This window comes from Panthera tigris, chromosome E3 (genome assembly GCF_018350195.1).
Source record: "Panthera tigris isolate Pti1 chromosome E3, P.tigris_Pti1_mat1.1, whole genome shotgun sequence".
Classification (NCBI taxonomy): Eukaryota; Metazoa; Chordata; class Mammalia; order Carnivora; family Felidae; genus Panthera; species Panthera tigris.
The window spans coordinates 18,485,966-18,554,802 of record NC_056675.1 but is presented as its reverse complement, the minus strand read 5'-3'; the positions used below and the strand labels follow the sequence as shown (position 1 = coordinate 18,554,802).

The window sequence follows — 68,837 nt, the reverse complement described above, 5'->3', positions numbered from 1 at the left end:
TTCCCTCTGCTTTTGGAGCCACACACCTTGTAGTGTGTCTGATGCTTGAGCCTTTGTTCCAAGGCTCAGTCATAAGATTGGCAGGCGTGTGGCTTAAAGGCAGAATACTGAATTGAGGTAGCCTAACCGTATGGAGAAAACAATCACAGTGCACTTGGACTGAGGAAGGAACTGGAAGAGAAATTTGAAATGGAGCCTATGTGGCAATAGGTTTTTATTTGTTCGTTAGTTTTAATTTTTAAAAGGTTTTTATTTTTGAGAGAGAGAGAGAAAATGTGAGCAGGGGAGGGGCAGAGAGAGAGGGAGACACAGAATCCGAAGCAGGCTCCGGGCTCTGAGCTGTCAGCACAGAGCCCAACACGGGGCTCAAACCTACAGATCGCGAGATCGTGACAGGAGCTGACGTCGGATGCTTAATTGACTGAGCCACCCAGGCGCCCCGGCAATATATGTTAACATAACTTCTAAAGAAGTGATCAGCAGGTCACAGGGCAGTGGACTTAACTGCAGCCTTTGACTCTTAGAACAGTCTTTAGGAATAGAAACCTTGCTCCCTGTAGATGTTACAGGGAGGTTCTGACGGCCTCTTCCCCCCCAAAAAATCATCCACACACACAAATTGGCAGAGAATTTCACGGACTCCACAGACCTCTTCAAGCCCATGGCCAAGAACCCCGGGCTAGTTCCTGGAGAGATGTGTAGTCACGGCCCCCACGCTAGAAACACATCTGTGGAGAAGTGCTGTTTACAGGTGTCTACCTCCCGTGTAGGTGGGTGGTGTTCCGCTGTTCTCCAGAACACACACTTGACGTCTGTGAGAGCCTTGCCCAGAAAAGCTGAGATGGGATATTCTCCATGATGAGCTCTGGCGATCCCATGAAATTACTTTCCCTGAATAATCGGCTTCTTTTGATAGTCAGTCCGTTCCATAATGTTTTCAAAGCTTTTAGGTGAGGGCTTAAGAAAACGAAGACTCCTGTGGGGCAGCTGGAGTCTAGTAAAGAGTAACTGGACTCGAGTCCGTGTGGTCCCCCAGCTCTCTGTCTGACCTTGGCCGCCCGAGCCTCCCGGCTGCGCTCCCACGCTGGTGAGACGGGGCTCCTGCTACCACCTGGGAACCGGCCCTGGGAGATTTAAGAAGGCGGCATGAGGTAAGGAGGCATCAGAAGACAGGGAGGAAACAGTATGAAACAACAGGTTAGCACTGGAAAAAGCAGGCGGGTTAGATTTTACCTCACCATTAGGGGCCAAAGTCGATTCCAAACGGATGAAGAGTTTCAAGTGAAAACCCAGAACCACAGAATGGAGGAAAAGATGGAAAGTTCTTCATGCTCTGGCATAAAAGTACAGAGAATGAACAATAAAAGATAACCATGCAAATAAAACCACCATTGTAAACTTAACCACACAAGAATTAAACTTCTGTCTGCCTATCTCATAATTAAAATTATGGCCAATGACTAGTTGGAAACAGGAGCAGACACCACGGTGCATTAATATCTTTAATGTATAAAGCTGTGTTATCGATCAGTTGAAAGATCTCGCGGTTCAGATGTTAGATTGAGCCCTGCATCAGATTCTGTGCACTGATCTCGAGGAGCCTGCTTGGGATTCTCCCTCTCTCTCTGCCCCTCCCCTATTCACACTCTCCCTGGCTCTCTCAAAATAAATAAGTAAACTTAAAAAAAAAAATCACATCTCCGTAAAAACCAAGTTTCTGTGGCTAATACACTCTTTGAATGGGCACCGTGGCCAGTATTCTGAGTAATTGCTAGACTTTCCCTGGGTAAAAATTCTCCTGGCACATTCTCTGATAAAGATGAACACTCCCAAACAGTTCAGCATAGAAAGGGCTGAGCCTTGGACCAGACACAGTGATGAGAAAGATCGAGTCATTTGGAGCACATATTGGGGGAGGTAGGGACCATGGTGGTTCCCTAAAATTAAGGTGGGGATAGCATAGACCAATGGGGGTATCTTTGTGTGAAGGAGCCACCCCAATTTGTATGTTACATTCCAGACTCATGATTCGTCACGAAAAGTAATCTTCCCAGATAGCCTGTATTCATGGTTTAGACGATTTAATATTATTAAAACCTCCATACTACCCAAAGCTGTCTACAGATTCAGTACAGTTCCTATCAACATTCTAATGGCATTCTTCACAAAAAAAAGAAAAACAATTGTAAAATCCACATGGAACCACAAACGACTGAAACAGCAAAAGCAATCCTGAGCTAGAAGAACAAGGCTGGAGGCGTCACACTTCCCGATTTCAAACTCCTTGATCCTTGAACAACGTGGTTTTGAATTGCATGCGTCCACTTATATGCAGATTTTTTACAGTACTATACTGTAGATGTACTTTCTCTTCCATACAATTTGCTTAGTAACATTTTCTTTCTAGGGGTGCCTGGCTGGCTCAGTCGGTTAAGCGTCCAACTTCGACTCAGGTCATGGTCTCGCAGTTCGTGAGTTCGAACCCTGCATTGGGCTCTGTGCTAACAGCTCAGAGTCTGAAGCCTGGTTTGGATTCTGTCTCCCTCTCTCTGTCCCTCACCTGCGCGCACACACACACACACACACACACACACACACACACACTCTCTCTCTCTCTCTCTCTCTCTCTCTCTCTCTCTCAAAAGTAAATATTAAAAAAATTTAAAAAGTAATTACATTTTCTAACTTTCTTTATTGTAAGAATACATTAAATAATGCACATAACATATAATACATGTTAGCCAACTATTTATGTTCTCAGTGATGTTTCTGGTCAACAGTAGCTACTAGTAGTTAAATTTTCAGGGAGTTAAAAGTTACGTGCCAATTTCTCACTGCACAGGGTCAACACCCCTAACTCCTATGTTGGTCAAGGGTTGGCTATATATTACAAAGCAGTAGTCATCAAAATAGGATGGTATTGGCATAAAAAAGATACATGAATGGAACAGACTAGAAAGCCCAGAAATAAACCTGATTAAGAAGAGATATTGGATCTCTTTCTAAAATTAATTTTATCAATGTAATATGTGGCTGAGTGTCCATAAAGGCAGGAAACATAGTGTCAACTTATTTTCAAGCTGTATGTTAACATTTTCGCATAATATGTTCCACATAGATTTCAGTCTCCAGATACCTTTTTAGGTAAAGTACCTCTAAGTTGAAAGCAAAGGGTCTGGTTGGTAAAATGAAAACAAGGATAAGAAATACATTGATTTGCTTTGTAATCAAATGACTTGATTACAGGGGAGTCAAATGACTCGACTTAAATCGCTGTTTGAACCAGAAGTCCCACTATGGCACCTCGATTGCCATCATGCTGGGTATTACGTACAGCAACAGTGCTGCCCCTTTGGACTGCAGAGGAGTCCTCGGAAAGTACCGTGATCTGGCAACTGAGGCTCGAGCAACTCAGGATGTTCCTCTGCCGGTTGATGGCCGCCAGGTCGGCTTTCTGGAAAGGTCTACATAGTTAATGATAATTGGAAAGCATGAGTGGGAGAAAGCTGTGAAAATACTTTGTTTCTTTTTAAAGTAAAAATGAGATGCCTGAAGGAAGGAGTACTCAGTTGTTACTATTTGTGTGTGTGGTATTGAATCACGTTCCTGGATTTGTGACAAACTTGTTTCAGTAAGGCTGTGCAGCTCAGAAATGATCATTTTAGAAACTGAAGGTTCGGCTTCTCTACAGCGGTCTTTTTTTATTTTATTTTTTTAATTTATTTGAAGTAGGCTCCATGCCCAATGTGGGGCTCAAACTCATGACCCCCAGATCTAGAGTTGCACATTCTACCGACTGAGCCAGCGAGGCGCCTCTAGAGCAGTCTTTTCTGCAAGGGTGGCCTGTGGGTCTCGACCATGGAATTCTGGGAGGAAAGGGCCTCTTAAAGAAGCAGGATCTTGTTCCAGACCTGCTTTTGAACAGAGGTGAGGCCTGGAAACTGGCATTTTAAATCAGCACACTCCCCACCCTCCGTGATTCTATCCACGCCCAGGTCTGGGAGCCACTGGTCTTGAGGCTTTGTTCTTGTTTGGGGTTGCTATTCTTTGCAGACTTTTGTTTGCTGGTTTTTTTTTCTTTGGTTTTGCTCAAGGAGCCCTCTGATGTCAACATTGGTGGAATTTCTCCCCATGTTATCATTCATTTCTGCCTGTTTTGTTTATTTTTTATTTTTTTATTTTAGAGAGCGAGAGCGTGCATACACAAGCGGGGAACGGGGGGAGACAGGGGCCGAGGGAGACGGAGAGGACCCCAAGCAGGCACCACCCTCCACACAGAGCCCGACGTGGGGTTTGATCCCACGACCCTGGATCATGACCTGAGCTGAAGTCAAGAGTTGAACGCTCAACCGACCGAGCCACCCAGGCGTCCGTCCCTAGCTGTTTTGTTTTAAACTCTGGGATAGTCATTATTACATTTCACGAGTTCCTTTGCATTTCTGGATTTCTGACTCTGAGCTTTTCATTTTTTCCCACAGAGCTGAGAAAACAGAAGTCCTCAGTGAAGATCTGTTACAGGTAACAAAATAAAATCTTCTTAAAGTGCTTTGCTTAAAGAGGAAAACAAAACAAAGCCTCATCGGCGAGAACTGAAGCAGATCTGTGTACGTACGTCTGTATGTATGATCTGAGACATGATGAGACTGATCGGCATGGTCCCGAGCAGGAAAGAAAAGCAGTTGGGTTGCACGGTGATAAAAAGGGGATCTGGAACTTCAGTGTCATGTTGTGAAGTTCAAATGGGGCTGTCCTGCTTTCAAGTGCCAGGTGTCGGGGTGGGGTGGGGGAGGCGCTGGCTGGCCTGGCCGGTCCACCGGCACTGCAGCCTGGTCACGGGTCCCAGGCAGGCTGCGGGCCTTCGCTCGCTGCTATGACGGTGTCCTTGATGGGACAGGCCCTGCCGGCAACAGCCTAGAGTTTCCACTTCTTGCCTCTCATGCTATCATCCTCCACTTCTGGGCTGAGTTGGCTCCTGAAGGACTTAGAGTCTCAGTGACGGTGACCAGACCTGTCAGAACCACCCTGAGGCCCTGAGGTGGCCTGTGATCAGCCTGGACTTTTCTGCCCTGCAGGAGGGATATTTCCTGAGGGGCCTCGGCCGGGGCCACTGCACTTCGTCTCTCACAGGCTTCCCTAACTTTGGGGCTGGGGGTTTCTTCCAGAAGGCCTGGGACCCTTTGTACACATCCCTTCACTCGGCCTCAACCCCGTTCCGTCTCCACCCACCCCAGAGCATGCCGGGAAAGACAGAACCCTTCTGCACTGAGGTTTCTCTTAAGCCTCCTTGCTTGTGTCCTTGCTTCTCATTCCATGACCTTCGGCAGGTCTTTTCACCTGAGCCCCTGAAGACCAGCAGTCTGCTCCCGGGTGACTTTCTGTCTCTTCCCATAGAGAGGAGCCGGCATAGCTTAGAAAAATGGTGCCATGCCAGCCCATGTCAGAATATCCTTCTAAATTATGACAGCCACCTGCAGGTAGAAGATTCTAAGAGCACATTTTTTTTTTTTGTTTTGTTTTTTTTAAGGACCAGAAGTTTTTATTAAGAGTAGGAGGGTTTTTTTTTTTAAGAATTATTAGATAATCATATTCTTTTTTTTTCATTTTTCTTTTTAATGTTTATTTTATTTTTGAGAGAGAGAGAGAGAGAGAGAATGTGAGCAGGGGAGGGGCAGAGAGAGAGGGAGACACAGAATCTGAAGCAGGCTCCAGGCTCTGAGCTGTCAGCACACAGCCCAATATGGGGCTTGAACTCCTGAACCGTGAATTCATGAGCTGAGCCAAAATTGGACACTTAACCAACTGAGCCACCCGGGAGCCCTGACAATCTTATTCTTAGTAATATTTCCTCATTGGCTTTTATCGTATATTTCAGCTTCACTTTCAGACTTTCAGAAATGTTGCTTGGGCTCGATAACCTTTAACTAGACTAGGTTTCACATCGGTGTTCTCTCTCCCACATCCCACGTTAGTAATAAATATGCACAATCTCCTTGAACCCTTGAAGCCCCAAACCTTGCAGGCAGTTTGAGGACTGCAGAATTCCCACAGGAGGCAGGTGGCAACTGTCTGCTCCTGTCCCTTTCATAGAACATCCACGGGGGCCTCAAGAGTTTGCCAGTTTCAAGGAACTCCTTGTTTCATTATGAAGATGCTTACCCGCCCCCCCCCCCCCCCCCCCCCACAATCCCCTCTCTGTCAGCACAGAGCCTGACGCAGGGCTCAAACTCACGGACCGCAAGATGGTGACCTGAGCGGAAGTCAGATGCTTAACTGACAGAGCCACCCAGGCGCCCTCCTTTTTTTTTTTTTTTTTTTTTTCTTAAGTAGGCCCCACACCCAATGTGGGGCTTGAACTCACGACCCTGAGATCAAGAGTCAGTTGCATGCTCTACCGACTGAGCCAGCCAGGTGCCCCCCCCCACCCCGCATTTAAAATGTACACCCTTCCACTCAGCAGTTCTGCCTTTAAGAGTTTACCCTATATGTACAAAGATGTACGTTCCAGAATATTGACTGCAGCCTCACAGCTGCATCACAGCTGTAACCGAGGAGAGCTGGGTTCAAGAGGTTATGGCACACTCACACAGCTGGAGGATATGCAGCTATCTGAAAGAATGCGATGGGTCTGTGTGCACCGACCTGGCACAGTCTCTAAGGCTCACCGTGGAATTCGAAAAGCAAACTGTAGAGTAAATAACGTGCAGAGTACGCTACTATCTACGTCAAGAGCAAGTGGGGGACATACGTGCTTCCACACGCGTAGCTCACTTCTGGAAGAACAGGCAAGGGCACTTGTGTCTTGAGAGAAGGTGGGAGACTCGTGGTGAGGGGAGCAGGATGGAAGGGTGGTCTTCGTACTCTACGCTGCCTTCTTCTGTTTTGTTTTATCATGTGCTTGTATGATTTTTTTCAAAAGAGCATTTAAATATAAGCTTTAAAATATATACACAAAGAGGCGCCTGGGTGGCTCGGTCGGTTAAGCGTCCGACTCTTGATTTTGGCTCAGGTCACGACCTCACGGTTCATGGGTTCAAGGCCCTCACCTCGGACTCTGCACCGACATCATAGAGCCGGCTTGGGATTCTCTCTCTCCCTCTCTCGCTGCCCCTTCCCCACTCACACTCTGCTCTCTCTCTTAAAATAAAAATAAGTTCAAAGAAAAAATCTGCAAAACACAGGGATTGTGCAGAATTGCCACCGCACTGGGTGCTCTGGGAGTGCGACAGGTGTGACGGCTCGTTTTGACCAAAATAACCTGCTTTGGCACAAACCCTATCTCCGTTAGTGGCTAATGAGTTCCTCTCGAGGTGCTGTGGTTTAGCCTGTATTAGCAGATTAACATGGTTCAAGTATATCTAGTGAGGGTTGGAGGTTTGAGGTTTGTTTTGTGTTTGTGTTTACATTAAAGACAGTTATGCCTTTAATCAATCAGAATTGTTCGCCGTGAAACTAACTCTCGCCAATCCGCACCTGCTCGCTTCAGCTTGAGGCAGTCTGCTGTACGCTTCCAGCACGTCGACGGCTGATGTTGTTTCCCACCCGTTCGACAGGAGCCGTTCTTTCTAGAATGTGCAGCGGAGAGAAAAGGCAAGGTACGAGGCACTGTTGCACGAATCCAAGGCACTCTTGGAGCACATGAGAACTTGTCTCAGATGACTCCTTTTTCAAAAGCCCGTCCCAGCCCCCATCTTTCTTCTTTTTCTTTTCCAATTTTCTACACCGAACATGCATTGTTATCATGAGAGAGAAGTCACTAATGTATATTTAAAGAGAAATAAAGCAAGGAACTTCTCCGTGAGCAAGAGTGTTTGAATGCGTTCGAGGCGTAATGTGACATATCCCACCTATTTAATAGGGGCAGGGGTGGGTGGTGTCTCCTCAGCAAAAAAAAAGAGAAAACCAAACAAACTAAAAAATAATAAATAAAAGATATTTAAACTCTCTATTACAGATTCTAAGAAATGTAAGCGACGTGTCAAGTGCAAAGTTTGGACCAAGTTTGGATCCTGTTTCAAACACACCACCTATAGAATTTTTTTCTGTTTTTTTTTTTTTTTTAAACAACTGGGGAAATCCAAACACGGACTGTGGAGTAGGTGCTATGGAGGAGTTTCGGCTGCTGTGTGAGGTACAATAATGATGTTACCGTTATCCCGGGGTGGGGGAAGAAAATGCTTACTGGTAGGAGATTCACATGGAAGTATTTATGGGGGTAATGCTATACTCTCTGGATGTGCCTTAAAATATTCCAATGACAATACCGACAAAAAATGGGGATAAATAAAACAATATTGAAAGATGTGAGTCACCAAAGTTGGCTGATGGGACGTGGGTTTTCGTCCTACTGTTCCCTCTACGTTCATGTTGTTTGCAAATATGCATACTGAAAACTTGGACTAATAGGGTATGGGAAATGGGAATGTGTATTTTCCAAACCAAGATGGCGGCCCAGGTCTTGGACTTCTTTAGCGTGACGAGCCAGCAGCCCACGTGGAACCCCAGCTGCCCGTTCAGGTGGGCACGCGACAGGGCTTCTCACATTCTCTGATCTGAGAAGGGAGTGTGCCCTTCCCTGGGGGGTTAAGGGTACCAAAGGATGTCCCCGCCCTGCTCTCCGACCTGTGACTCTCACGGCTTGCAGGTCTCCACTCCCGCCAGGTCACACTGTCGCCTCCGCAGGTTTTCGATCACGATCTGTCCGAACCGGTCGGTCGTCCATGTTCACCTGGGAAGGGAAAGAGGAGGCTGGGCGATGCCAGAAGGGCTTCTCGAATACGCAAAATCAGACAACAGTATTCTGTTTCTGAGCCGTCAAGGCTGATGTTTGCTAATAACCCAGTGCAGTCAACGGAGTGGGGTGCGGGCCCGGCACGCGGGGCTGACGAGAGCGTCGTCTGCTGCCGCCCCCTGCGGGGCAACCGGGCGGTGTGCGCTCGGCCTGGGAGCCGGTCAGACCACTGAGCGGCTGCTCCACAGGTAGACTCCCACGTGCACGCCAGGTGGAAGAGGGTTTACTCCGCAGCATGATGTGTAACGGGACCTATGACGGAAAGGACTCACATGCCCATCCGCTGGGGTTAAAGCAGTTGTGGCATGGTCGTTTAATGAAATATTACATTGCCATGAAAACAGCAAGAGGACATCCAAGTAGATGTAGGTACAGACGTAGACACACAGACACAGATACAGATGTGGAATGATTCTCAGATAACAGACTCTCGAAAAGTACAGTACAGAGGGCTGTGCATAACATGCTCCTGTCTGCCCTTAAGAAAAAAAAAATCTAGGGGCGCCTGGGTGGCTCAGTTGGTTGAGCGCCGACTTCGGCTCAGGTCACGATCTCGCGGTCCGTGAGTTCGAGCCCCGCATCGGGCCCCTGTGCTGACAGCTCAGAGCCCGGAGCCTGTTTCAATTCTGTGTCTCCCTCTCTCTGACCCTCCCCCATTCATGCTCTGTCTCTCTCTGTCTCAAAAATAAAATAAAACATTAAAAAAAAAAAAAAATTTTTTTTTAAAAAAGAAAAAAAAATCTCTAGCTACATTTATATATGCGCAGAATAATTCTGGAATCTGGCAGTGTTGCTTCCCAGGTTGGAGGACTCACTAAGGTCCGGGGTAGAAGTGAGACTTACCTTTCCCTGCATACCCTTTTGTACTATTTGATTTTTTTTTGAAGTTTTGCATGTGGTGTTACTTATCTAATGAGAAACCATTTAAAACCCCCTTCTTACGATGTTTATTCATTTTTGAGAGAGACAGAGCATGAACGAGGGGAGGGGCAGAGAGAGAGGGAACCCCAGAATGCGAAGCAGGCTCCAGGGTCCGAGCTGTGAGCCCAGAGCTCGACGTGGGGCTCGAACTCTTGAGCCGTGAGATCATGACCTGAGCCAAAACCAGATGCTTAGCTGACTGAGCCACCCATGTGCCCCCCATTTACCACTTCAAAAAAACCATTAACGTATCTATACGCACAAATGTCACAAAACATACATAATACACCGCGCACTATTATTACTTTGTCCCCAAACGTCAACAGTTTACTATACGAAATGATTCCCAGAGCTCCTGTGACAACGGTGGCAGGCAAGAAGCAGCATCACTCTCTGTCGGTGGACGTGTGAGGGTTACGTGGCATGAATGGTCACACTGGGTGCCTGTGAGCACGTGCTCCGTCGTCTTCCTGCCTGGGTCTGAATCCTGGCCTGAAACTTACCAGCCGTGAGGCCGTGCGGCCGTGGGCAGCAGGCTGTCCAATCCCTCTGTGCTTCGGTCCCCTCACCGGCCACACGCGCCACACCCTGGTTACTGTGACAAGTAGGTTAATACAGGTCACACTCATGGAAGGTGCCAGCTGTATAGCAAGCAACTTCTACAAGTTCGCTACCCTTATTATATCAGTACTGAAATTTGCATCACTCAGGGCGCCTCGGTCGGTAAGCGACCGACTCTTGATTTTTGGCTCAGGTCATGATCTCACAGTTTGTGGGTTTGAGCCCCGCACTGGGCTCTGTGCTCACAGCATGGAACCTGCTTGGGATTCTGTCTGTCTCTCTACCCCTCCCCTGCTTGCTCTCTCTCTAAAAAATAAATATTTTAAAAAAAGTTTTTTTCATCATTCATGTGGTTTTTGTCATTTTAAAATACTGATTAGGAAATCATGGAAGGCATGTGAGCAATTAGTACACCTGAGGAGGCTGATGGTTTGCATTTGTTAGGAAATTGCTGAATTCACTGAAAACGGACACATCCCCAGGCTTGCTCCCAAGTGACTGGGTCCATGGTCAAGATTCACTTCGGCAGCCACGGATAGTGCTGGCAGGGCAGGAAAACCCTGGGGTGCACACCGCAGGAAGAGGAGAAGCCCCGGATAGCACGTCAACTATCAGGGCGGTAAGAGGTGGAGAGCCCCGTCGTGACCCAAAGTTTCAGACCGTAACAACGTGAGCACTGAGCAAGGTTTTGTCTGGCTTGCTACAAATTCTCCCCCGGCATGCCCGCACATGGTGACGAGGTGGCCCTGCAGACCCCTTGCTCCGAGGCAGTCTAGTTCCCTTCCCCTGGAATCTGGGTTAGGCCCGTGACTTGCTGTGGCCAATACAACAGTAGCAAACACGACGCAAGCGGAAGCTGAAAATCACTTGCACGTTGGCCCTTGCCCTCTTGCTAGGAAGTCTGAACCCGTGTGGCAATGAACCCAAGCTGGCTTGCTATCGGAGGGGAGGCCCTGTGCCTGAGAATGAGGCATCCACATAGGAGGGAACCCCAGGGGACCTCAGCTACAGGAGTGAACCCGAGGGGACCTCAGCTGCAGCTGGCTCCAGTGGAAGAACCACCCAGCTAAGCCCCGTCCAAATGGTCCCCTCACACAATCCCGAGCAACTTGTGAACTGCTCTGAATTGTGAGTTGTTCGAGACCGCTGAGGCTGCAGAGATTTTGGTACACATCAAAAGCTGACTGATAAAATGCAGAAATACTGCTATGCCTTTAACAGAATCTAATTCTTCTTACACAAACTTTTATCATCAAGAATTAAAAACAACACGAACAGTCTTCAGCCAATGACACATTAGCATGCGGTCTGAGTTACCAGACCCGAAGTAACGAACAAATTACGAAACAGGAAAAGCAATAAACTCCTACAGAAATCTCTAAACGCTTTACAGTTGGAAGGGAACACAGGCAGCCCTAAATCATGTGAGCTCTGCTGATTTATTCCGGCTCCTTCTGACTCCTTTACTGGATCCTCCTCCTTCTCTGCCCCTTTACGCTGCTGTTCCTCACGGCTGGTTGCTATTTTTCTCACACAGCAAGTAGGTTACTTTTGCCCGTTTTTATTGGCGGGGAATTTCAAAACAAGTAAATTGTCTGAACTGAAAATACCCAAGAGATTTGCTGAAAAGAACATCGTGTAGTTAGTGTCAGAATGTAACCCATGCAGTTAGACTCAGTGCCTGGACTCATGATCTCTAGAGAGAAAGGCTACCCACAAGTGCTGCTGGCTTTGAGCTGACAGTCCCGACCATCCACTGCTACTGTTCATCAGGATTTCCTTTTTTCTTTTTTTTCTTTTTTTGACAAGGAAATGTTGTATAACTCAAGTGACTTAAAAATATACATCCAGGGGTGCCTGGGTGGCTCAGTCGGTTAAGCATCCAACTTCAGCTCAAGTCATAATCTCACAGTCCATGGCTTCGAGCCCCACATCGGGCTCTGCTCACGGCTCCGAGCCTGGGGCCTGCTTCGGAGTCGGTGTCTCCCTTTCTCTCTGCTCCTCCCCGGCTCGTGCTCACACTCTCTCTCAAAAATAAATAAACACTAAAAGAAATTAAAAATATATATCCAGGTGCGCCTGGGTACCTCGGTCAGTTGAGCATCTGACTCTTGATTTCGGCTCAGGTCATGATCCCAGGGTTATGGGATTGAGCCCTGTGTTGCGCTCCATGCTGAGCATGCAGGCTGCTTGGGATCTTATCTCTCTCTCTCGTTTCCTCTACCCCTCTCCCTGACTTGCACATCCTCTCTTTCTCTCTCTCCAAAATAAGAATATATGTATGTGTATACAAATACACACACACATATGTATGCATATATCTACAAATGCTCTCTGGACCCAACTGGGTCATGGTACAAAGAATGAGAGAACTAAATCCAGAGGATAGACAATGAAGTCCAAGTTGCAGATGAAGTTGAAAATCAGAAAGAAAAACATTAAAAGGAAGTTTAAAGTAAGCAATTTTTTTTAACCTAAGTCTAAACCCCCAGATTATATCAGTAGGAACGATTAGAAAAAGTGAGTGGAAAAAAAAGTTTCAAAACCTCAATAGGTTGGTAATTAGAGAAAAACAGTTCCAAAAACGTTTTAATTTATTTAAAAAATTTTTTAAATGTTTATTTATTTTTGAGAGACAGAGCACAAGCCGGGGAGGGGCAGAGAGAGAGGGAGACACAGATCTGAAGCAGGCTCCAGGCCTCCAGGCTCCAAGCTGTCAGCACAGAGCCTGATGCAGGGCTCGAACCTATGAACCATGAGATCATGAACTGAGCTGAAGTCGGATGCTTAACCGACTGAGCTACCCAGGTGCCCCTCCAAAAACCTTTTTAATGCAAAAGGCACCGACTATTACATACGGTATTACCACATGGGGGGAAGCCAGGTGGAGAAGGCTACGTGGGAATTTCCTGTACAACTTTTGCAACTTTTTTTTACAAATTTGAATTATTTGAAAGTGAAAAGTTAAACACGTTTACAGTGTATTTTTAAGAGGCAGCCTTCGCCAATATTAAAAACAGGATTAATACTTTTCAGAAGAGAAGTCTAAGCGAAGCAAAAACAGCCCACGGAGGAAAACACAGAGCACAAATGAACCCCAGAGAATTATGAATGTAATTCTAATACTTGTGATAGCCGCTGTTCCTTATCCATTTTGTAGATCTCCAAGAGTGAGACAAACTTGCCTATCAAGAGCTCCCCTGATTAATTTTTTTTTAAGTGTATTTACTTATTTTGAGAGAGACAGAGGGCAAGCAGGGGAGGAGCAGAGAGAGAGGGAGGGAGAATCCCAAGCAGGCTGTGTCAGCACAGAGCCCAATGTGAGGCTCAATCTCATGAACCAGGAGATCACGACCTGAGCCAAAATCAGAACTTGGATGCTTAACCAACTGAGCCACGCAGGCATCCCAAGAGCTCTCCTCATTTGTAAGTGATTATTTCCCTGGCTATTTAGCACATTTGCCCAAATGGCGTGTTTCTACATTCGAGCGGGTTGCTGCTGGTTACCACTGCAACTGTAATAATCTACAGATTATAGCTTATGCGCCAATTTCCGTTCAACTGCTTTCACATCCATACTTAATATCATCTCCAAGCTCTCCGTGCAAAGCCTGACATGGGGCTCGATCTCCCCAACCGTGAGATCATGACCTGAGCGGAAATCAAGAGTTGGACGCTTAACCAACTGAGCCACCCAGGCGCCCTGCAGTTATAGGTTTCTATACATATAATTATCTTCTCTCAAACTTTATGGTATCAGGCATCAGTATGTTATAAAAGCAATACACGTGATTCTGATGTGAAAACAGGAGAAACATTGCTTCTCAAAGACTTAGAAAACCTCCCTCATAGCAATGAAATGATAAACATCTCAGAATTAAAAACGGAACACGGGTATCATGGTGCACTTTCAGCTGACCTTATTTCGCATTCGCATGAAATCACAAACGCGTAAGAGGTTAAAACAAGATCTCACTGTGGATTCACGTTACATTTCTTTAGCTTCTCTTCGAGTTCAGGTGAATCTCGGAGATCTGCTCCAATAATGGCATAGCTCTTTGAATCCAACAGGTGTCCATTTGGAAAGCCAAGAAGAGATTATCATTTCAACAGAAATTCATCCAGAGGTGATCATTTCAATGGATTTCTTTTCAAAATTCAATTATTTTTTCTCCATTACAGAAATACATGTCCCACTGCAAAAAGGGAAAAAAAAATCAGGAAGGAGGAGGGTGGAATGAACGAAAATCACATCTTCCAACTATTAACGTTTTGGTATAGAACATTCCAGTCTTCTGTACATACAACATAAACCCATACACGCAACATAAGCACATTTTCTGTCACACAAATACGTACCCACACATCACACAGGAAAAAGAAAAGAGGGCCAATTCTTCTTTTGAAAACTGCTTTTCCTACTTAACAGTAATATCAATGACATCATCGTCTGTAATGATTTCCTAGCATTCCATCAGTGGATAAAACAACTTACTCAGCCAAGCCCTCACGATTAGGCCTGTGGTATCTCCAAATTTTCTCCATCTGAGGCACTGCGATGAGCATCTTTGTATAGACCTCATGAAGCACCTGTCCAGTTAAGTAGGTCTCTAGGAGTAGAATTAGGAGGTCAAAGGGTAAAATATTTAAGTATTGGTACCGATCGGCTGGCCACTCTTTAAATGTCGTGCCAATTTGTGAGATACTATGTTTAAAAGAAAATAGCTTCTAAAGTATTTACAAATACAATGATAACATTTGCTTGAAAATACTCCCACAGAGATCGGACAGCATGGTTTCTATAGTGGTTCTCGAGCTTTGGCAGTCATCAGAATCACCTGGCGGGCTTGTTAAAACAGACTGATGGCTTCTACCCCCCGAGTTTCTGATGTAGCAGATCTTGCAGAAGTAGACATTTTGTCATATTCTTTCAAAAGCTAGACATCTGTATTTCCAACAAATGCTCCGCAGTGGTGATGTCACTAGTCCAGGACTACACTTTTAGAACCACTGGTACGGATGACATTGGCCACAGTTAAAAGTTCAGTGATGGGTACATGGAGGTTCATTTACTTACTTATTTTGAGAGATGGTAGGGGGGAGGGAGAGCGGGGGAAGGGTGGAGAAAGGGGGAGAGAAAGAATCCCAAGCAGGCTCTGTGCTAATAACACAGAGTCCAGTGCAGGGCTCAAACTCATGAACTGTGAGATCCTGACCTGAGCCCAAATCACGACTTGGCCATTTGACTGACTGAGCCACCCAGACGTCCCCCTTGATTTACTCATTCGGACTGACTTTTCATTGTGTGCCCATTTGTATACTTTTAAGTTTCACCTCGTGCATATTTCAGCTTTAAGAAATGATCAATTTCAAGATGCGTATTTTTTTCTCACTTTCACATTTCGGAAATGAGGATGCATCGGTCAATAACGTTTCGGTTTAACTTATCAGCACCTTTTCTTTCCTGACGGTAAATAGATAGTGTGATTCTTGCAATCACAGCCTCAAAGGTTTAATGAAATAGGGCAATTTTTCAATGAAAATGTGTCAGTGTTATCATCGCCTATCACTTTTCTCAAATTTTCACTCCCATTTGTATTTTCATTAATTTTTATTTCAACTGTCCCTCTCCCAGAATGATGGCAAGATCAAAAACTATCAAGGACAGGACTAGAAAATTTGCCCACACAAGACACAAACCCAGAGTTAAAAACCAAGTGAAAGGCTAAGAAAGAAATCTGCCAATCAACAGTTGACGAGGGATTTATATCAAAGAACATTGCTTTATGTTGTAAAGGATTCCTATAAATTGAAAAGGAAATGAAACAATGCAACTGGAAAATATATGAGCAGAGGAAATTTACAAGAAATCCCACAGGCCAACAGAAGGAAGGAAGGGTACTCCGTTTCACTAGCACGTTCAAAGTTATAAAAAATTTAAAACAAACAAAGTTACAAAAAAATTTTTAATTCATAGATTTGGCAGACTGGCAGGAATTTTTTAAAATGGTAGTAGCCAGTGTTAGCGAGGGTGTAGGGAAAGGGAACCCGCATCTACTCTGGTGAAAATACAAATTAGTCGAAAGGGTCTTGAAGCACGGCTTGGCAGTAGCTATTAGAATTCATAAGGTACAATTTTTTGAACTGGCAATTCCTGCGAATATGCACATATAACTAGGCTTTCTACAAAACTGTTTAATAGGAAACCATAAAGAAGGCGGCAATCTAAAGGAACATCAGTAGCGAATACGTTAAGTAAAATGGAATTTCCATGCAGAGGAGTACTACAAAGTCACCAGAAATAACGAGGTAGATCTAATCTGGCAACATGAAGACAGCCGTGATTCACTAGGATGCACGAAGAACAAGTTTCAAAACAGTACGTGTAGGGGCGCCTGGGTGGCTCGGTCGGTTAAGCGTCCGACTTCGGCTCAGGTCATGATCTCACAGTCCGTGAGTTCGAGCCCCGCGTCGGGCTCTGTGCTGACAGCTCAGAGCCTGGAGCCTGTTTCAGATTCTGTGTTTCCCTCTCTCTCTGCCCCTCCCCTGTTCATGCTCTGTCTCTCTCTGTCTCAAAGATAAATAAACGTTAAAAAAATTTAAAAAAAAAAAAAAAAAAAAAAAAAAAAAAAAAAAAAAACAGTACGTGTAAATTATTCGCTTTACTAAAATTATACATATAACTGTATTTATTTATTTATAGAAGTATAGATTCACTCTTTCAACAAATACATGTTGATCTACATCATATATATTTATTTATTCAATATATGCATACATTCCTTCACCAAAAATTTACTGAACCTTTTGCGGGCCGGGCACGGGATTCTATTTACATGTGTATTTTCTTACGCGTGATATTTACCTGCCTCTAGGTACACTGTCCATCCACAGGAGAAAACACCCTGCACAGTGGTTATCGTGGTGGGGGGAGAGATTACGCAGGGTCTTTACTTTCTACTTCACATGCTTCTACACTGATGGGTCGAAGGCAATGCAAAGTGCTAACTAACCCTTTCGTTACAGCTAATCCTTCTGACGCAAATATTAACCAAATATACAGAAAAGTATGACGGCTACGATGTAGAGAAAGCAGATGTGCCAGCCAGTGGCAAAGCCTGAGGAGGTTCTACTTAAAATTGGTACGAGGGAAACAAAGGATGGAGGAGATATTAGTTTCTGTGGGAGTCTGTTCACTAGGAGCGTGACGAGGGCACTGTGCTGGTGTAGAGGCCTGTCTAGTTGCCTGACGTTTCCTGTGTTATCTGTGCCCACCATCTAAGGCCATCCTCTCTGAGCATGTTTTCTGACCTGAATTGTTAATAAGCCCCTTGAACTTCTCTGTCAGACACACACTGAACACGATGGAACATTCTGGAAGAGTGTTTGTGATCTTAGTTTTAAAGGCTTAGAAGGGAGGAAAGAGTTGTTGGAAACACTCATACTGAAAACTTACGGGGAAAAACTGAGCCCCGGGGCCAAGGACCTAACGTAACAGGTGAAGCGGGTCAGGTACGAGACAACAGTGGTGGGGATGTGCATTCCCTCTCAACGAAGCAGCCATGTAGGAGTCAGGGTCTGAGGCTGCCGGACTGGATTTTTCCAAGGAAAGATTTTCGGGAAAAAGCTCCTATATTTGAAATGTTTGCAACTCACTGAAATGTTTTTCAAAAGATTTCAGATTGGGACCTATGGACATATAAGAGGGGCCATATAAACAATTGTTTCAAGTTCCTTCACAGTAGATGTGATGCAGAAGTATACACTCTATGACGTCATGTGCACACACGCGCAGACTCAGACGTGCACGCTCACACACACACACACACACACACACACACACACACCATCTTTAAAAAGAAAGGGGAAGAAAAGCAGAGAGGTAGCCCATACTGTATTACTTAGTTGCCAATTTGCAGTGTGTCCTCTGAATGTCATTCTATAATGGGTTGTAACAAGAAAGGCTTGTATCTATGGGAAGATGGGAAAGAGAGAGAAATGAGTCAAGTAGCTTAGTTACTGAAAAAACGCAAACACCCACTACCGAAATGGCCAGTAGGTACCGCTACTGCTCAAAGCAAGGGCGACTCCAGAGGGCCTGCTGCTTAATCACGTCTGACCCTAGGCACACACATGAAAAATTCAGTGGATCAGCTCTCAGAGTAGGTCAGTGAGCGTTACTCTCCGAATCTGACGTCAAGTCACAAACTGATCATGAAACACTCAAGACGTAGAAACCGCCAAAGATAGGCTAGTGATATGTTTCCAAACATTCCAGTGTTTTCCAAGCCATCTCTCATTTCCTGCTTCTGCTCACTCAATTAAAAATTTTAACCATTATTAATCACAGACAACTAAACAAACCGATTCCTACTCAGACCTGACGTCCAGGAACATTTATGTGATACTCTGCTCTCCTCCAGAATGTGCAAAAAATTAGACATCCGAGAGCCGATTTCAGTATCGCAACCACCATACACCCATCTTTCACCCCAGAAACCTCCTCTAGGCTTAAGTGAGAGCCCACCTGCTCTTATTTGACTTGGTGTCCTAACAAGCCAGGTTGTATTCTGTGGCTGCACAGCGTCAGATGCCATAGCGCATCTCAAATGCACACTATGTGGGGCGCCTGGGTGGTCAGTCGGTTGAGCATCCAACTTCGTTCAGCTCAGGTCATGATCTCGCACACAGCTCGTGAGTTTGAGCCCTGCGTTGAGCTCTGTGCTGACAGCTCAGAGCCCAGAGCTTGCTTCAGATTCTGTGTCTCCCTGTCTCTGTGCCCCTCCCCAGCTTGCACACCATTTATGTGCACAGTAACGAGTGATGGACAGCAGGGACCGAGAGGGAGCCGGCCCCCCACGACAGCATGACGGGCGGGGGGGCAGCAATCACAAGCAAGCATTTTCCAGTAGGAGGTGACCCTAAGGGCAAGTGTCAGAACTGGGAGAGCCAGCTACCCCTCAGCCCTTGGAAAATCTCAGGGGATCTGGTCTGGGGGACAAAGGGGGAGGGAGGAAGGGGGAGACAGGAAGACAGAGACAAAGACAGTCTCCTGACCCATCAGAAGAGACACGCTCACCGATCTCAACCGTTCTCTCTTGGTGCTGCCGCGCCCCCCTGCCCGTGTATAGGGCAGGGCCTGGTAAAAAGCTGTCCGAAGATATTTGGAGGAAACGTTTAGAGCATACCAGAAGATGACTTTTGCTAGGAAATTCCAGAACACCCTCTAAGGATTTCGCTCACACGATATGAAGTTAAGGACACGCTAAAATTCTAGAAGGCCTGGAGAACAAAAGCAAATGCAGGACAGCATACGATCCTATAGCTCGTCTAGGACTTCTGACTTTCTAAAAAGCTTTCCCACTCATCAGCTACTTGCCCTCTTAAGAATGCCGATTAAGGGGTCACCATGGAGGGAAAGCTTCCAAAAGGCACACCTGGAGCTTTTAAGGAACAGACATCTTCTTTCTTGCCTTTGGGGAAGGGGCAACAAATGGCTGTGGGACATGACGCTTCAACTTTTTATTCTGGGATTCCCCGAGCCCTTCCGACACTCCACTCCACTCGCCAGTAGCTCCACGTCACAGGAGGCACGGAAGGCAACCGGGACCGTGCGTAGCTACCGGAGGGCAGCCGGGGACAACCGTGAGGAAGAGTATCCCGTAGGCTCAAAGGAGATCCAACGTGGCCGACCGCTGCACAGGCTGCCATATTGAGACTGACCCCCTGTGTCCTTGATCCTCTGGCCGTGTGGAAATAGGATTCAAGAGACACCAAGAAGCTGAGGTCCTTTAAAGGGTTTCACTCACCCTTTATTCTTTGTCTGGGGTTGTACTGGCTTTCCTGCAGCCTACTCTCACCCGCTGCTTGAAGGTGGGAGCCTTCAACTGTCCCTTCGACTGGTCTTGGGGCCTGACGTCATACAGAACGAGCTCACACACCAGCGGCAGCAAAAAGCCTGTGACCCACAGCCAAGCCTCTGCTGGTGCAGCCAGGGGACCCTCCCAGGTGGAAGGTGCACCGGACAACAAGACTAGCCGACGAGATCTCCCCTCCTCTTTTACAGAAGCACACAGAGCTCAAAAACAGGCCTCAGCGAACTTGCTGTAAACAGCCAGTACTCTAGCCTTTGCAGGCCAGACGGTCTCTGCTGTGACTTCTCCACTCTGCTGCCGTAGGGCTAAAGCAGCCATAGGGAAGATGGAAGGAACTGGGAGTTGGCTGTGTTGCAGTAAAACTTTATTTACCAACATAGGTGGCAGCCTAAATTTGGCCCGTTCAGCTCCTGCTCCACAGAGCAAACAAGCATCAGTTTTCTAAAAAGAAACTTAGGTTTTTTAAAACCCTTTAGACTGATGTCATTATCAAAACGAAAAAACTCCACCAAATTTTTCAGACCCTGCACTATTCTCCTTCCTCACTGCTGACAGATGACCTTTTCCTCGGAAGGGGCACATGAGCTTCAGTGTACCTTGCTCAGAAATAAAAATCGCAGATTTAGTAACGATTAACCCACCTACACGGCGGGGGGAGAGACCAAACCACGGGACCACGTTGAAAAGGGTGTCAAGCCCAAAGGAGGAGTTTCTCCCGTGGCTTCTGTTCACACCGCACACATTCTGCCACCGCATTCTCTTCCAGTTCCTTCCACCACGCTGTGCTCTCTGAGGCCCAGAGGCACCGCCGACCTATAGCAAAGAGCCCCCCCCCCCCCCCGCCACCCCCCGAGCAGCCGCAGGGCTCTCTGGAGAGAACAAGGAGGGAATCTGGACGTGGACGAACTGCAGTCCGTTGTTTGTTCCATGCTCCAGCGCCACTGGCTGTCCGACCTGGGGACGCCACGAGCTCTCGGAGCCCGCCTTGCCCCGTCTGGGTAACCCACCCCCCACCTGCAGAGCTCTCATGTTCATTCCCGAGGTCACGGATGTGCACGCCCTTCAGAAACGTTAGCTATCTTCTCCTGAATGAAGAATGCAGAGGCAACCGGTTGATACTAAGGCTGTGCTGAGGCCACTGATTTCTCGCCTCAGTGAGAGAGAGGCTGGGGGCACCGATGACCAAAGACCTCATCGGGTGAGCTGATGAGGGACAAAATACACACTCAGGTCGCATTAGGCCCACACACTCTAGTTTATCTTGGTGTACTTCTGCAAGAATCTGGGGAAATGCACGTACCCATGACTGCCACATGACCGACCTGACAGAAGAACCAAGAGAGATCTGTACAAACCTACAAAAAAGAAAACGCAATCAGTGAGATTGCGTAGAGAAAGCAATGAAAGCAAATCAGTGAGATCGTTGTAGAGAAAAGGTTTGGTGCTACAATTCCAGCCCGGAATCAAAGAACAGGCCTGTGGTCCTGATTCTGCCACTAACTGGACCCATTTCCTCTTCTGTGAGTGAGTGTAATTATATCTGCTCTTGAACCCTAACGAAGGAGGTGAGGGACCAAATCAGAGAATGGAGGGGCACCTGGATGGCTCAGGCAGTTGGGCTCGGACTCTTGATTTCGGCTTGGGTCACGGTCTCGTGCTCCGTGGGATAGGCCCCGCATCTAAGCCCCACTTAGGATTCTGTCTCTCTCTCTCTCTCAAAATGAATAACTAAACTTTAAAGGGCTTTGTGTCATGTTACCATCACCCAGCCTTGCAAATCTCCAAGCTATACTGAAGACACCGTCACGACGACAGTAAAGTCTTTTGTTGTCGTCAAAACGGCAAATGCATGGGCCCCTGGTCTCAGCTACTCCACTGGCAGGGCTCTCGCACACACGCAGAGAATGTATACGAGGATTTGGATCAAAAGCCCTGTTTGTGACAGCAGGAGCTAAGAAGCAAGGCACATATCTAGGGCCCTGGTGACATCACGTACGTGGCTGACAGTGGTTGCACAGCAGGTGCAAGCAGATGGGGACAGGGACGCGAGACAGGCAGTCACCGCATTCCTTTTGAATATATTTCTAACATTTAAAAAAATGTTTATTTACTTATTTTGCGAGAGAGATGGGGAAGGGCAGAGAGAGAGGGAGAGTGAGAGAGAGAATCCCAAGCAGCCTCTGTGCCGTCAGCACAGAGCCCAATGCGGGGCCTGAACCCACAAACCGAGAGATCATGACCTGAACCGCAATCAAGGGTCGGGTGCTCAACCGACAGAGTCGCCAGGGCGCCCCTGACATTTTTGAACCCGCTGGGAACCTTCACAAAATTAAACAATTGGGGAAACAAGGGGGCGGTATTTTTTAATTTACCTTTAGTCTCCAGAAGGTGGTATCCATCCCAGCCCCAAGATTTAGAACCTGACAGGGACATTCTGTCTTCCCTAGAAATGCCTTTATAAGCTGACGGACGCCATGGACGCGAGCAAAATATCCTGAGAGAGAGACAGAGACAAGCCATGACTCAGTGATGATGGAAATAAGCCTTGCAAAGTTCACCACACCAGGAGGACAAAACGCAACCCTTCTGCCCTTCTTCAGGGGTAGCGGTTTAGGTTATCCAGAGACCTTATGGGAGAAGTAATGACTTTAAAATTCTCTTCCTTTTTTTTTTTAAAGCCATTTGAACCAAAATAAGCACAATCTATCTAATGGTTGGATCAACTACCTTAAGGAAAACGCAACGCCCCCTACTTCTACCTATGAAAGAAAAATATTTTACATCAAAACATGGGATCTAAATGTCCCTCTTAGAAATGTGTCTTTTCCTGGCTAAGTGAAAGCTACTCAGAATTCGGCTGAAACTCAAAATTGGGAGACCCTCTGGAAAGTATTCTGGGGTCAGGAAATGGGCAGATAAATGTCAAAGCAAAGACAGCCATGTTTCTTAGCGTGCTCCCTTCATCTCCATCCTGTGCGGGTTAGAGCCTCGATGTTTGTAAAACACCACAGGCGGGGTTGGGCGGGGGGCGGTGCACAGGCAAATGGTGCCTAATAAACTGACTTGTTAAGCTGTGGCATGGGAAGCTGGAACAGAGGAGACAAGAAATAAAAGAGGGTCAAAGGAAGATAAAATTGATCTGGGTTCTAAAGCCCTTCTGCTTACAGTATTACTATTTTAAGAACAAAATTTGAGTGGCATTTATAGACACTTACTGCAATTTGACATAGGGGTTTCATGTCTATGGATTATACTAGTAAATAATTTGAGCTTGTCTTTTTACATGTCTCTTTTGGGGGGCCTGGGTGGCTCAGTCGGTTAAGCGTCCGACTTCGACTCAGGTCATGATCTCAGAGTCTGTGAGTTCGAGCCCCCTGTCGGGCTCTGTGCTGACAGCTCAGAGCCTGAAGCCTGTTTCAGATTCTGTGTCTCCCTCTATCTCTGACCCTCCCCTGTTCATGCTCTGTCTCTCTCTCTGTCTCAAAAATAAGTAAACGTTACATGTCTCTTCCATTTTACTTTTCTAGTAAATCCTTTTTACCGTGGGTTACAGAGTATCATCCGCAATGGACTGGACATTGGAAAAATTTTTAAAATGCTCCCCACACGCTGTTTGGGAAGCACTCTCCTACTGTGGGGCCCTAGTCTAGCGATGCCAACCCAGGGAGAGGAAGAAGGAAGGCCGGAGGGCTGACCTGCTGCCCAGGGCCCCCAGCACCCAGGGCACCATGCTGGGGCCCTGCCTCTGCAGCGTCTGTTAGGAAGGTGTCCTCAAGAGCGCGGGAGGGAGGCTTAAGGCCTCTTAGCCAGGCCTCGTCCAATCTTACTGATGCCTGGTTTCACCCTCAGCTCAAAGTAAGTACCATGTCCTTATTCTCAGGAAGCACCACTTTAAAATTTCTTGCATTTCTCATTGAAACTACCCATAGGATCCATCTTTAGGGCCAAGATGCCCTGCACCCACAAGAACTAGGGTCGTTTGGCCAATTTCTCAATCTGGCTGAGACTAAGTCACCCTCCTGTCTCAAATCCTTTCACTGCCTTGATAGAAATCACTTGTACAGCCTAACAGTGTTACTATCACTTTAACAAGGCCAAAAAAAGTCATTCCTTCCATGAACAGACAGTCCACAGTAAAAGACATATAAATGGCCCTTCAACATATAAAAATGATCTTGGGGCACCTGGGTGGCTCAGTGGGCTAAGCAAGTGTCCGAATCCTGATTTCAGCTCAGGTCATGATCTCACGGTTCAAGGGTTTGAGCCCCACATCGGGCTCTGTGCTGACAGCATGGAGCCTGCTTGGGATTCTCTCTCTCATTCTGTCATTCTCTCTCCCTCTCTCCCTCTGCCCCTCCCTGCTTGCAAGCAAGTGAACTCTTGCTCGCTCGCCTGCTCTCAAAATAAACATTTAAAAAATATATTAAAAAAATAATCCTAATGATCTTCAACTTCACCCCAAAATAAGAGGAATCTAAAATAAAATTACTGTAAGATACCATTTTTCATGGATCAGATTAAAACAGATGAAAGTTTCATAATACACTGTGTTGGTGAGGATGTTGGGAAATAAGCACTTTTCATATACTACCAGAGAGAAGGAACACTGCAACTCTCATGTTAAGAATGAATCCCTATGTTCTACTGCCGGCTTTGAAATGGAGAAGGGGCCATCTTCCATGGAATGTAGGTGGTTTCCAGAAGGTAGACAAGAAAAGGAAATAGACTCTCCCCTATGGTCTCCAAAAGAAACGGCCCTGATGACACTTTGATGTTAGCCTAGTAAGACCCATATTTGACTTCTGAACTTCAGAACTGTAAGATAATAAATTTGTATTGTTTAAAAAAAAAAAAAAAACGAATGAATCCCTAAAACCCCAGTCCTCTCAGCTGATGAGGGAATAGTGAGAAGGGAGGGGGTCACTTGCCTCTGTTAATTTCGGGGGCCTTCCTCTCCTTAGACAGTCTTACAAAATGCTGGGTGTAAGGGTCATGAGAGTAGCCAATGTTTACTGCAAACCTGGAAGGGATAAAAAGGAGGCAGGTGAGTAGACGTCAGTAGATTCAGGTTCTCAGGAACCAGGTCAAGGAGGAAAACCATCTACTTCACAAGGCCAACACACTCCCATTTATCACTCCGTTACAAATGTAAACAGACTCAGCCATCCGCCCAGTGCTCACTTACACTCCTCTCACCCTTCCCACGGCGGCCATGTGTCACCTCTCTTTATTCTGACTGCTAATTCCTTTCCCAGGGCCCTGGAGAGCATATCACCTCACCTCATACCTCACCCAGAAGACGTGCAACCGTTTATTCACTCGGCAAACTCACTGGCCAGAACTATTCAGACAACCCTACTCAACCAGAAGTTCTGGGTCCACAGGAAAGATCTAGAATTGTTTTGTAAAACTCGATAATGACTCCCTAAGCGTTTCCCCCAGCTCTGTCATTTCACGTCCCTTAAGGAGTAAAAGGAAAAACCAGGAACAAATAAACAGAACAGCTACAACCTAGAAAATGCCGTTGTAGTTTATACTCTCTGGCATGCACTACAACCTGGAAAATGCTACAGTAACCTAACCTCTCCCCAGGCCACACGACAGGGAATCAAAGTTCTAGTGTTCTAAGCCAGGGATCTGAAACCCCAATGACCACTTAAGGTCTTCTGGCAACCATGAGTGGAACCAGCCTTCGGACAAGGACATGTAATGGAAGAAACCTGGATCCTTAAGGTCGAGCCACTGTGGGCCTGCACCCCGGTCTACCTCTCAACAGACATTTTGAGAGTTTCTAAATGTCTTTATCGCTTAAACCGAACGGAGTCAGGCTTCTGTTACCTGCTACACCCTGAAGCATCCTAAGTGATATCCTGAGTGTAGGAGCTCATTTCCGTGTTTCTTGATGAACAAGCTGAGAGGGGAAGGGGTGCGTGACTGTTACCCAGCTAGAGTCTGAGCTCCCAGAGGCAGATATGACATCTTCTCTTTACGTCCACTGACAAGGCTTACCGCTGTCTTGACTGTGGTCGGTGCTAATCCTGTACAAACCTATCCCCCCCAGTCTCTCTCATGTCCACGTTCACACATCCGTGCACGCGCGCGCACACAGACACACACACACACACACACACACACACACAAGGAAGCACATACTTTTGGCTTCTCGAGGCAGCAAGTCAGCACGGAAATGCACAAAGTACTCATTAAGGGACACGATTTGCTACGGGCCCAGACTGTCCAAGTTTTACAAGGGTGAACAGGCTCAGCTGTCTAAAACGGTGCTTTTCAAACGATGAATTGTGACCCATCCGTATAATAAAATCAGTGTAGTAGTTTGCAAGTCTCCATCTGTGAAAATGCAGTCGAATAGAGTGAAATAGACAATATCAGTATGCATTCCACACTGTAAGAGTTAAGACGGTTTTGTGAAGCTTTTGTTGAAGTGGGTGTTTGGGGTAAAATGCAATGAAAAGTCTGTTCTCCGAACACACAAAATAGACTCTTAAACACAGAGAACAAGGTTGTGGTTGCCAGAGGGGGCGGGGGGACGGACAAAATAGGCAAAGAGGGCTTAAGAGGTACAAACTTCCAGTCATATAAGTAACGCACAAAGATGAAAAGTAGAATATAGGGAATACGGTCAATAATACTGTTGTAACAGTACGGTGACAGATGTGAAGACACTTAACCGTGGTGAGGGCTGAGTAATATGTAGATTTGTCAAATCACTATGTTGCACGCCTGAAATTAATGTAACATTGTATCTCAACTATACTTCAATAAGTAAAAAAAGAGAGAAGATGGTGTTCTCCCTGTTGGCGGATTTGAGGAGCACCGGCCTCAAAGGAATCACCTGGTGCCATCTAGTGGTAAAGGCCGTGTCTGCAGTCCAAGAACCACAGACTAGTGATGCGAACATCAAACATGGACGTAAGGGTTGGAGGGGGCCTTGGAACTGACCTGGTCAACCCTGACATCCGATGCCAGAATCCTTCAACAACACCAAGCCACTGCCTGACCACGCACCACAAAGAAGGCACTCACTCCAATGCCCAGCAGCCCTAGCTGCTGAAAAGCTGATCGAGTTGCCCCCCTCCACAAGCTCTGCGTTGGACTTGCTACCGCCCTCCTCTGGATGACAAGGAGCAGTTTCCGCTCCTCTCAACTGTATTCTCCGTCAAGTTAATACTATTGATTCCATCAAGCCATCTTTGGTGAGTGTCTGCTAAGTGCCAGCCATTGGGGACACAGTAGTGAACCAGACACAAAGATAAGGAAGGGCTTGTGACAGATGAAGGACAACAGCATGGAGGACGGACGGACCTACGTTAGAGAATGTGAGAAGGAAAGCCTCTCTGAAAAGGGAATGGGCTGAGTTGGGTGCTTACAGAACCGGAGAAAGCTGTGCAAAAGGCGTTCTAGACAGGAGGAAGAGCAGACAGAAATGCTCTGGACAGGAACCGCCTTGGAATGTTCCAGGAACAGAAAGTCGGTAGGGAGGCTGGGGAACAGCGGGGAAACAGGAGAAACTAGAGAGGCGGGTGGTGGGAGCCAGGGAGAGACCTCTGCAGCCACGTGCAGCGGCCCCAAACCACGGCGAGGTGCACAAACGTAACAGGTGGGGACAGAACACAAACGTATCCGGTCACGAGTCCTTACGACTCCCACTTTCTAATGTCTCCAACATGCGTCTCCTTCTGGTCTCCAGATCTAGAAGACTGCCAGTGGGTTCTGGGAGGAAAAGGATGTCACTGATCTGCCCTTCAGAGTGGCTAACACGAGAAGATTTACAGAGCACTGCTAAGAAGAGTACGGGTCAAAGAACTAGCGGGCACTGCTGATGGGGAGTTCCAAAGGGAGATGGGCAACCTGTTTCAGAGCTTAGAATTCTGTCACCCCTGGGAGCCCAGCTGAACATGGTGGATCCACACAAGGAACCACTAACCGGTCATCTCAGATATGAACTAGAAGGATCAGCCATGCCAAGACGTTCAAGACACCGTGAAGGGAAAAATGTTAGGCCAAAAACCGATGTAGCCAATGTGCCCGTGAACACGTGTATGTGCGTATGTGCGTATCTACAGACAAGTACTAGGGAACTGGCGATTTCTGGTGTGTGTGTGTGTGTGTGTGTGTGTGTGTGTGTTTTAATTTATCTCTATGTTTTAAACTTTTTCTCCATGAACTATATGCCATATTTCATCTAAGACATTATCAATTATAAGACTGAAAAAAGAAAGAAGAAACACTGGCAGTTAGTTAATGTTTTTCTTATTGCTTACAATTTTAATTATGTGCTTGTTGGAAAAAGCCCGTTTGTTTGTTTAATTAGTTTTCAAATAGGTTCTGTGTGCAACGTGGGCCTGAACTCACAACCACATCCAGAGCTGCATGCTCTGTTGACTGAGCCACCAGATGCTCCTGCAAAAGCCCTTTCGTGCTTATTTAAACGGATTAAAAGGAAATGGATGAATGCAGTAAGAGGGTTAAGTCTTCCCTTCTGGGGTATCTGTGAGTTTCCACACAATATTGACCTTCGGGCCGCCAAGGGCATTGGCAAGGCTGAATCCCCAAGAGATCACCATCATCCTCTCCAAGATTTCCTTCCACGCTGCCGACCGTCCAGGTGCAGGTTTTGTTACTGAGCCTTGCTTGATCTCATCAGGAGGTATCCATGGATGGTTCTCCAACAGCATCAGGATTTGTGCTCCTTCTGCAAATGGCCCTTAAAAGGCACGTGGGCAGAAGCACCCAAGAGCTGACGGTGTAGTCATCCGGCCCTGCCGCAAGCAACAATGACCACATCCACTCGCACAGGTGATGACAACTCTAAAGCGACTTGGCAGTGACTGCGGGACACATCGAGAATAAGTCACAGCTGATGGCAAAGACGTAAGAACGTGTGTCACGGCATGGATCAAATACAGTGTTGCCTTCACCACGTGAGCAACAGTGAGCTTAGATATCATAAGCAAAGCAAAAGGCAAATATTAAGCGATGAAAAGTACCTGTGACATCACATAGTAACATCCTGAAAACATAAAGAACTTACGAATCAGTAAGGAAAAAAATCCTAATATCCCCGAACAAAGGCCAAAAATGGGCAGATCACCAAAGAGCCAAGTGATCACTGGATATACAAAATAAAGAAACCAAAAAATGCAAAATGAAAGCAGAAACAGCAAGCAGTAAATCTGCTATCAAATCAGCAACAAAACCGTTTAATAGAACCTGGCTTTGGTGAGGATGAGAAAGAGGGCACCTGAGCCGCCAGAACTGTAAACTGTCACTGCCATGCCACGAGGCACTTCGGCTGCTGGTACTCAAAGCTGAAGAGTTATATTTACGCGATGCCCAAACAATCCCACTTCTAGGATTTTACCCTAAGGAAATAGTCAAGAATGAACACAAAAAGGTTTCGGTAAGAACACTGAACCTGGGGTTACGGTATCAGGTGAACAAAGCAAGCTACAAAATTCTACGTACAGAATGTTCCCAATTCTGTTAGATGAATGCGTACATTCACGTACACGTGAATATACATACATGTACAGTATACATATCAAGACTTCCCAGAGTAGGCACCAAAAGGTGAACAGTGGTCGCCTCTACACTGACGCTGTGCACCTAGCGCTGCTGTCTGTCTGTCCCCACCACAGTCCTCTGTTGCCCAAACCCAGAAAATATCCCCTCTCTTTGTGTATCCTGACTTTGTTTAAAACCCAAAGAATCAAAAATCTCAGATTTGGGAAGACCTATTTCGCAGTCTTCGGTCAATCCCTCTTGCTTTTGAAATTTTCATGACATTCACGTACCACCTGTTCAGTGTAACATTTCTTTAAATCAACTCGCTTTTTTTTAGTACTCGGATCTGACGTGCTACCTGGGATTTTCTTCTAACACACGCTATAATAAATACCTACCTATTAAAATTTCATGTGTGCCACCTAAAGTCATTTCACATTCCTTCCATTCCTTCCGTGGGAAACACTGATCTGGGCCGACCGCCTACTCACTCGAGAGCATTTGCTGACTCTGCCCTATAGGCATGAGTACCACCTGCAACAGGAAAGGGGTGACATGCTCACCGCCAGGGATTTCTTCACCTGAAGGAAAGGGCAGGGGCCCTCCGCGCTCTCCCAGCCAGTGAGGATCAAGGCCAGGTTCATTTTACTTCTATCAACCCTCCTGAGAGCTGACTACAATGCCAGGCATCATTGCAAATGCTTGACCGATAGGAACGGAACGCCTACAACCCTCATAATGACCCCCCGTGGAAGGCACTGCTTTACACACTGAGGTGAAGGTCGGTCCCTCAAGCTGCAGAACCCTGTAGAAAATTTCATTCTAGGGGTGCCTGGGTGGCTCAGTCGGTTAAGTGGCCGACTTCGGCTCAGGTCATGATCTCACGGTCCGTGAGTTCGAGCCCCACGTCGGGCTCTGTGCTGACAGCTCAGAGCCTGGAGCCTGTTTCAGATTCTGTGCCTCCTTCTCTCTCTGACCCTCCCCTGTTCATGCTCTGTCTTTGTCTCAAAAATAAATAAACATTAAAACAATTAAAAAAAAAAAGAAAATTTCATTCTATTGCTTTTCCACCTATTTACCCACCTGGATTTGGATCCCTCCCCCGACACTTCAGTTGCTTAAATGATATCTGTGTCTGTGTGTATATGTGTGTGTTTACATGGTCGTGTGTGTGTATATATGTACACACACACACATATATATGTACATTAAACATATATATGTAACGTATGCACACATACACATACATACAATGTACTTAAATGCAATTGCAAAAATCAATCCGATACTCTTAGCATCAATTTTTAAGTTTGAAATCGGAACTACCTACTGCATACTAGCCTAAGATACTGCTCTACCTCTTATTGTTAATTTTATTGTTCTTTTTTTAGTCTCATTTTTTTTTTTGTTTCTATTTCTTGGTAGTTTTATTCTTGGTTATACATGGAAGGCAGGAAGCAAAGTCTTAAGGGCAACAGACTTTGTACCTAAACAGACTTCCAGTTTGTTTCCTTTCTTGTGAGCTCTGTTGCTTTCTTAAGTAGATCCGCAAGGCCTTAAGTGTTGAATCACCTAAAAAAAAAACAAAACAAAACTGAGCCTCAATGAACTCACACGCTATCGTTTCTTCCCAACAGAGGCTACTGGTATTGCCTTTTGGCTTCAGCTAACACCCAATTACTTTACAAGGGTTAATATGTCCTAAAATCTACTGCCTCCACTGTAAGTACTCATTGACTAGTGGGCAAGGCATTTATGAAAAAGGAACCAACATTCACAAGAGGGTGAGTTAAGCAGGAGAAGTCAATCAGAAAGTTCCAATGGTACAATGTCTCCTATCTGACTTAAGCAAACAAAAAACCCAGTTAATACAGAATATAGTAACAGGATGTCATGGGCCTGAATAATGCTAAAGTTCTTTTGGAAAAAATAAAACATTTAAGCACATGTAGTCTGAATATTTTCTCCCAGTCTGTCTTGCCTGTTCATTTTCTCAGTGCATCCATTTTTCCTTTGTAATTAGTGCTTTTTTTTTGTTCTGTATCCAAAACATTTGCCTACCTCAAGGTTGTCAACATATGCTCTCATGGTTTCATCTAAAAGATTTATGGTTCTAGCTGTTATATTTCAGTTTATGATCCATCCCAAATTCATGTGTACAGAACGAGGTAGGGGCTACGGTCCATTTTGTTTCCCCTTGAATTTCCACTTTACCCAGAATTATTCATTAAAAAGACGTCCCTTTCGCCCACTGAATTGGCTTGACAATCTAGGTGAAGATCAACCAACAGTACTTGTGTTTGGTCTATTTCTTGGACTCTTTATTCTGTGTCACTGATCTATCTTTATGCCAAAGACTTTGATTGCTGTGGCTTTACTGCAAGTCTTCAAATTAAGCAGTATTAAGCAGTTTAAGTGCTTCAACTCTGCTCTTCGTTTGAAGACTTTTTTGGCTATTCAAGACCCTTCACGTTTCCATATACATTTTCGAAACAATCTGTTAATTTCTTCTAAAAAAAAAAGATGGCTAGGATTTTGTCGGTGATTGCACTGATTCCACGGATCAAGTCAGGGAGAACAGGAATCTCAAAACATCAAATCTTCCAATGCATGAACAAAGCGTATCTCCCATTTATTTCAGTCTTCTTGAATTCCTCTCAACAGTGTTTTACGGTTTTCTGTGTAAAGTTGTTTTGCGTCTTTCATTATATTTATTCCTACCCACTTTAGGTTTTTGGATGCTATTGTCAATATTTTCAATTTTAATTTTCCTACCCATGTATGTATACATACAATATATCTATCTGACAAAGAATTCCTATCCAGAATATAGAATAAACTCCAATGAGTCAAAACCAAAAACCATTAACAACAAAAATGGGCAAAAGACTTGAACGGACAGTTCACGAAAGATGTAGGAATGTCCAATAAGCACACAAAAAGATGCCTAAGATCACTAGTCACCAGGGAAATGCAATTTAAAACCATACTGAGATGCTCTTTCACCCTCACTGACAATACAGAATGTTAACAAGGATGTTGAGCAACTGGAGTTTCAATATATTGCTGGTGGGAAGTGTAAAGCGATAAACCACTTTGGAAATTAGTCTAGCAGTTAAATATATACCCAACCTGTGACTAAGCAATTCTATTCCTAGACATTTATTTGAGAGAAATTGAAGACCTGTATGAGAATGTCCCTTGTAGCCTATTCACAATGACCAAAACTTCGATACAACTCAAATGTCCTATCATTGGAGAACACGCGAACAAATCATGGTGTATTCATACATGTATAGGAACAAACTACACTGACAAAGACTCTTTCCTTGACCAAACTCTAGCCAGGTTCCTCGAGCCCTCTTCTCGACTAGGCTTCAACCTTGACTTACTGTATACAGACTCGAACAAACACTAATGTAGACTTTAACAGCTCAAGGCTCCACCCCTAGGATGATTCCGGTACCCCTTAGTGCCTGCCCGAGAAAACTCAAGGCTGCCAAAAGCATCCATTGTTTCTTCTAGCCAACACTGAAAGATCAGGTCCCTGTCTCCCAGTGAGCAAATCCAGGTGGTTTCACATGAACCAATACCTTTCCTGGCTTTTGTAATTTTTTACTTCTGATTTCATTCACCCCCAACTTTCCTCCCTCATTCTCTCTTTAAAATCTCCTCTGTACAAACTGAAGTTGAGTTTCATTCACTCTGGACTCTTTTCCTTATTGGAATAGCTAATTACTGATTAAACTCTGTCCTCATCACGTGAACTAGTATCTAGCTTTATCTTTAAAAAAATTTTTTAATGTTTATTTATTTTGAGAGACTGTGTGTGTGCGTGGATGCACACGCAGAGAAGGAGCAGGGGGTGGGGGGGAGGGAGAGAGAGAGAGAGAGAGAGAGAGAGAGAGAGAGAGAATCCTAAGCAGGCTCTGCACTGTCAATGCAGAGCCAGACATGGGGCTCAATCCCACAAACCGTGAGATCATGCCCTGAGCCGGAATCAAGAGACAGATGGTCAAGTGACCAAGCCACCCAGGCACCCCTGGCTTTATCTTTGATAACGCAAACAACATGGATGAATCTCAAGGAACACAGTTGAGTGAAAGAAGACAAAATAATACATACTGTATGACTCCATTTCTATGACATTCGAAAACAGGGAGATCTAATCTACCACAGATTTCGAAACCAGAAAATGACTGGTGAGGGTAAGGAGACTAATTAGAAACATATAACAAGGGAAGTTTCTAGAGTTTCAGATATATTTTATATCTTGCTTTGGGCGGTGGTACACAGATATACCGTGTACGTTGACTCTTGAACAACACAGGGGTTGGGGTGTCAACCTCCTGTGCAATCAAAACTTTGAGTATAACTTTCGATTCCCCAAAAACGTAACTACAAATTGACTACTGTTGACCAGAAGTCTTAACAGTTGATTAACATGTATTTTGTACGTTAGATTTATTATATATTGTATTCTTTCAATAAAGTAGGCTAAAGAAAATATGAAGAGGGGCACCTGGGTGGCTCAGTTGGTTAAGTGTCTGACTTTAGCTCAGGTCACGATCTCATAGTTCATGGATACGAGCCCTGCATTGGGCATTCTGCGGTCAGTGCGGAACCCACTTTGGATCCTCTTTCTCCCTCATCTGCCTCTCCCTTCCTCGTGCACACGCTCTCTCTCTCTCTCTCTCAAAAATCAATAAGCACTAAAAAAAGAAAATATTAAGAAAATCATAAAGAAAATACGTTTAGAGTACTGTACTGCATTTATCGAAGAAGCCACATATAAGTGCAGTTCAAACCCATGTTGTTCAAGAGTCAACCATATACACTTGTTAAGACTCATGAAACTGAACACTAAAGACCTGAGAATTTTATTTTATAAATCATGACCCTCTCACCCCTGCTCTCCCACCTCCATTTTCTTCCTTCCCCTCTCCCTCTGTCTCTTAAGAATACCTGGGGAAATTCTGAAGAACAAGAAAGATGAGCGATATAGCTGACCCTCTGATGGGGGATATTCCCCATTCAATATCCACTTACCCCTTCCTCCTTACCCCCATTTTGTTTGAGGTATCAATCTGCCCCCTGAGAAATTCTCCCCTCCCACACTTTCTTGCAGCTAGGGGTGAGGTCACCTGCCCAATTCTGGCCAATGAGAAGTATGTAGAAGTCTACAGGGTGGGACTCCCTGAAAACCTATTGCTTTCACAGACTCAAACACATGCTTTGGTTAGTATCGCTTTCTTTTCTTTCTTCCTGGAGTACAGCTGCTCAGATGAACTAAGGAGATTGTGCTAGTCCCTGATACAACCCTGTTTTACCCCAAGCTAGAGGAGCTCTTGGCAAGTCACGACTAACACTTCGCAAGTCAAAATGTTTAGGCATCGAAATGAAAAAAGCAATTCCGACTGGAAGTCAAGGATGATCTATGCATTGCTGTGCTAAAGTATACGTAAGAATTTAGTATGGAAGTGATATTTCAAATTCAATGGAGGATACAGACCATCAACGGACAGTGTAGGAACAAAAACCGCTAACTTATAACATACAAAATTATAAAGATAGATGAATGCTCTAAGCAATAGAAGCCAAAACCGTAAAAGTGCTAAAAGAAAAGGCAGTGATTGAAAATGGTCTCATAAAACGTTACCCAAAAGCCCCAAGCCATAAAGTTAGACTGTCAGAGTTGGCACCATAAAGATTCAGAATTTCTGCATCATGAAATGTATGGTACAAGCTAAACTTAAAGACAAGCAACAGTTTGAGAGAAAATAATGGAACACATACGTAGGCAAAGGACTACTACCATACATATGACAAGTTCTTACAGACCAATAAAAACATAAATGAAACAAAAAACCAAAAACCCAGTTAGGAAAATGATAAGGAGAAAGGCGTCATGTAAAAAAATATCAGAGATAGTGAAGAACTAAAAATGCTCAGTCTTTTTTTTTTTATTTAAAAAAAATTTTTTTTTAACGTTTATTTATTTTTGAGACAGAGAGAGACAGAGCATGAGCGGGGGAGGGTCAGAGAGAGGGAGACACAGAATCTGAAACAGGCTCCAGGCTCTGAGCTGTCAGCACAGAGCCCGATGCGGGGCTCGAACTCATGGACCGCGAGATCATGACCTGAGCCGAAGTCGGCCTCTTAACCGACCGAGCCACCCAGGCGCCCCTAAAAATGCTCAGTCTTAGGACGCCAGGGTGGCTCAGGCGGTTGAACGTCTGGCTTCGGCTCAGGTCATGATCTCACAGTTTGTGAGTTCGAGCCCCGCGTCAGGCTCTGTGCTAATAGCACAGGGCCTGCTTCGGATCCTCTCTCTCCCTCTCTCTGCCCCTTCCCCGCTTGCTCTCTCTCTCTCTCTCTCTCAAAAATAAACATAAAAATTTTTTTAATAAAAATACTCAGTCTTACTAGTGAGTATAATAAAAGTTTTTTAAATAAAATAAAAAATTTTAAGAGGTATTATCCACCTGCCAGCTGACAAACAATTTAAGAGACTGAGAATATTCTGTGTTCAGCATCTCTTTTACCATGAGAACAGAAACGGACACAACCTCTTTCGAGGACCACTTTGCAAAGGCTTCTCCCCTGAAATCCATCTCACTGGAAAACTGAAACGCACATGCAAAGATGTTTATCGCAGCCCTGCTTTAATAGCAAAATCATAGCTACCCAAATAATGAACAGAAGAACAGTCACATAAACTAAAACCATATTGTGGAATACTGTTCAGCCATTACAACAACAAAAAAAATGGAGACAAAAACTTGTATGTACAGTATATTCAAATTAGACTAATGAGTTGGGGAAGAGTATTCACTTTGGCCCTTTAACAAATTAACCATTAAGGGGCACCTGGCTGGCTCAAAGAGTATGTGATGCTTGATCTCAGGGTTGTGAGTTTGAGTTCCACGTTGGGTGTAGAGACTACTTAAAAACAAAATCTTGGGGGTGGGGGGGGGAATCTGGGTGGCTCAGTCAGTTAAGCATCCGACTCTTGGTATCAGCTCAGCTCATGATCTCACATTTTGTGAGATCAAGCTCCACATCAGGCTCTGCACTGACAGAGTGGAGCCTGCTTGGGATTCTTTCTTTCCCTCTCTCTCTCTCTCTCTCTGCCACCCTCCTCAACCCCGCGTGCGCTCTCTCTCAAAATAAATAAGCATTAAAAAAATAACAAAAACAATTAAAAAAAAATCTTAGGGGCACATGAGTGGCTCCGTTGGTTAAGCGCCTGGCTCTTGATTTTGGCTCAGGTCACGATCTCATGGTTTGTGGGACCGAGCCCCACACTGGGCTCCACGTAGATGGCATGGAGCCTCTCTCACCCTCTCTCTCTCTGCTCCTCCACCTTCCCCCTCAAAAATAAATAAACAAAACATCAATAATAAGAATGTTTAAAAAATTAAAAAATCTTAAAAACATAATCATTAAAAAAATTAGTATTCTAGATTTGAAACCATTGTTTTTCATAGATATTTTCCAAAATTTAGTTTGTTGCTTTTTTGAAAACATGAGGAGGGTTGCAGAAAATCCACGATTTACGGGACCTTCGTGATGGGCAAGTTGGGCAGCTAATTTATCCTCACCAGAATATTCTAATTCTAAAGTGACACATCTTCTCTGAGGATGGAAAGCAGCAGTGCCCACCTTCAAATATTCAGATCACGATCTCAAGCCCTGCTCTCTGGGCACGGCTGCAAAGATGCAATCCGTGTGCTGGAAAGGCCTTGGCCCTTGGGAAAATGCCGCCTCTCCAGGGAGGTGATCCTGTGACCCACCTGCACCTCAAGGGGGACATTTTTGGATTCGGTGGAAATCAGATTGACTTCTGTAGTTTTTACAACAGGATTTCAGTCTTACAGCCCCGGGCCTGGTTTCTAAAACAGACAGACCACTCAAATCCAGTGAAACAGAACAGCAGAATGTGGAGACCTCATCAGGAAGTGCAACCCTGAGCGTTGGCATTCAGTTCCTCGTCACTTGGCCGCCTGAGAAATGGGTCTAGCAGGCACATGGCTAAGGCAGACACGGTCATTCCCCGCACCTTTCTTCTCGAGGGGGCAGACAAATGTTCAACACTACGCCTGCCTACACCGCAGCTGGACTGACCGCCGCCAAGGACACGCACAGAGAACACGGAAGGGGCTGGGCCTGGTCTGCAGGTGTCAGGGGCCTCCTGGTGGGAGCCGCATCTGAGATGAGCCAGAGGGCTTGGCTTCTTCTTTCACTCACTGGCCTCACCCACATCCAATCTGTCAACACATCCCATCACCTCCTCCTTCAAAACGTACCCAGAATCTGGTCGATTCTCAGCCCTTCCGGTGCTACCATCCTGACCCAAGACATCAGCGCCTCTGTCTTGGAATATTCCATCAGCCTATTAACTGATCTCCCTGCTTCCGTCCTTGCTCCCTACAGGCTGCTCTCAACAGAGAAGCCAGAGTGATCCCATTGAAACCCAAGTCAGGTCACCTCGTTCTTCGGTTCAAAATTCTCCATTGGACACCACCACAAGTCCCTAAGACCCCCTTCAGCCCACCTCCTTCTCCCTCATGCTGGCCTGGTCCTTCCTGGAACAAGTCAGGCCTGCTCCCTCCATGGGCCTTCCTACCCTCCCTGCTCTCTGCCTGGGACACCGTTTCCAGAGACATCCACAGGGCTCCCTCCCTCACCTCCTACAAGCCTGTCCCCACCATTGTCCTTCTCGGGGGGCCATCTCAGGGGAAACTCTAAGCTCTACTCAGAGATACCAGCCTAGAGGGGCATCTAAAGGACAGAAAAAAAAAAAAAAAACCCAAAACCCCTCAGGTCCTAAGGAAAAACACCCTGAGGACATAGCAGAAATAACTGACCAAGCAAGGTGGAAAGCAGAGATCAGGGTCGAGAGGGGCCGCGCTGCTCACGCATGAGGTGGTGCGGCACCAGGGCGGAAACACAGGGTGCCACCGCGGCGATGGTGACAGACATGGATGAGAAGAGGTGATCACGACAGACGAGGCGTTCCAGAAAATGAGGGCCCTGTGCGTAGCCTGGGTCCTCCACACGCAGAGTGAAGCCGACTGGGCTGATGGCAAGAAGGTCGAGACAGACAGGAGGACTGTGGGCCAGGCACCCAAGACGTCCACGAATCAAGTGAATAACCAGGAGAAAACAGTAATGAGGAGGAAGAGAGGATGCTCCGCCTGGGGACCATGGATCTCAAGGAAACGGGGGGTTGGGGGGGGGGTCAAAGAACAAGGACACAAATCTTGCACCCCCGATCCTGAAATCTCATACCCTGGGGTATGAGAAAACAGAGGCACCATCTGAGAGGACTTCAAAAAAGGATATCCCCGGGGAAGGACCAGGGTCAAAGCAAAGAGAGGGAAGAGATGGCTAAGGAGAGGCTGAGGAAGGAGACGAGGCTGGCGATTAAGGAGTGGGAATTTCCCAGGACACAGGGAGGGTCTGGGGAGAGGGGGTCAGGGGTAAACAACAGAGGGAACTGCCTTGGGCGGGCAGCACAGGACGGAGAAGACAAGGAGAGGGGAGATGGGTAGTGGCGAGAGTTAGCGATCACAGTAAGTGCTGGGAAAATACCTGCGGAATCCCACGGAATTTTTAAGCATAAGCCCAGAATGTCCGCTCAGAAGAGTTCTCGCTGTAGGACCGCAGGACTGAGAGCACAGGCCCATGCTGATGGTCACGGCACTGACGATGACGACTGGGACAGTGCTGATAATAACCACCAGTCTTCGACACCTGCCGTGTGCCAGGCACTGTGGGGAGCGCGCCACATTTAATCCTGCCGACAGCCGTCTGACACCGTTCACGTCACTACTATCCCCAGGAGGGCTCTGAAAGGAAGGAGGGAACAACCTGCAAGAGAAGTAACAGAACCGCACGAGTCCTGGGAAGCTAACTGGCTCCTGTGTTAAATTAGGGCTTTTATGGCCGTAACCTAAGGCGGGGGGAACCAGCCTGATCCACAGGTATGACATATTCAGTAACTTCAACCAAACAGTGTTCGGAATGGAGGGAAATCAAAACCAGTAGTAACAATTTATTGAAGGCTTCACGCTGTGCCAGATCCTGTGCTAACTGCCACGTGTCTGTGATCTCATTGAATCCTTACATCCCGAAGGTGGGTTACCATTGTTATCCCCCCACTTCAAAACTCAGACGACAGACAGCCCACGGTTCATGCAAGGAATCCCTATTTAATAACGTGATCTTTTGACAAGATTGAAGGGTTTAACACATTACGGTGAAGATATCACAGAACTTGAAGGAGAGAGACCTACAACATGTCTTAAAACACTAACTTACGGATTCTCACAATCTTTTTGCATGTTTTTTTCAGATGAGGGAAAGGCCAGTGCAAAAGAAGCTTCAATGAAATGCACCCAGATGGCAAACACGCCCAGTCTTTATAGCCCAGGACCTATCCCAGCAGATTCTGATTCCGTGAGTCTAGAGTAGGACGTGAGCATCTGTGGTTTCTTTCTTTCTTTCTTTCTTAATTTTTTTTTAACATTTATTTATTTTTTGAGAGAAAGAGACACAGCATGAGCAGGAGAGGGGCAGAAAGAGAGGGAGTCACAGCATCAGCAGCAGAGCCCGATCAAGAAACTTGATGCAGAATGGTTTAGTGGCAGAGCTAGGATCAGCTTGACAGAGCCCGGCCCCAAGGTCCATGTTTTAAATCACTACGCTTAGTCTCCAAGAACCTACAAAAAGTGCGAGCCTTAACCCAAAACCTTGGCATTCCCCACCTCCATTCCCTAGTGGCCCCAGCTTCAAGGGCATTCTATCCATTCCTTTAACAGTTCGCACTCCCCTGCTCTGCCCCAACACCCTCCTATATCCCCGTTTTGCATTCAGCCTTGTGATCTCAGCTTCAACATTATTGCCTCAATGACAAACTCGAATGGCATGCCGTATTTCTCAGCACTCAACACAAAACCGTAATTATGGATTTCACAGGGAATTATTTGCTTCCTGACTTTTCCCACGAGGTGGATGGTGCTGCCCTCAGACGCCACGTCAGTCCTATTCATCATGTGTTCCCAATAACTGAATACCCACCAACCATTCAAAAAAGAAGGCTTTGGCACAACGGATACGCTCAATAATTTCTGTGTCACGAATGAATAAAGTACACTCGAGCCTCGTGCTTCCAGGTGTGTGATACATGTCTGTGCTCACGATACTGCCCTCACTACACCCCCAAGTATGTGGACCCCTGTGGCATACTTGCTCAGGCCTGGGAGAAGGAGGAGGAGGAGGCGGAGGAGGAGGCGAGGAAGAAGAGGAGGAGCCGCCGCCGCCGCCAACGCTGTCTCCGCCGGCAGGCGATGTATCGGCGCCAGGCCATCCCCCGACCTCCCCGGCCGGAGCCCCGCGGGCCGCCGCTGCCGCCGCCAAGAAGAAGCAGTTGGACCGCGGCCCCCCGGCGGGTGGCGCCACTGGAAGTGACCGGGCGGAGAGGGCGGGGCTCCGGCCTCGGAGCAGCCGCCATCGCCGCCGCTGCTGCCGCCTCGGCCCGGAAGCGATGTAGTCCCCTCAGGCCGTCCCCCGAGCTGCACAGCCCGAGACCCGCGAGCCGCAGCTGGCGCCGCCGCCGTGAAGAGGCAGTTAAACCGCAGGAAACAGCTGGCCAACCAGACCGTAGGCAGGTGAGTGAGCCGTGCCGGGCCGGCCGGGAGCGCGCGGGCCGGGGACCGGGGGGTCGGGGTCGTGGCCCGGGCCGGGGCGGGCCCGCTGCCCCGCGGGGCCCCGCGCTCCGGCCTGGCCGCCCGCCCGCTCTGCGCCGGGTCCGCTGCGGGCCAGGGAGGAGGGCTGCGCCACGCAGCGGCCTGTCGCCCAACTCAGGGCCGCCGCCCGAGCCCCCGGGAACAGCGGGGCGGGCCGGCCTCCCGGGACGTCCCCCGCGCGGGTCCCCGCCGCCCATTGTCCCGGCCCCGCTGAGCATCGTCCTCTGGGGTCTGGACCCATGCTTTCCCCTGGCCTCCCCCCCTCTCCCGGGGCTTTGCCTTGGGCGAAAACTCGCCTAACTGGTGTGCCCGAGGCCGGGCGGGCGCGGTGCTCTGGGGGGCGGCATTCTCAGCCTTTCCGGGTCGCCTGGCCCGAACGTCCACCTCCAAGTGCCTGAGGGCAGTCAATAAGTAAGGGGCGATCAGAGCCCATCGGAGCCGCTTAGGGAGACTCAGGACTCCCTTGGAGGCACTTTGGAGGGTGTGCCGTCTCCCAACCGTGGCCCCTGTGGACCGGACTGCTCAAGTTCTTGACCTGTAGACATTTGGAACCGGGAGGAAAGAATTGTGGAAACGCCTTGGGCAAATGGAAAAACAAAAAGAGGGGGGGCTTTCAAAACAGCTTTTCTCACTTTGGATTGGGGAGCAAATCCTTCTCCAGGTTTGTCTGGTATCGCTTTAATGCTTGACAGGAAACGATCGACGATGAAATGACAGAAGAGACCGGAGTTTGTAGTGGTTTTGAGAGCCTCTGGAGGTTGATTATCGTGTGCTGTGTTAACTGGGGTAAATCTTTCAAGGTCTTTCAGGGCAGTGAGCTGTCCTGTCCCCGTTGACTGTTTATTCTGAGAAGGGGTACGAAAGTGTGACTTTTTCATCGCTTTTTCTTCTTCCTTGTTTTCAAGAGTTGAGTAAAAGGGGGCGTTTGGTTTGTCCAGAGCACGTGGGGATGCTTCTTTTCTGTGTGTGTCTGAAAATACTTTTACTTCCCCTTGAGCTTTCTATATTTGCTTTTTACACTTGCGTCCCACCCCCCCAACGTTTTGCTTAGTTTTGTTCAATTTCGTTGCTACCCCCACCCTATTATCTCCGTGTGCACTCATCCTGTTTCCAGAGTGGATCCCTGTCCCTACAGCCTAGCAGTGCCTACTTTTCTGTCATTTGTAGGAAAATGATAGAAATAACGAGTGCCAAGGGGAAGGCAGACGGAATAGTCGTGGGGCCCAAAGCTTCAAGCAGGCATCTGTGAATGAGTTACAAGATCACTCCTTAGGAGTTTTCTGCCCCCCACCCCCCCCCCCCCCAGGATTCTCAGTAACATGCATTGTGAAATCAGTATTTAGTGACTCTCAAGACACATGTGTCACATTGTCGTTCTGGCCAGTTTGTACATCTCATGAGGAAAGGGGTGTTTGCTCTCTTGCACAAAGTTCTGAGACTTGTAAAGCTATCAAGCCACTCAGGGTCTCTTTGGCTCCGGCTTCCTCTGTAGCAGGTTCTCCCTTCACGCTGCCGAATTACAGCCATATGTGCCTCCTTTCGGTTGCCAGAGGCCGCCGAACCTTCTTCCCTGTTAGCCTCTATCTGGAAGTCTCCAAAGCTCCTTTCACCTCACCTGCCCTAGACCTGCCTCCTACTCATTCTTTAGGTGTCCAGGCAAAGGTCACTGCCTCTAAAAGACCTTCTGTGATGCTCCAACGTGGATTGGGAGTCCCTCTCCTGGCCACTTACATACATCCGCATAGCACCTGCTCTTCTATAATGCAACGCCTGTTTACTTGTTAGTATCTTCATTAGACTGAACGCCTTGAGAGTCCTTGCCGTCTTTCTGTTTCATTGGCCAGCTCTGCTGTGGCTCCTGTCATATGGCCGATTCTCCAGAAACATTTGTCAGTCTAGCACACATCTAGATCTTACCAGATCGCTCCGGTGGTGTGAGCCCAAGAATGGGAAAATGAAAGCTGGATAGAGTAAATGGTGATTCGTGCTAGCATTGTAATTCTGGCCCAGACCTTTGACTCTGTTTGAAAATCTTTCTTGCTAGATGCCAGTGGAAGCAGCAGCTGTTACAGAGCTTTTAGGGGTGTGGCAATTTCTGCTCCCAAAGCCAAAACTGTTTCCTGGGGAAGCTTTGGCTTTACTCCTGTTGATTCCCTGGATAAGTTTGTATTTTTTCCACGTCAAGAATTACGAAGGACTAGGGAGGAAAAAGGGAGGCAAGAGAGAGCCTAGAATTGTAATTGTGTGTTAGTGGCGTAGGCATCAGGATTGGGATTTGGGGGGTATTTGGGTCAAGAGGAAAGCGAGAAAGCAGAGAAGTTACCTCCCCCCGTCCCCCCGCCCCCCCGCCGCAGCCAGGAGTGATATTCTGTGTGTGAGTGGCTCGCCCGTTGTGTCTGTTACGGATGCATAGAGTTCTGAATGGTGTCTTGGGAGGAAGTATTCTCTTCTCTTCCCGACAATGAGGACCTCGTGAGTCACCCCACAGTGAGGTTCTGTGGGATGGACATGTGGGAGAATTCGTAATGGCTAGAAGAAGTTGAGTTCTCATGATGCAGTTTGTGGACAATGGGTGCATGAGTCTGTTTCGGAGGATGGTTTGTGTATCACAGGCGCAAGGACGATGCAGTGGTCTCTTGAGTGGGGGCATCCCAAAGAAGAGAATTAGGATGCTTGATTCATCCGTTCAAGAGACCCTTATTGAGCCCAAATTATGTGCCATTGTGGAAAGTAGAAAAGAATCCAAGTGAATACAAATCCGGCTTCTGCCCTGAAGGGGCTCCACAGACTTGTGGAAGAGATAGGCAAGCAAAAATGATTATACATCATGAGGTAAGTCCTTATAGAGGGATGGCTGACACACTAAGTGAAACTCTACTCTTACTGGAAGGAGAGAGGTAACACAACACAACAAAACCCAAAAAAAAAAAAACCAGGAGAAAATATGACCAGAACCTTTCCCCTCTATCTTTCAACACTTCTTTTAAACTTCTGTTGTATTGAGTGCATCCCTATTTTTTTTTAATGAGAGAAACAATTTTTTTTAATATTTACTTTTGAGAGAAAAGGGTAGACAGAACATGAGCGGGGGAGAGGCAGAGAGAGAGGGAAACACAGAATCCGAAGCAGGCTCCTGGCTCCGAGCTGTCAGCACAGAGCCTGACGCGGGCCTCAAACCCACGAACCGAGAGATCGTGACCGGAGCCGAAGTCTGACACTTGACCCAGTGAGCCACTCAGGTGCCCCGTAGGTAGGTCTCTTTTGATTGTCAGTGAACCCAACTCGAGGGGCGACTGGGTGGCTCACTTGGCTGAGTTTCCGGCTCTTGATTTCAGCTCAGGTCATGATCTCACAGTTCCTGGGATCAAGCTCTGTGCCAATGGTGCGGAGCCTGCTTGGGATCTTCTCTGTCTCTGCCCCTTCCCCGCTCTCTGTCTCAATGACGAAAAAAGAAAAAAACACACGAAACCAAACCAACTGGAATTGTTATAAGCCAAGCTGCGAATTTGATTGGCTCCTATGTGAGGAAAAGAGTCCAAAAGCAATATAGTTGCAGCCAGGGCTAGATCCAGGGGTTCCACTCTTTAGGTAACCTGTGTCTACAAGGAGGAATCGCCCCCCCACCCCACCCCTCCACCCCCCGGCTTCCAACGTCTTCAGTTCAAGTCCCAGAGGGACAAAGAATACCTTCCACTGTGGCCAGAGCCCCAGGATTGACTCTGAAGGTATCTGATGGGGTCAGTGGCCTTTGCCTGGACATGGAAATGGAGTCAGCCCCACCCAAGCCACAGGGGCCTAGAATGGGAGAGTGCTGAGCCCCCTCCCCCACAAGATAACCGGGGTGTTCTTCCCAGCAGGAGGCAGGAAGTGTGGTCTTTTCTAGTCCTGCTAAAAGGAAAGAAAGAGCTTTTTGGAAATCCCTGACGCAGAGAATCCAGTAGCTGCGGATGGCTACTGGAGGGTGTGGAGGAAGCTGCGGATGGTTCCGTGGAGTGTGTGGAGGAAGGGGTGCACCAAGGTGAGGAACCTGAGCGTTTGGTTGTGAGGTCGATGAGTCCAGGAGGACAGCAATCTGGGGGCCTGATAGCAGACTTGACTATGCGGGTGAGGCTCTGGGAGGGAGTGTCTCTTTGGGTGTCGGTTTCTGCCAAGATGGAAGCTCTCCCTGGAGGCCTGAATGTTCTCCTAGGTAGTAGTAGCCTTTAGGTAAGTCACGGTCGCAAACTCCAAGCCTCAGGGGGCCAGGCTAAGAAGAAGAAAACAAGAGCGACTTAGACCAGGTGAGGGCCGTGGGGGACCCGACGGTGCCTGTCTTACCAAAGGGCCGCGTGAGAATCTGGGCCCGCTGTCGGGCCCGACCTTTGGAGTTGTTGAGAAAGGCCTCAAGTCTGGATTTTCATGAAGATTAGGTGGCATTTAATGCCAATTGAAAACAACCACCAGGACCCTGAGCGGGACTAAACAAAATACGTCTGTGGCCAGAGTTGGTCTGTGGGTCACCAGAGGGCAGTTGCTTGTGTAACAGGTTGGGGAGGTGGAGATTCCTGTGGTGATTTTTCTCTTTTTCCTCCTGCACCCCACCCTCCTATGACTACCTTCTGAGTTCTTGGATGTGTCGACGAGCTTGTCCTGTCCTTTACAGAAACGTTTCAGAGATCCGAGAGTAGTAATCATCACTACTTGTCTCCTGGTTTGGTTTACCAAGCGCTGTACCGAACCACCTGGCCTGGTCTCACCTACTGGTGCTTGTTATCATTTCTGGTTTAGAGAGAAGAAAAATGACCTGCCGTTGTCTGCCCGGCCAGCGAGTGGCCGAGGCAGGACTTGGGGCCGGGGTGTGACTCCGGACCCCGTGTGTTTCCGACTGTAGACACTGGGCCGGCTGCCCGCCAGGGAAGGGTTCGTGTGGATGAAATGTCTTTGGTGCTTGCTGACTTGCTGGGCTAGATGCTTTTGAGTCAAGTCTCTCGCTGCCTTCTCCACAGCAACTCCCAGAGGTGATGTTATTTACTCCTGGTTTAATGATGAGGAAGCGAGGACTCAAAGAGGTCATCGGGCTAGTTAAGAAGAGCACTGCCGTTCATCAGAAACCAGGGTTCTGCTTCCAAAGCAGATAGGAGTCCTTACTTCACGCAGGCAACTCTTTCTTTCAGAAACCCCGTGTTAGAATTCCGTGTGACGACGCTTCCACAAAATCCTGGAAGCTGAGAGTTGGATGTTGCTTTAGTCCAGCGGCTCCCGCCAGGGATGGCCCCCTGGGGGACATTTGGCAATGGCCGGAGACTTTTTTGTTTTTGTCGTGACTTGGCTCGGGTGTGGGGTGCTCCTGGCATCTGGCGACACAGGCCAGGGATGCTGCTGACCAGCCTACACCGCCCAGGACAGCCTCGCCGCACAGAACTATCTGGTCCCAAATGTCAAGAGTGGTGAGGTTGGGAAAGCCTGGTTGAGTCCTTTGAGATTCTGGATACGTGAATCGTGAAAACCAAAGATCCGTGATGTTTGCCTGCAGGGTGAAGGTGCGTTCCATTTGGTCGGTTTCTTACGTGTGGAAGCATTTCTGACAATCATTGGCCCGGCCCATATTGAACACTTGGGAGTTTTCACGTGGAAACCTGGACTTCCTGCTGCTTCTCCAATCTTGCAAGACCTAGCGAAGCCTGGCATCGCGCCCTCGCGCAGGTACACGTCGTCGTAGCTGCAGCTGCGTAGGTGCTGTCCCGTCCGGGTGGGGCATCGACCGTCCAGTGTGCCCGGGTCCCTACCTGGCTTGTCCTGCTGTGGTACATTCCTTGCGGACCCCTCCCTGCTCATGGATCTCTCAACGACCTTCTCCAGGAGCAGCGGAGTGAGTCTCTGCCTCGCGAGGTAGCCCATTGCGTTAGGGGCAACGTGAGTCAAAGGCATCTCTGCCCGTGAGTCCCAGGGGAGTCCTCTGGTGCCACGATGCCTGCGTCTCTCTTCCGCGAGACGGCCCTTTCTGTATTCGGCGTCGCAAACCGCACACCGTGTCCTCTCTCTATCAGCGGTAACATTCTCCACCCCTCACCTATTCCACACCCCGACTTCCTCCGCCTTTTCCAGGGGAGGTGGCTGTGCTTGGTTCGCTCCGGTCTGAGTGGATCCCGTCCAGCCTCTGCATAGAGCAGAGGAGGAAAGGAATGTTTTCTCCCCACGACTTCTGAATCCGAGCTTCCGTGGCCTGGTCATCCACTTTACCTCCTGTGAAATCAAACAGGGTTGTTTATAGGTGCGTGAAGAAAGCCCATGGTTCACTGAACCAAAATGAACCCTAAACAGATGTGGTCATGTGTGGCCTTATGGCATTGGTTTTACACGTGAAGGCAGCATGTTATTCTAAGAGGAAATGATGTCTGTGGTCGTGGTTCCCAGTGTGTCCACGGCAGGCCCCTGCCCCTGAGATTGGACATGGGTTTATGGTATAGGGTCCCAGAGTCAGTATGCACACCACGCAGTCTTGTCGGACTGGCGATGTCTGGCCTTTATCATTCTGTTTCTGTGTCTCCAATGTAGGCAGATGCCCTCGTAATCAATCCAAGTATAAATCCACGTACAAATATTATTACGCTCCTACCTGCCGTGTGTGTCTATTTTCTTAAACATGGATGTGAAAAGTACAGCAGGCCCACGGTCCTTTTTCCAAAACCCTAGGGGCCAGATGAGTTTTGGAATTCAGACGTTTTCAGATTTTATTTCATTTTTTTTTAATTTCCTTTTTTTTTTTTTTTTTTTTTTTTTTACGTTTATTGATTTTTGAGAAAGAGAGAGACTGAACATGAACAGGGGAGGGTCAGAGAGAGGGAGACACAGAATCCGAAACAGGCTCCAGGCTCTGAGCCGTCAGCACAGGGTCTGTCGCGGGGCTCGAACTCACGGACCGCGAGATTGTGACCCGAGCCGAAGTGGGACGCTCGACCGACCGAGCCAGCCAGGTGCCCCATAAGTAGCCGTATAAACCCTGCTACCCTTAAAACACCTGGGATCCCAACAAATTTAAAGACGGTACATATTTTGCTCTTTCTTATAGATTTGGCTAATAGGTTCTGTTCAGCGCCCATTTCAATGTCCTCTCAGCCACCTTTCCCTTGAGCTTGAAGGGGACATGTTTTACCCTGTTATGCACAGGCCACCCGAACCCTTCTGCTATCACATGTCATCTTTGCAGGCAGGATCTTAACTTACCCATCTTTCTCCGAGAGCACAGGTATGACATCCTACCGTGAGGACATTTGTTGGACACGTTTGTTGAGGACATACAAGTCTCAAATCTTTCCGTATTTTGGGGGTTCTGGAGGCAACATATTCCTTGTTGTTAATTTTACTTCAGCCGATTTATGCTGTTACTTGTAAATCAGACCACATGGAGTGGGCCTCCACCCAAACAAAGCGGTTGGAGAATACTCTCCTCCCATATAGACAAATGTACGTCTATGTCTTCCTTTGGCCGGAGCCTCCAAACCCACCAATGTCTACCCTGGTAAGAAGTGAGCACTGTTTTGGGGTGCCTTGGGCTCGGTCAGTGTAAGCATCTGACTTTGGCTCGGGTTGTGATCTTGTGCCTTGTGATCTTGTGGCTCGTGACCTCTCAGCTCTGGAGTTCAAGCCCCGCCTGCGTCAGCGCAGAACCTCCTTCAGGTCCTCTTTCTCCCTCTCTCTCTCTCTGCTCCTCCCCCATTTTCACTCTCAAACAAGAAAAATAAACATCAAAAAATTATTGCAAAAAAAGAAGAAGCCACTGTTTTTTTTAATTAAAAAAAATTTATTAACGTTTATTTATTTTTGAGAGACAGAGACAGAGCATGGGCGGGGAAGGGGCAGAGAGAGAGAGAGGGAGACACAGGATGGGAAGCAGGCTCCAGGCTTCCAGCTGTGTGCACAGAGCCCGACGCAGGGCTCAAACTCACAAACTGCGAGATCATGACCTGAGCCCAAGTTGGACGCTCAACCCAGGGAGCCACCCAGGCGCCCCTAAATTTTTTTTTATGTTTATTCATTTTTGAAAGAGAGCACAAGCAGGGTTGGGGCGGAGAGAGAGGGCGACCCAGAATCCGAAGCAGGCTCCAGGCTCCGAGCCGTCAGCACAGAGCCCAGTGCGGAGCTAAAACTCAGGAACCGCGAGATCCCGAACCGCCGCCCCCTCCCAACGGTGCGCGGCCTAGCCGGGGCCGGGAGTCGGGATCCTAGGAGGCGTCGGGACGCGGGGCTCCGCGCGCTCCTCGGAGCGGCCCGGGTTGGGGGGCGGGGGCCAAGCGGCGAGCCTGGCGCTCGTCTGGCCCCGCGCGGCCTCCGGCGGGCGGGGCCGCTGGAAGTGACGCGGCGAGGGCGTGGCGCCGGTCCGGGAGCAGCAGCCGCCACAGCCGCCTTGGCCGCCGCCGCCGCCGCCGCTCAGTCGCCGCAGCCGCAGTAGCAGCCGCAGCCGACGCAGTAGCAGCCGCAGTCGGCCCAACCGCCGCCGCCGCCGCCGCCGCCGCAGCCACAATAGCAGCCGCAGCCGCCGCTCAGTCGCCACAGCAGCCGCAGTAGCAGTCGCAGCCGGCGCAGCCGCCGCCGCCGCCGCCTCGGCCCGAGCCCCGCGGGCCGCCGCTGCCGCTGCCCTTGAACCGCATGAAGCAGCTCGCCAACCAGACCGTGGGCAGGTGAGTCAGCCGTGCCGGGCCCGCCGGGAGCGCGCGGGCCGGGGACCGGGGGTCGGGGTCGTGGCCCGGGCCGGGGCGGGCCCGCTGCCCCGCGGGGGCCCCGGCCGCCCGGCCGCCCGCTCCGCGCCGGGTCCGCGGCGGGCCAGGGACGAGGGCTGCGCCACGCAGCGGCCAGGCGGCCATCTCGGGGCCGCCGCCCGAGCCCCCAGGAACAGCGGGGCGGGCCGGCCTCCCGGGACGCCCCCCCCCCCCCCCGCTCGGGTCCCCACCGCCCATTGTCCCGGCCCCGCTGAGCATCGTCCTCTGGGGTCTGGACCCATGCTTTCCCCGGGCCTGCCCCCCTCTCCCGGGGCTTTGCCTTGGGCGAAAACTCGGCTAACTGGTGTACCTGAGGCCGGGCGGGCATGGTGCTCTGGGGGGCGGCATTCTCAGCCTTTCCGGGTCGCCTGGCCGCTGCCGACCGGCCGTCCACCTCCAAGTGCCTGATGGCAGTCAATAAGTAAGGGGCGATCAGAGCCCAAGAGAGCCGCTTAGGGAGACTCAGGACTCCCTTGGAGGGACTTTGGAGGGTGTGCCGTCTCCAAACCGTGGCCCCTAATGGACCGGACTGCTCAAGTTCTTGACCTGTAGACATTTGGAACCGGGAGGAAAGAATTGTGGGAACGCCTTGGGCAAATGGAAAAACAAAAAGAGGGGGGGCTTTCAAAACAGCTTTTCTCACTTTGGATTGGGGAGCAAATCCTTCTCCAGGTTTGTCTGGTATCGCTTTAATGCTTGACAGGAAACGATCGATTATGAAATGACAGAAGAGACCGGAGTTTGTAGTGGTTTTGAGAGCCTCTGGAGGTTGATTATCGTGTGCTGTGTTCTCTGGGGTAAATCTTTCAAGGTCTTTCAGGGCAGTGAGCTGTCCTGTACCCGTTGACTGCTTATTCCGAGAAGGGGTATGAAAGTGTGACTTTTTCATTGCTTTTTCTTCTTCTTTGTTTTCAACAGTTGAGTAAAAGGGGGCGTTTGGTTTAGCCGGAGCACGTGGGGACACTTCTTTTCTGTGTGTGTCTGAAAATACTTTTACTTCCCCTTGAGCTTTCTATATTTGCCTTTTACACTTTCGTTCCTCCCCCCCAACTTTTTGCTTAGTTTTGTTCAATTTCGTTGCTACCCCCACCCTATTATCTCCGTGTGCACTTATCCTGTTTCCAGAGTGGATCCCTATCCCTACAGCCTAGCAGTGCCTACCTTCCTGTCATTTGTAGGAAAATGATAGGAATAGGGAGTGCCAAGGGGAAGGCAGACGGAATAGTCGTGGGGCCCAAAGCTTCAAGCAGGCATCTGTGAATGAGTTACAAGATCACTCCTTAGGAGTTTTCTGCCCCCCACCCCCCCGGATTCTCAGTAACATGCATTGTGAAATCAGTATTTAGTGACTCTCAAGACACGTGTCACATTGTCGTTCTGGCCAGTTTGTACATCTCATGAGGAAAGGGGTGTTTGCTCTTTTGCACAAAGTTCTGAGACTTTTCAAGCTATCAAGCCACTCAGGGTCTCTTTGGCTCCGGCTTCCTCTGTGTAGCAGGTTCTCCCTTCACGCTGCCGAATTACAGCCATATGTGCCTCCTTTCGGTTGCCAGAGGCCGCCGAGCCTTCTTCCCTGTTAGCCTCTACCTGGAATTCTCCAAAGCTCCTTTCACCTCACCTGCCCTAGACCTGCCTCCTACTCATTCTTTAGGTGTCCAGGTAAAGGTCACTGCCTCTAAAAGACCTTCTGTGATGCTCCAACGTGTTGGGAGTCCCTCTCCTGGCCACTTACATACGTCCGCATAGCACCTGTTTTTCTATAATGCAACTCCTGTTTAGTTGTTAGTATTCTCCATTAGACTGAACGCCTTGAGAGTCCTTGCCGTCTTTCTGTTTCCTTGGCCAGCTCTGCTGTGGCTCCTGTCATATGGTCGATTCTCCATAAACATTTGTCAATCTAGCACACATCTAGTTCTTACCAGCTCGCTCCGGTGGTGTGAGCCCAAGAAGGGAAAATGAAAGCTGGATAGAGTAAATAGTGATTCGTGCTAGCATTGTCATAATGGCCCTGACCTTTGACTCTGTTTGAAAATCTTTCTTGCTAGATGCCAGTGGAAGCAGCAGCTGTTACAGAGGTGTTAGGGGTGTGGCAATTTCTGCTCCCAAAGTCAAAACAGTTTCCTGGGGAAGCTTTGGCTTTACTGCTGTTGAGTCCCTCGATAAGTTTGTATTTTTTCCACGTCAAGAGTTTTGAAGGACTAGGGAGGAAAAAGGGAGGCAAGAGAGAGCCTAGAATTGTAATTGTGTGTTAGTGGCGTAGGCATCAGGATTGGGATTTGGGGGGTATTTGGGTCAAGAGGAAAGCGAGAAAGCAGAGAAGTTACCTCCCCCCGTCCCCCCGCCCCCCCGCCGCAGCCAGGAGTGATATTCTGTGTGTGAGTGGCTCGCCCGTTGTGTCTGTTACAGATGCATAGAGTTCTGAGTGGTGTCCTGCGAGGAAGTATTCTCTTCCCGACAATGAGGACCTCGTGAGTCACCCCACAGTGAGGTTCTGTGGGATGGACATGTGGGAGAATTCGTAATGGCTAGAAGAAGTGAGTTCTCATGATGCAGTTTGTGGACAATGGGTGCATGAGTCTGTTTCGGAGGATGGTTTGTGTATCACAGGCGCAAGGATGATGCAGTGGTCTCTTGAGTGGGGCATCCCAAAGAAGAGAATTAGGATGCTTGATTCATCCGTTCAAGAGACCCTTCTTGAGCCCAAATTATGTGCCGTTGTGGAAAGTAGAAAAGAATCCAAGTGAATACAAATCCGGCTTCTGCCCTGAAGGGGCTCCACAGACTTGTGGAAGAGATAGGCAAGCAAAAATGATTATACACCATGAGGTAAGTCCTTATACAGGGATGGCTGACACACTAAGTGAAACTCTACTCTTACTGGAAGGAGAGAGGTAACACAACACAACACAACAAAACAAACAGGAGAAAATTTGACGAGAGCCTTTCCCCTCTATCTTTCAACACTTCTTTCAAAATTCTGTTATATTGAGTAGGTCCCCTTTTTTTTTTTTATTAAAGAAAATTTTTTCTTTGTAAATATTTATTTTTGAGAGAAAGGGTAGACAGAACATGAGCGGGGGAGAGGCAGAGAGAGAGGGAAACACAGAATCCGAAGCAGGCTCCAGGCTCCGAGCTGTCAGCACAGAGCCTGACGCGGGCCTCAAACCCACGAAACGAGAGATCGTGACCGGAGCCGAAGTCTGACACTTGACCCAGTGAGCCACCCAGGTGCCCCGTAGGTCTCTTTGGATTGTCAGTAAACCCAACTCGAGGGGCGCCTGGGTGGCTCAGTTGGGTGAGTATCTGGCTCTTGATTTCAGCTCAGGTCATGATCTCACAGTTCCTGGGATCAAGCTCTGTGCCAATGGTGCGGAGCCTGCTTGGGATCTTCTCTGTCTCTGCCCCTTCCCCGCTCTCTGTCTCAATGACGAAAAAAGAAAAAAACACACAAAACCAAACCAACTGGAATTGTTATAAGCCAAGCTGCGAATTTGATTGGCTCCTATGTGAGGAAAAGAGTCCAAAAGCAATATAGTTGCAGCCAGGGCTAGATCCAGGGGTTCCACTCTTTAGGTAACCTGTGTCTACAAGGAGGAATCGCCCCCCCACCCCACCCCTCCACCCCCCGGCTTCCAACATCTTCAGTTCAAGTCCCAGAGGGACAAAGAATACCTTTCACTGTGGCCAGAGCCCCAGGATTGACTCTGAAGGTATCTGATGGGGTCAGTGGCCTTTGCCTGGACATGGAAATGGAGTCAGCCCCACCCAAGCCACAGGGGCCTAGAATGGGAGAGTGCTGAGCCCCCTCCCCCACAAGATAACCGGGGTGTTCTTCCCAGCAGGAGGCAGGAAGTGTGGTCTTTTCTAGTCCTGCTAAACAGAAAGAAAGAGCTTTTTGGAAATCCGTGGCGCAGAGAATCCAGTAGCTGCGGATGGTCGTTGGCGTGGAGGGTGTGGAGGAAGGGGTGCATCAAGGTGAGGAACCTGAGCGTTTGGTTGTGAGGTCGATGAGTCCAGGAGGACAGCAATCTGGGGGCCTGATAGCAGACTTGACTACGTGGGCGAGGCTCTGGGAGGGAGTGTCTCTTTGGGTGTCGGTTTCTGCCAAGATGGAAGCTCTCCCTGGAGGCCTGAATGTTCTCCTAGGTAGTAGTAGCAGCCTTTAGGTAAGTCACGGTCGCAAACTCCAAGCCTCAGGGGGCCAGGCTAAGAAGAAGAAAACAAGAGCGACTTAGACCAGGTGAGGGCCGTGGGGGACCCGACGGTGCCTGTCTTACCAAAGGGCCGCGTGAGAATCTGGGCCCGCTGTCGGGCCCGACCTTTGGAGTTGTTGAGAAAGGCCTCAAGTCTGGATTTTCATGAAGATTAGGTGGCATTTAATGCCAATTGAAAACAACCACCAGGACCCTGAGCGGGACTAAACAAAATACGTCTGTGGCCAGAGTTGGTCTGTGGGTCACCAGAGGGCAGTTGCTTGTGTAACAGGTTGGGGAGGTGGAGATTCCTGTGGTGATTTTTCTCTTTTTCCTCCTGCACCCCACCCTCCTATGACTACCTTCTGAGTTCTTGGATGTGTCGACGAGCTTGTCCTGTCCTTTACAGAAACGTTTCAGAGATCCGAGAGTAGTAATCATCACTACTTGTCTCCTGGTTTGGTTTACCAAGCGCTGTACCGAACCACCTGGCCTGGTCTCACCTACTGGTGCTTGTTATCATTTCTGGTTTAGAGAGAAGAAAAATGACCTGCCGTTGTCTGCCCGGCCAGCGAGTGGCCGAGGCAGGACTTGGGGCCGGGGTGTGACTCCGGACCCCGTGTGTTTCCGACTGTAGACACTGGGCCGGCTGCCCGCCAGGGAAGGGTTCGTGTGGATGAAATGTCTTTGGTGCTTGCTGACTTGCTGGGCTAGATGCTTTTGAGTCAAGTCTCTCGCTGCCTTCTCCACAGCAACTCCCAGAGGTGATGTTATTTACTCCTGGTTTAATGATGAGGAAGCGAGGACTCAAAGAGGTCATCGGGCTAGTTAAGAAGAGCACTGCCGTTCATCAGAAACCAGGGTTCTGCTTCCAAAGCAGATAGGAGTCCTTACTTCACGCAGGCAACTCTTTCTTTCAGAAACCCCGTGTTAGAATTCTGTGTGACGACGCTTCCACAAAATCCTGGAAGCTGAGAGTTGGATGTTGCTTTAGTCCAGCGGCTCCCGCCAGGGATGGCCCCCTGGGGGACATTTGGCAATGGCCGGAGACTTTTTTGTTTTTGTCGTGACTTGGCTCGGGTGTGGGGTGCTCCTGGCATCTGGCGACACAGGCCAGGGATGCTGCTGACCAGCCTACACCGCCCAGGACAGCCTCGCCGCACAGAACTATCTGGTCCCAAATGTCAAGAGTGGTGAGGTTGGGAAAGCCTGGTTGAGTCCTTTGAGATTCTGGATACGTGAATCGTGAAAACCAAAGATCCGTGATGTTTGCCTGCAGGGTGAAGGTGCGTTCCATTTGGTCGGTTTCTTACGTGTGGAAGCATTTCTGACAATCATTGGCCCGGCCCATATTGAACACTTGGGAGTTTTCACGTGGAAACCTGGACTTCCTGCTGCTTCTCCAATCTTGCAAGACCTAGCGAAGCCTGGCATCGCGCCCTCGCGCAGGTACACGTCGTCGTAGCTGCAGCTGCGTAGGTGCTGTCCCGTCCGGGTGGGGCATCGACCGTCCAGTGTGCCCGGGTCCCTACCTGGCTTGTCCTGCTGTGGTACATTCCTTGCGGACCCCTCCCTGCTCATGGATCTCTCAACGACCTTCTCCAGGAGCAGCGGAGTGAGTCTCTGCCTCGCGAGGTAGCCCATTGCGTTAGGGGCAACGTGAGTCAAAGGCATCTCTGCCCGTGAGTCCCAGGGGAGTCCTCTGGTGCCACGATGCCTGCGTCTCTCTTCCGCGAGACGGCCCTTTCTGTATTCGGCGTCGCAAACCGCACACCGTGTCCTCTCTCTATCAGCGGTAACATTCTCCACCCCTCACCTATTCCACACCCCGACTTCCTCCGCCTTTTCCAGGGGAGGTGGCTGTGCTTGGTTCGCTCCGGTCTGAGTGGATCCCGTCCAGCCTCTGCATAGAGCAGAGGAGGAAAGGAATGTTTTCTCCCCACGACTTCTGAATCCGAGCTTCCGTGGCCTGGTCATCCACTTTACCTCCTGTGAAATCAAACAGGGTTGTTTATAGGTGCGTGAAGAAAGCCCATGGTTCACTGAACCAAAATGAACCCTAAACAGATGTGGTCATGTGTGGCCTTATGGCATTGGTTTTACACGTGAAGGCAGCATGTTATTCTAAGAGGAAATGATGTCTGTGGTCGTGGTTCCCAGTGTGTCCACGGCAGGCCCCTGCCCCTGAGATTGGACATGGGTTTATGGTATAGGGTCCCAGAGTCAGTATGCACACCACGCAGTCTTGTCGGACTGGCGATGTCTGGCCTTTATCATTCTGTTTCTGTGTCTCCAATGTAGGCAGATGCCCTCGTAATCAATCCAAGTATAAATCCACGTACAAATATTATTACGCTCCTACCTGCCGTGTGTGTCTATTTTCTTAAACATGGATGTGAAAAGTACAGCAGGCCCACGGTCCTTTTTCCAAAACCCTAGGGGCCAGATGAGTTTTGGAATTCAGACGTTTTCAGATTTTATTTCATTTTTTTTTAATTTCCTTTTTTTTTTTTTTTTTTTTTTTTTTTTTACGTTTATTGATTTTTGAGAAAGAGAGAGACTGAACATGAACAGGGGAGGGTCAGAGAGAGGGAGACACAGAATCCGAAACAGGCTCCAGGCTCTGAGCCGTCAGCACAGGGTCTGTCGCGGGGCTCGAACTCACGGACCGCGAGATTGTGACCCGAGCCGAAGTGGGACGCTCGACCGACCGAGCCAGCCAGGTGCCCCATAAGTAGCCGTATAAACCCTGCTACCCTTAAAACACCTGGGATCCCAACAAATTTAAAGACGGTACATATTTTGCTCTTTCTTATAGATTTGGCTAATAGGTTCTGTTCAGCGCCCATTTCAATGTCCTCTCAGCCACCTTTCCCTTGAGCTTGAAGGGGACATGTTTTACCCTGTTATGCACAGGCCACCCGAACCCTTCTGCTATCACATGTCATCTTTGCAGGCAGGATCTTAACTTACCCATCTTTCTCCGAGAGCACAGGTATGACATCCTACCGTGAGGACATTTGTTGGACACGTTTGTTGAGGACATACAAGTCTCAAATCTTTCCGTATTTTGGGGGTTCTGGAGGCAACATATTCCTTGTTGTTAATTTTACTTCAGCCGATTTATGCTGTTACTTGTAAATCAGACCACATGGAGTGGGCCTCCACCCAAACAAAGCGGTTGGAGAATACTCTCCTCCCATATAGACAAATGTACGTCTATGTCTTCCTTTGGCCGGAGCCTCCAAACCCACCAATGTCTACCCTGGTAAGAAGTGAGCACTGTTTTGGGGTGCCTTGGGCTCGGTCAGTGTAAGCATCTGACTTTGGCTCGGGTTGTGATCTTGTGCCTTGTGATCTTGTGGCTCGTGACCTCTCAGCTCTGGAGTTCAAGCCCCGCCTGCGTCAGCGCAGAACCTCCTTCAGGTCCTCTTTCTCCCTCTCTCTCTCTCTGCTCCTCCCCCATTTTCACTCTCAAACAAGAAAAATAAACATCAAAAAATTATTGCAAAAAAAGAAGAAGCCACTGTTTTTTTTAATTAAAAAAAATTTATTAACGTTTATTTATTTTTGAGAGACAGAGACAGAGCATGGGCGGGGAAGGGGCAGAGAGAGAGAGAGGGAGACACAGGATGGGAAGCAGGCTCCAGGCTTCCAGCTGTGTGCACAGAGCCCGACGCAGGGCTCAAACTCACAAACTGCGAGATCATGACCTGAGCCCAAGTTGGACGCTCAACCCAGGGAGCCACCCAGGCGCCCCTAAATTTTTTTTTATGTTTATTCATTTTTGAAAGAGAGCACAAGCAGGGTTGGGGCGGAGAGAGAGGGCGACCCAGAATCCGAAGCAGGCTCCAGGCTCCGAGCCGTCAGCACAGAGCCCAGTGCGGAGCTAAAACTCAGGAACCGCGAGATCCCGAACCGCCGCCCCCTCCCAACGGTGCGCGGCCTAGCCGGGGCCGGGAGTCGGGATCCTAGGAGGCGTCGGGACGCGGGGCTCCGCGCGCTCCTCGGAGCGGCCCGGGTTGGGGGGCGGGGGCCAAGCGGCGAGCCTGGCGCTCGTCTGGCCCCGCGCGGCCTCCGGCGGGCGGGGCCGCTGGAAGTGACGCGGCGAGGGCGTGGCGCCGGTCCGGGAGCAGCAGCCGCCACAGCCGCCTTGGCCGCCGCCGCCGCCGCCGCTCAGTCGCCGCAGCCGCAGTAGCAGCCGCAGCCGACGCAGTAGCAGCCGCAGTCGGCCCAACCGCCGCCGCCGCCGCCGCCGCCGCAGCCACAATAGCAGCCGCAGCCGCCGCTCAGTCGCCACAGCAGCCGCAGTAGCAGTCGCAGCCGGCGCAGCCGCCGCCGCCGCCGCCTCGGCCCGAGCCCCGCGGGCCGCCGCTGCCGCTGCCCTTGAACCGCATGAAGCAGCTCGCCAACCAGACCGTGGGCAGGTGAGTCAGCCGTGCCGGGCCCGCCGGGAGCGCGCGGGCCGGGGACCGGGGGTCGGGGTCGTGGCCCGGGCCGGGGCGGGCCCGCTGCCCCGCGGGGGCCCCGGCCGCCCGGCCGCCCGCTCCGCGCCGGGTCCGCGGCGGGCCAGGGACGAGGGCTGCGCCACGCAGCGGCCAGGCGGCCATCTCGGGGCCGCCGCCCGAGCCCCCAGGAACAGCGGGGCGGGCCGGCCTCCCGGGACGCCCCCCCCCCCCCCCCGCTCGGGTCCCCACCGCCCATTGTCCCGGCCCCGCTGAGCATCGTCCTCTGGGGTCTGGACCCATGCTTTCCCCGGGCCTGCCCCCCTCTCCCGGGGCTTTGCCTTGGGCGAAAACTCGGCTAACTGGTGTACCTGAGGCCGGGCGGGCATGGTGCTCTGGGGGGCGGCATTCTCAGCCTTTCCGGGTCGCCTGGCCGCTGCCGACCGGCCGTCCACCTCCAAGTGCCTGATGGCAGTCAATAAGTAAGGGGCGATCAGAGCCCAAGAGAGCCGCTTAGGGAGACTCAGGACTCCCTTGGAGGGACTTTGGAGGGTGTGCCGTCTCCAAACCGTGGCCCCTAATGGACCGGACTGCTCAAGTTCTTGACCTGTAGACATTTGGAACCGGGAGGAAAGAATTGTGGGAACGCCTTGGGCAAATGGAAAAACAAAAAGAGGGGGGGCTTTCAAAACAGCTTTTCTCACTTTGGATTGGGGAGCAAATCCTTCTCCAGGTTTGTCTGGTATCGCTTTAATGCTTGACAGGAAACGATCGACGATGAAATGACAGAAGAGACCGGAGTTTGTAGTGGTTTTGAGAGCCTCTGGAGGTTGATTATCGTGTGCTGTGTTCTCTGGGGTAAATCTTTCAAGGTCTTTCAGGGCAGTGAGCTGTCCTGTACCCGTTGACTGCTTATTCCGAGAAGGGGTATGAAAGTGTGACTTTTTCATTGCTTTTTCTTCTTCTTTGTTTTCAACAGTTGAGTAAAAGGGGGCGTTTGGTTTAGCCGGAGCACGTGGGGACACTTCTTTTCTGTGTGTGTCTGAAAATACTTTTACTTCCCCTTGAGCTTTCTATATTTGCCTTTTACACTTTCGTTCCTCCCCCCCAACTTTTTGCTTAGTTTTGTTCAATTTCGTTGCTACCCCCACCCTATTATCTCCGTGTGCACTTATCCTGTTTCCAGAGTGGATCCCTATCCCTACAGCCTAGCAGTGCCTACCTTCCTGTCATTTGTAGGAAAATGATAGGAATAGGGAGTGCCAAGGGGAAGGCAGACGGAATAGTCGTGGGGCCCAAAGCTTCAAGCAGGCATCTGTGAATGAGTTACAAGATCACTCCTTAGGAGTTTTCTGCCCCCCACCCCCCCGGATTCTCAGTAACATGCATTGTGAAATCAGTATTTAGTGACTCTCAAGACACGTGTCACATTGTCGTTCTGGCCAGTTTGTACATCTCATGAGGAAAGGGGTGTTTGCTCTTTTGCACAAAGTTCTGAGACTTTTCAAGCTATCAAGCCACTCAGGGTCTCTTTGGCTCCGGCTTCCTCTGTGTAGCAGGTTCTCCCTTCACGCTGCCGAATTACAGCCATATGTGCCTCCTTTCGGTTGCCAGAGGCCGCCGAGCCTTCTTCCCTGTTAGCCTCTACCTGGAATTCTCCAAAGCTCCTTTCACCTCACCTGCCCTAGACCTGCCTCCTACTCATTCTTTAGGTGTCCAGGTAAAGGTCACTGCCTCTAAAAGACCTTCTGTGATGCTCCAACGTGTTGGGAGTCCCTCTCCTGGCCACTTACATACGTCCGCATAGCACCTGTTTTTCTATAATGCAACTCCTGTTTAGTTGTTAGTATTCTCCATTAGACTGAACGCCTTGAGAGTCCTTGCCGTCTTTCTGTTTCCTTGGCCAGCTCTGCTGTGGCTCCTGTCATATGGTCGATTCTCCATAAACATTTGTCAATCTAGCACACATCTAGTTCTTACCAGCTCGCTCCGGTGGTGTGAGCCCAAGAAGGGAAAATGAAAGCTGGATAGAGTAAATAGTGATTCGTGCTAGCATTGTCATAATGGCCCTGACCTTTGACTCTGTTTGAAAATCTTTCTTGCTAGATGCCAGTGGAAGCAGCAGCTGTTACAGAGGTGTTAGGGGTGTGGCAATTTCTGCTCCCAAAGTCAAAACAGTTTCCTGGGGAAGCTTTGGCTTTACTGCTGTTGAGTCCCTCGATAAGTTTGTATTTTTTCCACGTCAAGAGTTTTGAAGGACTAGGGAGGAAAAAGGGAGGCAAGAGAGAGCCTAGAATTGTAATTGTGTGTTAGTGGCGTAGGCATCAGGATTGGGATTTGGGGGGTATTTGGGTCAAGAGGAAAGCGAGAAAGCAGAGAAGTTACCTCCCCCCGTCCCCCCGCCCCCCCGCCGCAGCCAGGAGTGATATTCTGTGTGTGAGTGGCTCGCCCGTTGTGTCTGTTACAGATGCATAGAGTTCTGAGTGGTGTCCTGCGAGGAAGTATTCTCTTCCCGACAATGAGGACCTCGTGAGTCACCCCACAGTGAGGTTCTGTGGGATGGACATGTGGGAGAATTCGTAATGGCTAGAAGAAGTGAGTTCTCATGATGCAGTTTGTGGACAATGGGTGCATGAGTCTGTTTCGGAGGATGGTTTGTGTATCACAGGCGCAAGGATGATGCAGTGGTCTCTTGAGTGGGGCATCCCAAAGAAGAGAATTAGGATGCTTGATTCATCCGTTCAAGAGACCCTTCTTGAGCCCAAATTATGTGCCGTTGTGGAAAGTAGAAAAGAATCCAAGTGAATACAAATCCGGCTTCTGCCCTGAAGGGGCTCCACAGACTTGTGGAAGAGATAGGCAAGCAAAAATGATTATACACCATGAGGTAAGTCCTTATACAGGGATGGCTGACACACTAAGTGAAACTCTACTCTTACTGGAAGGAGAGAGGTAACACAACACAACACAACAAAACAAACAGGAGAAAATTTGACGAGAGCCTTTCCCCTCTATCTTTCAACACTTCTTTCAAAATTCTGTTATATTGAGTAGGTCCCCTTTTTTTTTTTTATTAAAGAAAATTTTTTCTTTGTAAATATTTATTTTTGAGAGAAAGGGTAGACAGAACATGAGCGGGGGAGAGGCAGAGAGAGAGGGAAACACAGAATCCGAAGCAGGCTCCAGGCTCCGAGCTGTCAGCACAGAGCCTGACGCGGGCCTCAAACCCACGAAACGAGAGATCGTGACCGGAGCCGAAGTCTGACACTTGACCCAGTGAGCCACCCAGGTGCCCCGTAGGTCTCTTTGGATTGTCAGTAAACCCAACTCGAGGGGCGCCTGGGTGGCTCAGTTGGGTGAGTATCTGGCTCTTGATTTCAGCTCAGGTCATGATCTCACAGTTCCTGGGATCAAGCTCTGTGCCAATGGTGCGGAGCCTGCTTGGGATCTTCTCTGTCTCTGCCCCTTCCCCGCTCTCTGTCTCAATGACGAAAAAAGAAAAAAACACACAAAACCAAACCAACTGGAATTGTTATAAGCCAAGCTGCGAATTTGATTGGCTCCTATGTGAGGAAAAGAGTCCAAAAGCAATATAGTTGCAGCCAGGGCTAGATCCAGGGGTTCCACTCTTTAGGTAACCTGTGTCTACAAGGAGGAATCGCCCCCCCACCCCACCCCTCCACCCCCCGGCTTCCAACATCTTCAGTTCAAGTCCCAGAGGGACAAAGAATACCTTTCACTGTGGCCAGAGCCCCAGGATTGACTCTGAAGGTATCTGATGGGGTCAGTGGCCTTTGCCTGGACATGGAAATGGAGTCAGCCCCACCCAAGCCACAGGGGCCTAGAATGGGAGAGTGCTGAGCCCCCTCCCCCACAAGATAACCGGGGTGTTCTTCCCAGCAGGAGGCAGGAAGTGTGGTCTTTTCTAGTCCTGCTAAACAGAAAGAAAGAGCTTTTTGGAAATCCGTGGCGCAGAGAATCCAGTAGCTGCGGATGGTCGTTGGCGTGGAGGGTGTGGAGGAAGGGGTGCATCAAGGTGAGGAACCTGAGCGTTTGGTTGTGAGGTCGATGAGTCCAGGAGGACAGCAATCTGGGGGCCTGATAGCAGACTTGACTACGTGGGCGAGGCTCTGGGAGGGAGTGTCTCTTTGGGTGTCGGTTTCTGCCAAGATGGAAGCTCTCCCTGGAGGCCTGAATGTTCTCCTAGGTAGTAGTAGCAGCCTTTAGGTAAGTCACGGTCGCAAACTCCAAGCCTCAGGGGGCCAGGCTAAGAAGAAGAAAACAAGAGCGACTTAGACCAGGTGAGGGCCGTGGGGGACCCGACGGTGCCTGTCTTACCAAAGGGCCGCGTGAGAATCTGGGCCCGCTGTCGGGCCCGACCTTTGGAGTTGTTGAGAAAGGCCTCAAGTCTGGATTTTCATGAAGATTAGGTGGCATTTAATGCCAATTGAAAACAACCACCAGGACCCTGAGCGGGACTAAACAAAATACGTCTGTGGCCAGAGTTGGTCTGTGGGTCACCAGAGGGCAGTTGCTTGTGTAACAGGTTGGGGAGGTGGAGATTCCTGTGGTGATTTTTCTCTTTTTCCTCCTGCACCCCACCCTCCTATGACTACCTTCTGAGTTCTTGGATGTGTCGACGAGCTTGTCCTGTCCTTTACAGAAACGTTTCAGAGATCCGAGAGTAGTAATCATCACTACTTGTCTCCTGGTTTGGTTTACCAAGCGCTGTACCGAACCACCTGGCCTGGTCTCACCTACTGGTGCTTGTTATCATTTCTGGTTTAGAGAGAAGAAAAATGACCTGCCGTTGTCTGCCCGGCCAGCGAGTGGCCGAGGCAGGACTTGGGGCCGGGGTGTGACTCCGGACCCCGTGTGTTTCCGACTGTAGACACTGGGCCGGCTGCCCGCCAGGGAAGGGTTCGTGTGGATGAAATGTCTTTGGTGCTTGCTGACTTGCTGGGCTAGATGCTTTTGAGTCAAGTCTCTCGCTGCCTTCTCCACAGCAACTCCCAGAGGTGATGTTATTTACTCCTGGTTTAATGATGAGGAAGCGAGGACTCAAAGAGGTCATCGGGCTAGTTAAGAAGAGCACTGCCGTTCATCAGAAACCAGGGTTCTGCTTCCAAAGCAGATAGGAGTCCTTACTTCACGCAGGCAACTCTTTCTTTCAGAAACCCCGTGTTAGAATTCTGTGTGACGACGCTTCCACAAAATCCTGGAAGCTGAGAGTTGGATGTTGCTTTAGTCCAGCGGCTCCCGCCAGGGATGGCCCCCTGGGGGACATTTGGCAATGGCCGGAGACTTTTTTGTTTTTGTCGTGACTTGGCTCGGGTGTGGGGTGCTCCTGGCATCTGGCGACACAGGCCAGGGATGCTGCTGACCAGCCTACACCGCCCAGGACAGCCTCGCCGCACAGAACTATCTGGTCCCAAATGTCAAGAGTGGTGAGGTTGGGAAAGCCTGGTTGAGTCCTTTGAGATTCTGGATACGTGAATCGTGAAAACCAAAGATCCGTGATGTTTGCCTGCAGGGTGAAGGTGCGTTCCATTTGGTCGGTTTCTTACGTGTGGAAGCATTTCTGACAATCATTGGCCCGGCCCATATTGAACACTTGGGAGTTTTCACGTGGAAACCTGGACTTCCTGCTGCTTCTCCAATCTTGCAAGACCTAGCGAAGCCTGGCATCGCGCCCTCGCGCAGGTACACGTCGTCGTAGCTGCAGCTGCGTAGGTGCTGTCCCGTCCGGGTGGGGCATCGACCGTCCAGTGTGCCCGGGTCCCTACCTGGCTTGTCCTGCTGTGGTACATTCCTTGCGGACCCCTCCCTGCTCATGGATCTCTCAACGACCTTCTCCAGGAGCAGCGGAGTGAGTCTCTGCCTCGCGAGGTAGCCCATTGCGTTAGGGGCAACGTGAGTCAAAGGCATCTCTGCCCGTGAGTCCCAGGGGAGTCCTCTGGTGCCACGATGCCTGCGTCTCTCTTCCGCGAGACGGCCCTTTCTGTATTCGGCGTCGCAAACCGCACACCGTGTCCTCTCTCTATCAGCGGTAACATTCTCCACCCCTCACCTATTCCACACCCCGACTTCCTCCGCCTTTTCCAGGGGAGGTGGCTGTGCTTGGTTCGCTCCGGTCTGAGTGGATCCCGTCCAGCCTCTGCATAGAGCAGAGGAGGAAAGGAATGTTTTCTCCCCACGACTTCTGAATCCGAGCTTCCGTGGCCTGGTCATCCACTTTACCTCCTGTGAAATCAAACAGGGTTGTTTATAGGTGCGTGAAGAAAGCCCATGGTTCACTGAACCAAAATGAACCCTAAACAGATGTGGTCATGTGTGGCCTTATGGCATTGGTTTTACACGTGAAGGCAGCATGTTATTCTAAGAGGAAATGATGTCTGTGGTCGTGGTTCCCAGTGTGTCCACGGCAGGCCCCTGCCCCTGAGATTGGACATGGGTTTATGGTATAGGGTCCCAGAGTCAGTATGCACACCACGCAGTCTTGTCGGACTGGCGATGTCTGGCCTTTATCATTCTGTTTCTGTGTCTCCAATGTAGGCAGATGCCCTCGTAATCAATCCAAGTATAAATCCACGTACAAATATTATTACGCTCCTACCTGCCGTGTGTGTCTATTTTCTTAAACATGGATGTGAAAAGTACAGCAGGCCCACGGTCCTTTTTCCAAAACCCTAGGGGCCAGATGAGTTTTGGAATTCAGACGTTTTCAGATTTTATTTCATTTTTTTTTAATTTCCTTTTTTTTTTTTTTTTTTTTTTTTTACGTTTATTGATTTTTGAGAAAGAGAGAGACTGAACATGAACAGGGGAGGGTCAGAGAGAGGGAGACACAGAATCCGAAACAGGCTCCAGGCTCTGAGCCGTCAGCACAGGGTCTGTCGCGGGGCTCGAACTCACGGACCGCGAGATTGTGACCCGAGCCGAAGTGGGACGCTCGACCGACCGAGCCAGCCAGGTGCCCCATAAGTAGCCGTATAAACCCTGCTACCCTTAAAACACCTGGGATCCCAACAAATTTAAAGACGGTACATATTTTGCTCTTTCTTATAGATTTGGCTAATAGGTTCTGTTCAGCGCCCATTTCAATGTCCTCTCAGCCACCTTTCCCTTGAGCTTGAAGGGGACATGTTTTACCCTGTTATGCACAGGCCACCCGAACCCTTCTGCTATCACATGTCATCTTTGCAGGCAGGATCTTAACTTACCCATCTTTCTCCGAGAGCACAGGTATGACATCCTACCGTGAGGACATTTGTTGGACACGTTTGTTGAGGACATACAAGTCTCAAATCTTTCCGTATTTTGGGGGTTCTGGAGGCAACATATTCCTTGTTGTTAATTTTACTTCAGCCGATTTATGCTGTTACTTGTAAATCAGACCACATGGAGTGGGCCTCCACCCAAACAAAGCGGTTGGAGAATACTCTCCTCCCATATAGACAAATGTACGTCTATGTCTTCCTTTGGCCGGAGCCTCCAAACCCACCAATGTCTACCCTGGTAAGAAGTGAGCACTGTTTTGGGGTGCCTTGGGCTCGGTCAGTGTAAGCATCTGACTTTGGCTCGGGTTGTGATCTTGTGCCTTGTGATCTTGTGGCTCGTGACCTCTCAGCTCTGGAGTTCAAGCCCCGCCTGCGTCAGCGCAGAACCTCCTTCAGGTCCTCTTTCTCCCTCTCTCTCTCTCTGCTCCTCCCCCATTTTCACTCTCAAACAAGAAAAATAAACATCAAAAAATTATTGCAAAAAAAGAAGAAGCCACTGTTTTTTTTAATTAAAAAAAATTTATTAACGTTTATTTATTTTTGAGAGACAGAGACAGAGCATGGGCGGGGAAGGGGCAGAGAGAGAGAGAGGGAGACACAGGATGGGAAGCAGGCTCCAGGCTTCCAGCTGTGTGCACAGAGCCCGACGCAGGGCTCAAACTCACAAACTGCGAGATCATGACCTGAGCCCAAGTTGGACGCTCAACCCAGGGAGCCACCCAGGCGCCCCTAAATTTTTTTTTATGTTTATTCATTTTTGAAAGAGAGCACAAGCAGGGTTGGGGCGGAGAGAGAGGGCGACCCAGAATCCGAAGCAGGCTCCAGGCTCCGAGCCGTCAGCACAGAGCCCAGTGCGGAGCTAAAACTCAGGAACCGCGAGATCCCGAACCGCCGCCCCCTCCCAACGGTGCGCGGCCTAGCCGGGGCCGGGAGTCGGGATCCTAGGAGGCGTCGGGACGCGGGGCTCCGCGCGCTCCTCGGAGCGGCCCGGGTTGGGGGGCGGGGGCCAAGCGGCGAGCCTGGCGCTCGTCTGGCCCCGCGCGGCCTCCGGCGGGCGGGGCCGCTGGAAGTGACGCGGCGAGGGCGTGGCGCCGGTCCGGGAGCAGCAGCCGCCACAGCCGCCTTGGCCGCCGCCGCCGCCGCCGCTCAGTCGCCGCAGCCGCAGTAGCAGCCGCAGCCGACGCAGTAGCAGCCGCAGTCGGCCCAACCGCCGCCGCCGCCGCCGCCGCCGCAGCCACAATAGCAGCCGCAGCCGCCGCTCAGTCGCCACAGCAGCCGCAGTAGCAGTCGCAGCCGGCGCAGCCGCCGCCGCCGCCGCCTCGGCCCGAGCCCCGCGGGCCGCCGCTGCCGCTGCCCTTGAACCGCATGAAGCAGCTCGCCAACCAGACCGTGGGCAGGTGAGTCAGCCGTGCCGGGCCCGCCGGGAGCGCGCGGGCCGGGGACCGGGGGTCGGGGTCGTGGCCCGGGCCGGGGCGGGCCCGCTGCCCCGCGGGGGCCCCGGCCGCCCGGCCGCCCGCTCCGCGCCGGGTCCGCGGCGGGCCAGGGACGAGGGCTGCGCCACGCAGCGGCCAGGCGGCCATCTCGGGGCCGCCGCCCGAGCCCCCAGGAACAGCGGGGCGGGCCGGCCTCCCGGGACGCCCCCCCCCCCCCCCCCCGCTCGGGTCCCCACCGCCCATTGTCCCGGCCCCGCTGAGCATCGTCCTCTGGGGTCTGGACCCATGCTTTCCCCGGGCCTGCCCCCCTCTCCCGGGGCTTTGCCTTGGGCGAAAACTCGGCTAACTGGTGTACCTGAGGCCGGGCGGGCATGGTGCTCTGGGGGGCGGCATTCTCAGCCTTTCCGGGTCGCCTGGCCGCTGCCGACCGGCCGTCCACCTCCAAGTGCCTGATGGCAGTCAATAAGTAAGGGGCGATCAGAGCCCAAGAGAGCCGCTTAGGGAGACTCAGGACTCCCTTGGAGGGACTTTGGAGGGTGTGCCGTCTCCAAACCGTGGCCCCTAATGGACCGGACTGCTCAAGTTCTTGACCTGTAGACATTTGGAACCGGGAGGAAAGAATTGTGGGAACGCCTTGGGCAAATGGAAAAACAAAAAGAGGGGGGGCTTTCAAAACAGCTTTTCTCACTTTGGATTGGGGAGCAAATCCTTCTCCAGGTTTGTCTGGTATCGCTTTAATGCTTGACAGGAAACGATCGATTATGAAATGACAGAAGAGACCGGAGTTTGTAGTGGTTTTGAGAGCCTCTGGAGGTTGATTATCGTGTGCTGTGTTCTCTGGGGTAAATCTTTCAAGGTCTTTCAGGGCAGTGAGCTGTCCTGTACCCGTTGACTGCTTATTCCGAGAAGGGGTATGAAAGTGTGACTTTTTCATTGCTTTTTCTTCTTCTTTGTTTTCAACAGTTGAGTAAAAGGGGGCGTTTGGTTTAGCCGGAGCACGTGGGGACACTTCTTTTCTGTGTGTGTCTGAAAATACTTTTACTTCCCCTTGAGCTTTCTATATTTGCCTTTTACACTTTCGTTCCTCCCCCCCAACTTTTTGCTTAGTTTTGTTCAATTTCGTTGCTACCCCCACCCTATTATCTCCGTGTGCACTTATCCTGTTTCCAGAGTGGATCCCTATCCCTACAGCCTAGCAGTGCCTACCTTCCTGTCATTTGTAGGAAAATGATAGGAATAGGGAGTGCCAAGGGGAAGGCAGACGGAATAGTCGTGGGGCCCAAAGCTTCAAGCAGGCATCTGTGAATGAGTTACAAGATCACTCCTTA

General features: G+C 49.3%; 4 long non-coding RNA genes across 4 annotated transcripts in view; 3 read left to right on the top strand and 1 right to left on the bottom strand.

The window, feature by feature from the left end:
* Nucleotides 1–8,154: 8,154 nt before the first annotated feature.
* On the bottom strand, nucleotides 8,155–39,350 carry LOC122234651. Its single transcript, XR_006212534.1, has 8 exons — nucleotides 39,268–39,350; nucleotides 31,158–31,242; nucleotides 30,069–30,204; nucleotides 22,518–22,639; nucleotides 14,766–14,880; nucleotides 14,247–14,466; nucleotides 10,213–10,304; nucleotides 8,155–8,725 (listed from the first exon to the last, which is right to left on the bottom strand). It is a non-coding gene; the product is annotated as an uncharacterized LOC122234651 (long non-coding RNA).
* A 10,613-nt stretch (nucleotides 39,351–49,963) lies between these two features.
* On the top strand, nucleotides 49,964–53,077 carry LOC122234654. The gene is made up of 2 exons (XR_006212540.1): nucleotides 49,964–50,080; nucleotides 52,565–53,077. It is a non-coding gene; the product is annotated as an uncharacterized LOC122234654 (long non-coding RNA).
* Nucleotides 53,078–58,661: 5,584 nt separating this feature from the next.
* On the top strand, nucleotides 58,662–61,776 carry LOC122234658. Its single transcript, XR_006212544.1, has 2 exons — nucleotides 58,662–58,778; nucleotides 61,264–61,776. It is a non-coding gene; the product is annotated as an uncharacterized LOC122234658 (long non-coding RNA).
* A 5,580-nt stretch (nucleotides 61,777–67,356) lies between these two features.
* The window catches only part of LOC122234657, a 3,117-nt gene continuing 1,636 nt past the window's right edge, over nucleotides 67,357–68,837 (top strand). Inside the window, exon 1 of the long non-coding RNA XR_006212543.1 lies at nucleotides 67,357–67,473. This is a non-coding gene — a long non-coding RNA (uncharacterized LOC122234657). The remainder of the gene's footprint in view (nucleotides 67,474–68,837) is intronic.